A 72,089-nucleotide genomic window follows, 5' to 3' on the forward strand; every position below is an offset into this window, starting at 1 on the left:
TCATGGAGGAACATAGTCTGAACATACTACATCTCCTGGCCAGGGAAGTTCAGCTTGATGATCTTTTTACTATTACACAAAACATTTTACAATAGCCATTCTGACTAGGATTTTTAAAACTCAGTATACCAGGATCATCAGGTCTATAAGATCTAACTATCAATATAGGTAGCATAGATTTTGAAATGTAGTGAAAGAATGACTTTATGGCATCAACTGGCTACAGCTTATTTCAATCTCCTTCAACCTAGACTTTAAATCAATACCCAAAAAAACTACAAAACAACTGAAACTTGTTGTATGCTCAATTGGGAAGTCTAAATACCATAAAATATTCCAGTATTTCATGTTATCTAGAGTAATAACATTAGCCTGACACTTCCTATGTTCTGTAGTTCAATTCTCACCTAATCAGCAGAAGACAATAACTCTATTATAATGCTGGAAGCTGAGCTTGCGACGATATTATTACTACTACTAGTAATTAATTCTTTAATATATGTATTTTTAGTAATTAACATTTTTACTAATATTAAATCCAAAATATTCCCATAAACACTATCTGCGCATTCAACTATTTTAGACTTTTTATTCACACATCAGTATTTTTGATCAGTATTTAATTGGTATTTGTATGCCAAAACCAGGAGTATCTCCAAAACACACAACAGGTGTCAGTCTTTCAATTATAATTTTTCTCTGTAAGCTCCACTCCTTTTTTTGCACACAAACACTGATGCAAAATACTGACCAAATACTGAAGTGTGAACAAGCCCTTAGACTGGTTTTTGGAAGAAAAATATTATTATGGAATTGTTATAGTGATAAAAAAAATCCAGGTAAATAAATAAATAATAAGGATAATCTGCAATTGTTTGGACTTTTGATAGGTTTTCTAAGATTCTATGATACCTAAAGTTATTTAACGCTTATATATTCCATTGATGAATGCGTATTTATAGAGTAAGAAATTCAGGATGCTCCTTGTAAGGTGGACATTTTGTGTGAAGAGCATTAATTGTTGCAATAGCTTTAGGTGTTGTATCACGCTCAAGGGAATTATGCACCATACTGTTTCTGAATGACACAGCCATTTCTAACTCCATTAATATGGAAGATTTCAGCCAAATGCTTTTAAACGATAGCTTCTCCTTATTTGTAATTTCAGACTCTATTGATTTCCTTCTGTTCCCTCCATTATGATTTCAATTGATTACCTTGGCAACTGCAATAGCAATGATTGCACTTGACACTGTCTGAGACTCTTGAGATGGCGTTTGAATAGAAATGGTATGATTTTGGGAAAAATGCCTGTGAGAACCTGACATTAGTGTAGGGTGACCACCTGTTCATTTTGTAGAAACATTTCTGTTTATTTTTTATTGTTTTCTTCTGTTATGCTTTTTTGTTAAATATTTATTACAAGTCTGCTTTCAGATCATTATGTCCATATAAACAGTTGTGTCTACCGAGCTTTCCCTGCACTTTACGAGTGGGAGAATCAATGATTTGAATTATGTGTTATGTGTTTCTTAGTTTCATGTAGAAAAGAAGCAAATAATCAACAAAAAAACAGATCTCAATGAATGGGGCCTGTTCTAGTATTCAGCTATGCTTCAAGTATCTGTATTCTTGTTATTTGAATTGCTTACTTACTGTATGTGAATGGAACCAAAAGATCTCTTATGATAGTCTTCATAGTTTTCTACTAATGCATAACCTGAAGAATAATAACTACGTGGCCAAGTGCATACTTTTTTTTCTTTTGTCTCTATAACATATATAGATGAACCTCTTCATCTTTGAAAGTGGCCAGAGGAGTGAAATTTAAAACAAGGTGTATATAAAAAGTATGGTGTAAAATCTGCACTCACTATCCGCTCTATGTATAGCACTATTAGGGTATGTTTCCACGTTCAGGTTTGCTTCAGGTTTTGGTCAGGATTTTATGCAGGTGAAATCCTGACCAAAACTGCACCTGAGGTCACTGGCAGGTCACCTGCATTTTTACTGCGTTTTTCATGCGTTTTTTGATGCGTTTTTGATGCGTTTTTTCCGCATGCGTTTTTAACTCATTTTCCCATTTCCTGCGTTTTTTTGTAAGTTGCAATAAAGCTGAGTGAAAGGTGCCTTCTGGGAAAGAAAGAAAAAAAAAGGGCTTCCCTGTTTGCCAATACATTTTTGCCAGCAATGCCTCTAGTTTTGTTGCCAAACCAAAGAATCAGAATTATCTACTTGTTAATTCTGATTATGAGGCTGAATATGCTTCAAACGGTAAGTAGATATTAACCCCTTTAATGAGTAATATATTAACCCCATAATCACTGTGGTTTATTGGACAGTTTTCTGTTTTCGCTCCACTTCTTGCAAGAGACAAAATTTAGTTGTTCTTTTGAATATGGCCATGTGAGGGACACTTGGCTTTAATGACATCATGGCTTTTAACATGGCATTGCTATGAGCGAGGACAACATGTTTACAAGGAGACCTCTGGGTTTTATGTCAAAGCACTGATGAACCCCCATCAGGTGACTGTGGTCAGTGGTACGTGTATTTGCTGCCCGTCTGCTGGAAGGGCCATTTAATTGACACCAGGCAGCTTTGGTCAGTGACATTTTACTAGTGAATAGGTGCGGGTGTCTCGTGATTACACTTGCGGCGATTGCGGGAACATGGCAAAGGATGAAAACATTGCACATGTCCGGGATTTGATGCTGGCTCCACGCCGGAGCAGACATCAAAGCGGGGGTACTGCCATTGGATGGACTAGAGGGTTTGTTTTGTTTGTTTTGGGATGTGGACATTTGAGGCTTACCATATATTGATATTTTTATTTTTTGAAGCAGCAACGACCACGACGAAGGCACCGCTTTTGGGTTCACCCCCTCCTTGAGGAGCGTGCAGAAAAGGGTCACTTTATCAATCTGTACGGTGATTTGCGCAGGTCTGTATTTTTTGGGTTGGTTTTATCCCACAATTACTAATTTTTAATTTATGTTATTTTCACATTGTTCTGCAGATATCCTGAAAAGTTTAAGTCATTTTGCCAGCTTTCCATCACTTGCTTTGATGATTTGTTACAAATTCTTCGGCCACATTTAACCCTTCAAGATACAGTGATGAGGCAGGCTATCGGTGCTGAGGAAAGGCTGCTCATCACCTTGCGGTAAATTTTTAAGAGATTTTCACTACATTTTAGTCTCACCATTCCAGTCCACACAACAACAATGCACCCTGTGATTGTTTGCAGCGGTCATGTGATGTCAGCCTAGCTTTATTAGTTTTCCAAGAAGAAGCCATACTAATACCACCTTGCCAATGCGAGCAATCAGTTATGATATTATTTTTTACTAATTTCCTTTTTATGTTTTTTGTGTCGTTTCAGCTTTTTGGCCACAGGAGAGAGCTTTGCATCCCTGCATCTTCAATTTAGAGTTGGAAAGGCAACCATTTCTACAATTGTTAGACGCACATGCGATGTTATCTGGCAGAAATTGCAGCCCAGAGTGATGCCTTCCCCAACCGAGGAGACTTGGCGTCAGGTCGCAGCAGGCTTTCACACTGTTGCCAACTTCCCAAACTGCATAGGTGCAGTTGATGGAAAGCATGTAAGAGTGATTCAGCCACCACGCTCCGGATCTGTCTTCTATAATTATAAAAAATATTTCTCAGTGATCCTGATGGCGGTGGCTGACACACATTACAAGTTTGTGGCCATCGATGTTGGTGCCTATGGCAGAACGGGGGACTCCCGGGTGTTGTGAACTTCGCAGATTGGACTGCAAATTCTCCGAGATGGCATTACGTTCCCAGCCCCTCAACCTCTTCCAGGGACCACACATCCAGTCCCTTTTGTGATGGTATCGGATGAGGCGTTTCCACTTATGACAAACCTGCTGCGCCCATATCCACGAAGGGGACTCAATGCCCAGAAGAGGATTTTTAACTTTAGGCTGAGCCGGGCACGAAGAGTTGTGGAATGCACCTTTGGAATCATGGTTAGTCAGTGGAGGATCTTAAACACTGCCATACAGTTGGATATTAGGACAGTTGATTCTGTTGTGAAAGCTTGCTGTGTTCTTCACAATTATGTTAGGGACTACAGTCCTGAAGTAGATGTGGAGACACTGTATGAACCTTTTGAGACAGCAATCAGCTGGGGTCGTGCAGGTCCCAATATGAGTGGTTTGCGTGGTCGAGAAACCTTTGCTGACTATTTCATGAGTTCTGAGGGTGCCGTGCCATGGCAATACTCCTGTGTTGGTGTTGCGCAGCCTCAAACAGCAAGCATCCACTTGACACGAGACATCACCAGGGCTCTGTATTCGGATTTTGACTGATGTAGTCAGAGTCGGTGACCATTGTGGCTTATTATGAGTAGTAGTTGGAGTCTGTGTCATGCTAATTTATGAGTTGGTCGTTTGCCTTTACAACTCCACAGTCATGGCCATCACGGACATAACTCTTCAGGACCAAAATAAAGAATGTTTCTATTTGATTTTTATATGGTATATTTGTCCTGTTATGTTATGTAAAAATAAATCTTTGAAAAACTATGTGGTTTTGTGATCTTTGTTAAACGTTCACAAAAAATGACAGGACTATGACTCGCTCTCTATATTCTAATTTGCTAAATGGTGGGTGTTAAGAGTCATATGTAAGAAATAGTTGACCCTTTTCACAATATCTTAATTTTTAAACAGGACGGATAATGTTACCTATAGGTATACCATTTTCAAAATTTAGGCTCCATACAATTAAACATTTGCTAAATTGATAAAGCATTTAACTAGTTTTTCACCTGTGAACCTTTCTCAATCATATACATTTTAGCTAATGTAATCTGTTTGTAATTTCCAAATTACATGTTGTGGTTTTAAATTTCTGGCCGTTTTATTTTACTTCACCAAAGTTTTTTGACATTTTCAAGACCGTCACCGCAATGTAGGCCGGTTTGGATTCTGACACATCGACACCCGGCGCCTCCGCTGCCACTGTGCGCTCAGTGTGTGGCTGCATGCATTTCTGTCCAGCCGCACGCTCCTGTCCCGAGTGCCGGCGGCAGCGCAGACTGTTGATGCAAGAGACTTCTGTCAGTTTCTCACATCACACACGCAAGAGTGCCCGTGCCGATATGATGAAGTTGTGTGAAACCTAACTTTAATAACTTAAGAATCACAAAGCAAAGTGAAGAAATACTCAGCCACATTTTAGACCGGTTATGCAATTAATCTGTAGCCTACATCACTAATTTAGCCACAAATTTATTTTTGAAAAATATACAATTCAAAAAAACAATTATACATACTTTTCGTATGAACATTTTTCAAACAAGAAAATAACATATCTTAAGTCAAAGCTGGATACTAAATGCCAGGGTGGCAACATTAAGCATGACCCACCCACAAACTTTCACCCACTCGGAAAAGTGATAGAAACCAAATGCAAAAATGGGTGTAAATTTGTGAAAAGAGACAGCAAGGTCTAAACGTGCTAAACTAGCACATACCAAAATAAGGTGAAATAACAGCAAGACAATTCAGAATGTGAAAAGGCTCCCAAGGCAAAAAACGTGTCACTAGAAATGTAAAAAAGGTTGCCTTTAATTTTTACAAAAATGCATGGTGAGGCCCGAAACATGAAGGCACAGTTGGCCATAGCTCATTAGTAGGTACTGCCAAACTGACAAGATTACCAGTATAGTCACCCAGGACCATGGAACACTTGACAGACTTTCCTCTTGCAACAGAAATAAAACTAAAACTTAGTGTTACTAAATACGTAACATTGTAAAGGTTTAACAAACAGATATTATGACACATGTATATGTGTGACAGTCTGAAACGTGTATGATATGTATAGCATAAGCTGAAGAACCTTTTTTGTTAAAGGGACAAGGAATGGTGATACTCCCATGACCATTATGAATCAAATAAGCATTTAATGGGTGAGGCCATCTCTCACGAGTCTACCGCATCGACACACAGGACAAGAGCGTGCATCTGCATGTATTTTTATGCAGCCGCACACTACGGGCCTGAGTGCCGTGGGTAGCGTCGGGTGTTGGTAAGGGAGAGTTGGGCCAGATTCTCGTATCCCACACGCCAGTGTGAAACTGGCCTCACCCATTAAATGCTTATTCGGGTCATAATGTTAATGGGAGTATCCCCATTCCTTGTCCCAAAAAATAAGTAGCAAACAGCTTATGGTCTACATATAATACACGTTTCATACTGTCATCCATATACATGTGTTGTCATATGTTTTTAAGATATTTTAAATTGTTAGCTAAAAGTTTTCAATTCAAAACACTTTCTAGTTTTAGGGCACAATTCAAACACCATTTTGTACCAGACATATAACCTAGTCAACATTGGTAGTAAAGGGAATTTGTCACCCACTTTTCCGCCTATAAGCTGCGGCCCCTGCCATCAGCAGCTTATCTATAGCATTCTGTAATGCTGTAGATAAGCCCCTGATGTATCCTGAAAGATGCAAAAAAGAGGTTAGATTATACTCACGCGGGGGCGGTCCTGGTGCTGTCCGGGTCCGATGGGCGTCGCAGTCCAGGGCCTACCATCTTCATACGATGATGTCCTCTTACTTGCTTATGCCGCGGTTCCTGCGCAGGCGTAATGATTTGCCCTGTTGAGGGCAGAGCAAAGTACGGCAGTGCGCAGGCGGAGGCAAAGGTCAGAGAGGCCCAGCACCTGCGCAATGCAGTACTTGGCTCTGCTCTCAACAGGGCAGAGTATGCCTGCGCCAGAGCGGCGACATGAAGACAATAAGAGGACGTCATCGTCTGAAGATGGTAGGCAACGTACCGGCCCGCATCGCCCATGGAACTGGACCGCAGCGGGACCGCCCCTGGGTGAGTATAATCTAACGTCTTTTTATACTCTTGGAGGATACATCGGGGGCTTATCTACAGCATTACAGAATGCATTACAGAATGCTGGAGATAAGCCCCTGATGCCGGGTGGCACAGTTTCTCTTAAAAAAAAGGGGTCACAGATTCCCTTTAAGCCAAGCAAATGTTTTTAATTTTGTGCAAACTTTAGTTTAGGTTCTGGTAAGTGGGAGGTGAGGCTTCACAATGAGAAGGGCTAATGGAGGACGGGTAATCCGAATTAGCAAGGTTGGGCATCAAGTCGGGTTGTGAAATAGAGGCAGGGGCCAAGGGGTAGTTTCTAGAATGTAATAATTGGGAATTTGTTAGGACAGAACTCTGATTCCCGGAATCGTGAGGCGCACGTACAGCTGAAGAATATGAACCACGGAACGATGAAAAATGTGAAGGTGGAAAAGAGGAAGAATGTTGAGATTGGAAAGAGGAAGTATGGGGTAAAGGGAAAGAGGAAGTATGGGGTAAAGAGAAAGAGGAAGCATGAGGTGAAGGGAAAGAGGAAGACTGTTGAGGTTGATAACTGTTTAGAGGATGTTGACTTGTGGTCATGACAGAGTTACGTTGTCTTAATGCTAGAGCTTCTATGGCATTACTAATTTCACTACCATTTATTTCATTTGTGCTTTTTTGAAACATAGAGACCACATTACAGACAACTGAGGCACAAGACCATTGGTTGACTGATGGAACTTTTCTAAGCCCTGAAGCAACGGAGGCTCCAAAGTGGTCCCAATTATCGGGGGACTCCATACTATTTAGAAAGCGCATTGCTTGTTGGGTAACTGCACGGGCTTCCTGATTTTGAATAGCATTATCATTACGTGCTTGACTGTGCCGAAATGGTTGCCTCCGATTTATCGGCCTCCCATTTCTGTCCTGTCTTTCTCCGGTTTGTGACATGCCAGTTGCTGAGCTCCCTATTCCAGGTTGGGGCACACTTGCCGAGGGATCTGCTGAATCATGTTGCACATCTTCGCATGATGTCAATAGAGCATCTTCTGTCGCTGAGCTCTGTTCTTGTGTGTCTTCTTCATGCTGTGGTGCTGCAATGTTTCCTTCAGTCCTGTACCAATCAAAATGTTTAAACCTCTGGATGTTGACATTTAACACACAATCGGCCAAACATATTTCACAGCACTTTCACTCCCACAAAATAAATTTAAGACACAAATGGTGAACAGTACACTACTAGTGTTGAGCATTCCGATACCGCAAGTATCGGGTATCGGCCGATATTCGTGGTATCGGAAGTGCAATAACGATTTCCGATATTTTTGTGATATCAGAATTCGGAATTGGAATTTCCCAGTGTATGGTTCCCAGGGTCTGGAGGAGAGGAGACTCTCCTTCAGGCCCTGGGATCCATATTCCTGTAAAAAATAAAGACCAAAAAAAAAAATAGGGATATACTCACCCCTCCAGAGGACCCTGGACCTTAGCGGTCTAACCGGCAGCCTCCTGTTATGACCCCAGTGGACAGGGTCTCAGAGGAACGTGTAAGTCTGCGAGATTCAAAAATCCAGCTCATAGGGCTGTGGTAACTGGGTTGACCAAATAGCTACTCCTAACGCCAACACTAGAAGTAGCCGGGGATCATGCCTACGGTGATCGCTAGATGACTCGCGCCAGCCGGAGAATCTAACTACCCCTAGGAGAAGAAAACAAAGACCTCTCTTGCCTCCAGAGAAAGGGACCCCAAAGCAAGATACAAGCCCCCCACAAATAATAACGGTGAGGTAAGAGGAAATGACAAACACAAAAATGAACCAGGTTCAGCAAAGAGAGGCCAGCTTACTAATAGCAGAATATAGCAAGATAACTTATCTGGTCAACAAAAACCCTATAAAAATCCACGCTGGAGATTCAAGAACCCCCGAACCGTCTAACGGTCCGGGGGGAGAACACCAGCCCCCTAGAGCTTCCAGCAAAGGTCAGGATACAGATTGGAACAAGCTGGACAAAAATACCAAACAAAACAAAAGCAAAAAGCAAGGAAGCAGACTTAGCTTGAAATACAGGAACCAGGATCATAGGACAAGAGCACAACAGATTAGCTCTGATTTCAACGATGCCAGGCATTGAACTGAAGGTCCAGGGAGCTTATATAGCAACGCCCCTGAACTAACGGCCCAGGTGAGGATATAGGAAAAGACAGAAGCTCCAGAGTCAAATCACTAATGACCACTAGAGGGAGCAAAAAGCAAAATCACAACAGCCTCCGTTCCTAAGAATGCAGTGTGTAGGACCTGCGATGACGTCGCGGCTTGTGATTGGTCGCGAGAGCGGTCATATGAGCTGGCACGCGCGACCAATCACAATCCGCGATGTCATAGAAGAAGAATGGAGGCATACGCTTGCAGCGGTGAGGTCCAGGGGCCGTCCGAGGGTGAGTATATCCCTATTTTTAATTAGGATTCTTGATTTTTAACATGAATCTGGATCAGGAATATGGATCAGCAGCGTCTTCAAATATTTGAACTAGGTTTTGTTACGGATAAATTTTAAACAAACTTACATTCGTAGATCACGTGTGTTGAGCAGAAACTGCAGATCATTATAATATGAGCACTTTCTCTTTTTGGGCGAAGACCCACTTTGCTCCTGTTCTAGTGCACTTTTTTTGAATCTATCCCGGACAGAACGCCATCTTGTTTTTACATTTTTAACTTTAAATTTGAGAAAAAAATAAAAAATGTTAATTGGCTTTCCTTTACCCGGTTAATTATCTGTATACATCCAATTTACTTACGTATTTCCGTCTGTCTTTTTGGGGGCATTCCTGTAATTTCAGGATAGAGCTCTTCCAGAACTTTCGCCCAGGCCTCATCCCGTTGGACCCGATTGTGGTACTCTTCACTTGTGGGATCCCACAAGACGGGTCTGTTATGAACCTAGAGTAATCCAAATTAAAGTGTTATTTCTTGTTTAATTCGGACACATAAGAAGTGGATCTCTTCTTAAATTTCGCAATTTAATGTTTACTAAAAAGGACTGTATATACTCGAGTATAAGCCGACCCAAGTATAAGCCGACCCCCCTAATTTTGTCACCAAAAAATGGGCTAACTTATTAACTTGAGTATAAGCAGAGGGTGGAAAATGCAGCAGCTATCAGTGAATTTTAGATAAAAAAACAAAAGATGCTCCATACCGGTCATAATTGACCCATAGCTGTGCCATATAGTGCTCGGCACCGTTCATTATTGGCCCATAGATGTACCATAGAAACCTGTGCCATTGCTGCTGCTGCTGCAATCCCAAATAAATGACATAATCACCTCTCTTGCTTGCAGCTCCTCATCGTCCCGTCCCGGCGTCTCTCTGCACTGAGTGATCAGGCAGAGGGCGGCGCGCACACTATATGCGTCAGCGCGCCCTCTGACCTGCACAGTCAGTGCGGAGAGACGCCGGGAAGATGGAGCGGCGCACGGCATGTGGAACGCGGACAGGTAAATATATAATACTTACCTGCTCCCGGCGTCCCGTTCCTTCCCCCGGCCAGCTTGTCTGCGGTGCCGCAGCCTCTTCCTCTGTCAGCGGTCACCGTTAACGCTCATTAGATAAATGAATATGCGGCTACACCCCTATGGGAGTGGAGGCCATCTTCATTTCTCGAATGAGCGGTCCCACATGACCGCTAAACAGGGGAAGAGCTGCGGCACACGGAGACCGTGGGACTGCAGGGACAGCGCCAGCAGCCCCGGCAGCAGGTAAGTATGCCTCAGCGCCCTCTCCCCCTCACCCGCCGACCCTGCTGCCGACCGTGACTCGAGTATAAGCCGAGAGGGGCACTTTCATCCCCAAAATTTGGGCAGGAAATCTCGGATTAGACTCGAGTATATACGGTAAATATGCTTACACAAAAAAAAACATTAACCAAAGTTAAAAGATGTTGACATGACATAACCTTACCAGCAATATCAGTCGTTGCACATTAATGGACATCCTTTCAAATGATGCCATCTTGTCTTTGGCTCAACAAACCAGATGTTTTGCCTGTTAATAAATAACAAATAAGTCACATTACTCAATTGTAAGCAAACCCCACTAAATTTTGGCTAAGGAATTAACTTTTTGGTCAGATTATAAGCAGATACGTATTGTAATGCGTCAAACCAATTTGTAACATTCAAAATGTCCCAACATTTTATTGAGCTTAAATGGTGGGCCTTGAAAAAATTAATGTGTAAGCGGTGTCACAGGGTCGCTGCTGGAGGAGACAAGAGTGTGGGATGAGGGGGTGTCTGATGTGCAGTGCACTGCTGCCGGTGTTTTGTGCTGATGTGGTGCCTGCCGCTGCTGCCTGTGATGTCCAACGCTGATATATCATCTTCGGAGATCTTGCCCACAAGATCTCCATCCGCGCATGCGCCGTCCCATGACAAACATTCCGGAGTCCAACACACAGGAGGAAAAACGGGAAATGCGTGTGGCTCTTGAATATAAAGAAATGTAGCCAAAGTACCAAAGCAGCATCGGTAACCCCGGGCAGCAGCAGCAGCAGACAACACGGACTGCTGAAGTGCCAGCAGCAGAGGCGGAGGCAAACAGTACTCCCAACCTGCATCAACAGTAAGGTATATACGCATTATAAGACACACAAGCATTTGACCACAATTTTAAAAAATAACAAGTGTGTATTACAGACCCTATTTTCTGCTATCTAGTATTAGTGGGCCTCATTTGCTAAATCTGTTTTCACCCCTGTGTATGTGCCTTCCTCTTACCTCACCGTTATTATATGTTGGGGGCTTCTATTTCTTTGGGGATTATTTCTCTGGAGGCAAGAGAGGTCTTTCTTTCTCTCTAGGGGTAGTTAGTTCCTCAGGCTGGCTCGAGACATCTAGGATTTTTTAGGCACGTTCACCGGCTACTTCTAGTGTGTTTGGATAGGTTCAGATTTGCGGTCAGTCCAGTTTGCCACCTCCCTATAGCTTGTCCTATGTATGTTACTTAGCTGGAGTAATTTGTGATCCTCAACCACTAAGGATCATAACAGTAGAGCAGGCCCCAAAAGTGTTTAATGCATCGCAGAAGTGGGATAAAAAGAAGACCTGAGTACATTTTTTTTTTTTCCTCCCGCTTTTCCTTTGCTGCAGTCTGTTTAGCTTCTTTCATCCCCTTGAACTCTGGGTGGTTTTGAGCTCAGCTGCAGACATGAATTTTCAGACTCTGACTTCTAGTGTGGATCATCTGACTGCACGGGTGCAAAGTATTCAGGATTTTGTTATTCATAGCCCTATGTCAGAACCAAAGATACCCATTCCTCCATTCCTGAATTGTTTTCTGGTGATAGATCTAGGTTTCTAAACTTTAAGAAAAAGTGTAAGTTATTTCTATCTCTGAGACCTCGTTCCTCTGGTGATTCCGCTCAGCAAGTTAAAATTGTTATCTCCTTGTTGAGTGGCGACCCTCAAGATTGGGCTTTCTCTCTGGCGCCAGGAGATCCTGCATTGCTTAATGTAGATGCATTTTTTCTGGCTCTTGGACTGCTTTATGAGGAGCCTAATCTTGAGAATCAGGCAGAAAAAGCGTTGCTGGCTATCTCTCAAGGTCAGGATGAAGCAGAGGTGTATTGTCAAAAATTTCGGAAATGGTCGGTGCTTACTCAATGGAATGAGTGTGCCTTGGCTGCAAATTTCAGAGAAGGTCTTTCTGAGGCCGTTAAGAATGTTATGGTGGTGTTTCCCACCCCTACAAGTCTGAGTGATTCTATGGCTTTAGCCATTCAGGGTGATCGGCGTTTGCGGGAGCGCAAATCTGCTCATCCTTTGGCGGTATTTTCTGAACAGAGACCTGAGTCTATGCAATGTGACCGAACTCTGACCAGAATTGAGCGACAAAGTCATAGACGTCAAAATGGGTTGTGCTTTTACTGTGGTGATTCTACTCATGTTATCTCAGCATGCTCTAAACGCTTAAAAAAATCGCTAAACCTGTCACCATTGGTACTATGCAGCCTAAGTTTATTTTGTCTGTTACTTTGATTTGTTCTTTGTCATCCTACCCGGTTATGGCTTTTGTGGATTCGGGTGCTGCCCTGAATCTGATGGATTTGTCGTTTGCCAGGCGCTGTGGTTTTGTCCTGGAGCCTTTGGAATTTCATATTCCTCTGAGGGGAATTGATGCTACGCCATTGGCTGAGAATAAGCCTCAGTATTGGACGCAAATGACCATGTGCATGACTCCCGTACATCAGGAGGTGATTCGCTTTCTTGTTCTGCATAATTTGCATGATGTTGTCGTTTTGGGTCTGCCATGGCTGCAGGCTCATAATCCTGTTTTAGATTGGAAAGCTATGTCTGTGTCAAGTTGGTGTTGTCAGGGAATTCATGGCGATGTTCCGTTGGTGTCTATTGCTTCTTCCACTCCTTCTGAGGTCCCTGAGTTTTTGTCTGACTACCAGGATGTATTTGATGAACCCAGGTCCAGTGCCCTGCCCCCTCATAGGGATTGTGACTGTGCTATAAATTTAATTCCTGGTAGTAAATTCCCTAAGGGACGACTTTTTAATCTGTCTATACCAGAGCATGCCGCGATGCGGAGTTATATAAAGGAGTCTTTGGAGAAGGGACATATTCGCCCATCCTCTTCCCCTCTTGGTTCAGGATTTTTTTTTGTGGCCAAGAAGGACGGTTCGTTGAGACCTTGTATAGATTATCGTCTTCTGAATAAAATCACAGTCAAATTTCAGTATCCTTTACCACTATTGTCTGATTTGTTTGCTCGGATTAAGGGTGCCAGTTGGTTCACCAAGATAGATCTCCGTGGTGCGTATAACCTTGTGCGCATTAAGCAGGGAGATGAATGGAAAACAGCATTTAATACGCCTGAAGGCCATTTTGAGTACTTGGTGATGCCTTTTGGACTCTCTAATGCTCCTTCTGTGTTTCAGTCTTTCATGCATGACATCTTCCGAGAATATCTGGATAAATTTATGATTGTTTATCTGGATGACATTTTGGTCTTTTCTGATGATTGGGAGTCCCATGTGAAGCAGGTCAGGATGGTGTTTCAGGTCCTGCGTGCTAATGCTTTATTTGTGAAGGGCTCAAAATGCCTCTTCGGAGTTCAGAAGGTCTCCTTTTTGGGTTTTATTTTTTCTCCTTCTACTGTGGAGATGGACCCAGTCAAGGTCCAGGCTATTCATGACTGGACTCAGCCCACGTCTGTTAAGAGTCTTCAGAAGTTCTTGGGTTTTGCTAATTTTTACCGTCGTTTCATCGCTAATTTTTCTAGCGTGGTTAAACCTTTGACGGATTTAACCAAGAAGGGTTCTGATGTGACTAATTGGTCTCCTGCAGCCGTGGAGGCCTTTCGGGAGCTGAAGCACCGGTTTTCTTCAGCTCCATTCTTATGTCAGCCAGATGTCTCTCTCCCCTTCCAGGTCGAGGTTGATGCTTCTGAGATTGGAGCAGGGGCTGTTTTGTCGCAGAGAAGCTCTGATGGCTCTGTGATGAAACCATGTGCTTTCTTTTCAAGAAAGTTTTCGCCTGCCGAGCGGAATTATGATGTTGGTAATCGGGAGTTGTTGGCTATGAAGTGGGCATTTGAGGAGTGGCGACATTGGCTCGAAGGAGCTAAACATCGTGTGGTGGTCTTGACTGATCACAAAAATCTGATTTACCTTGAATCTGCCAAGCGCCTGAATCCTAGACAGGCTCGTTGGTCGTTGTTTTTCTCCCGTTTCAACTTCGTGGTCTCATATCTGCCTGGTTCGAAGAATGTGAAAGCTGATGCACTTTCTAGGAGTTTTGTGCCTGACTCTCCGGGAGTTTCTGAGCTGGCTGGTATTCGCAGAGAGGGAGTGATTTTGTCTGCCATTTCCCCAGATTTGCGACGAGTGCTGCAGAAATTTCAGGCGGATAGACCTGACCGTTGTCCACCAGAGAGACTGTTTGTCCCGGATAGATGGACCAGCAGAGTTATTTCCGAGGTTCATTCTTCGGTGTTGGCGGGTCATCCTGGGATTTTTGGTACCAGAGATTTGGTGGCTAGGTCCTTCTGGTGGCCTTCCTTGTCGCGGGATGTTCGTTCCTTTGTGCAGTCTTGTGGGATTTGTGCTCGGGCTAAGCCTTGCTGTTCTCGTGCCAGCGGTTTGCTTTTGCCTTTGCCTATCCCGAAAAGGCCTTGGACCCACATTTCCATGGATTTTATTTCGGATCTTCCGGTATCTCAGAAAATGTCTGTCATCTGGGTGGTGTGTGATCGTTTTTCCAAGATGGTCCATTTGGTGCCCTTGCCTAAGTTGCCTTCTTCCTCCGATTTGGTTCCTCTATTTTTTCAGAATGTGGTTCGCTTGCACGGCATTCCTGAAAATATTGTGTCTGATAGAGGATCCCAGTTTGTGTCCAGGTTTTGGCAGACTTTTTGTGCTAAGATGGGCATTGATTTGTCTTTTTCGTCGGCCTTCCATCCTCAGACTAATGGCCAAACCGAGCGAACTAATCAGACGTTGGAAACTTATTTGAGATGTTTTGTTTCTGCTGATCAGGATGATTGGGTGACTTTTTTGCCATTGGCCGAGTTTGCCCTTAATAATCGGGCTAGTTCTGCTACTTTGGTTTTGCCTTTTTTCTGCAATTCTGGTTTCCATCCTCGTTTTTCCTCGGGTCAGGTTGAGCCTTCTGACTGTCCTGGGGTGGATTCTGTGGTGGATAGGTTGCAGCAGATTTGGAACCATGTGGTGGACAATTTGAGGTTGTCACCAGAGAATGCTCAGCGCTTTGCCAACCGCCGCCGCGGTGTGGGTCCCCGACTTCGTGTTGGGGATTTGGTGTGGCTGTCTTCTCGGTATGTTCCTATGAAGGTCTCCTCTCCTAAATTCAAGCCTCGCTTCATCGGTCCTTATAAGATCTTGGAAATCCTTAACCCGGTGTCTTTTCGTTTGGATCTCCCAGCATCGTTTGCCATTCATAATGTGTTCCATAGGTCTTTGTTGCGGAGGTATGTGGTACCTGTGGTTCCTTCTGTTGAGCCTCCTGCTCCGGTGCTGGTCGAGGGCGAATTGGAGTACGTGGTGGAGAAGATTTTGGATTCTCGTATCTCTAGACGGAGGCTTCAGTATTTGGTGAAGTGGAAGGGCTATGGTCAGGAGGATAATTCCTGGGTTGTCACCTCTGATGTTCATGCGGCCGATTTGGTTCGTGCCTTCCACGCGGCTCGTCCTGATCGCCCTGGGGGTCTTGATGAGGGTTCGGTGACCCCTCCTCAAGGGGGGGGTACTGTTGTGAACTCTGTTTTTGGGCTCCCTCTAGTGGTCACAAGCGGTACTGTGTAGTGTAGTCTTTCTGCAGGTTGGCAGCATCAGCTGGTTCGTTATCCTTGGTTGGGTTTCCTATTTAGTTCACCTGGATACTCAGTTCCTTGCCTGCTCTCAATGTATTCAGTGCTCTTCAGATTCCTTGTGACTACCTTGCTTCCAGTCTCTCCAAGACAAGCTAAGTTTTTGTTTGATCATTTTTTGATTATCAGCATTTATTATGTTTTTAGTCCAGCTCGCTAAAATGTGATTTCCTCGCTTGCTGGTTGCTCTAGTGGACTGAATTTCTCCCCCCCACACCGTTAGTTGGTGCGGGGGTTCTTGAAATCTCAGTGTGGATATTTTGTAAGGGTTTTTTACTGACCGCACAGACCCCTTTACTATTTTCTGCTATCTAGTATTAGTGGGCCTCATTTGCTAAATCTGTTTTCACCCCTGTGTATGTGCCTTCCTCTTACCTCACCATTATTATATGTTGGGGGCTTCTATTTCTTTGGGGATTATTTCTCTGGAGGCAAGAGAGGTCTTTCTTTCTCTCTAGGGGTAGTTAGTTCCTCAGGCTGGCTCGAGACGTCTAGGATTTTTTAGGCATGTTCACCGGCTACTTCTAGTGTGTTTGGATAGGTTCAGATTTGCGGTCAGTCCAGTTTGCCACCTCCCTAGAGCTTGTCCTATGTATGTTACTTAGCTGGAGTAATTTGTGATCCTCAACCACTAAGGATCATAACAGTGATCTATCAGTCTGAAAAAGGCAGCCATAGTGTTCTGGGCACTGTTGCTAACAACTATGCCCATTTGCAGTTGGTGGAGAACCATCTAGCAAGATATTTTCTACTTGATGCGCGGTAGCAACTGATCATCTTTATGGCATTTGTCTCCCCAGGCTTTTAAGTTGCAAAACACTTGGCATGGCTTTACCTTGCATGAACAGACAAAAATGAAGACAGTGTGTGGAATGTATGCTGTTTGGTATGGGGTAATGTCACTTGCAGAGAAAACCTGTCAATGCTCAGTTTCAGGATTTGATCAGGTGGCCTTTTGCTGCATGGTCGGTTTCCCTCTCTGCTGGGCTGCAGTCCTTTTTGTCTATCCACATGCTGAGGGATTCTTTTGTCTTTGTTTACCTTTTTCGGTTGGCTTCTCTCTAGGTGTTTTCCATTTTAACTTTTGGCTCTGTCCTATCAAATTTTGGGATGGTCTTTATATGTTCACCTTTCACTTACCCCAATTGCTGGTTGTTCTTTCATTTAGAGAGATGCTTGGAGTTCCAGCTCCTCAACTAGGGGTTTACCTTGTCTGGTAAGCCCCAGTTTTTTTTCCTGTTGAAAATCTGTGAATTTTCTTCCTCAGCACCTTTCCTTCTTCTCCACGTTTGGGGGTCTGGAAGGTTTCATTTATTTTGCTTCTTATTGCCTCTCTTTATTTATCCCTGTCTATCCTTTGTAAGCATATTTTAATTTCTCATCTTGTCTACTCTTGTCTGCCTGCATGCTGTTGGATTTGTGTTGTGGCCTCCAGGAGGTACGAGAAACCTCTTGACAGCCTTTTAGTGAGCCAGGACTGAAGAGCTGTATTTAGTTGTGCAGCTATGGCCTTTTCTAGTCTGTACAGGGACCAGTTGGGTACAGGTGCAGCTTCTTTCTTTGATATTTATTTTCCTCCTTTGTTACCCTTGTGGGTCTATGAGCATGATCATAACATAACCATTGCCTTGTGGTAAAAACTGAAATAGCTACAAGTGATAGAAGCTTTACAATCGGTCCTGGTTGTGGTGGTGCTTGCATTACAGATGCTGTTCCAGGTATCTTCAGTGTAGTACACTTTGAAGCTCAAAGACAAGTCAAAAGAGCAGGCCAGTTTATCCTGCAAGTGAAAGTGCAGCGCCCCAGAGTCCTGGTCGTTGCAGTACTGTGGCTCCGCCACTATGGGGAGCTATGGTGCGTCTGATGGCACTGAAGGAGTTCATCTGACCAGGTATCACAGACACCAATACATTTCACAGCCGGGCCTCCGGGGGGAGCTAAGGGTGCTATTCATTAGGCCACTCCCCACCATAGTGGGTAAACTGGGGGTCAGGCAGGAAGTTAGATCAGAAAGCTGACTGGATTGGACGAAGCAACACCTAGTGGCAGAGGGTGTTGTGGAGGAAGAGACAGTAGGGTCTCTGTCAGGGGTGGGATCCTGACAGAGGCTTGGCATTGAAAAGAACGTAACGGGTCCGCGCCTGCTCCGGGAAGCGGCGGGACCCAAGAAAGGACTAGAAGCGAGATAGATTGTGCTGAGTGAGAAACGGGATCACGCAAAAAGGAGAAATACCAGTAGGAGTCGTGCTGTAAGATCGAAGCAACATCCTACTGAGGCGCACTACCGGTGGCCGGAACGCCGAGGGAGTAGAATAACATTCAGCTTCAAGCAATACTCCAAACAGCGGCAGGGCAGTCAGTCTCAGGCGGGCTGTCTAACTCAAATCACCTATGAAGTCTTGGGAGGCAATTGCGGGAGAGGGGCATCTCTAGGGTCCCGGAAGAACTCCAGGCCTATCCGACAAACGGGTGCCGTTCTAACTGTAACATCAGGAAGGGACGGAAGATTAGCAGAACATCATCTAATCGAGTTGTGAGGGAATATCAGAAACAGACACAACAGTTGTGGGGTACTTTCCGTAAGCACAGCAGGGAAGGACTACAACACATAGCGCTAGGGGGAAGGCACAGATTTCCTCCTGTGAAGAGAACTCTGGAAGTGCCATTGAACCGGCCGGACTTGCGCAGCCTGGTGAACCGTATTCTGGACTGAGGACTCAGAGATCTTCAGTAAAGAGGTAAAGAGACTGCAACCTGGTGTCCTCGTTATTCACCGCGACCTGCACCCCACAACTGCACCGCACCACCACCACCATTCACATCTATTACTGTACGCCCCTCAGCAGGGTCACGGACCGGGTCTAGCCACCGTGACAACCCCAGAGCAGAGACTCAGAGGCCCGGTACCGGGTACCCCTCGGCCCTGCGGCAGTGGGGGCGCTACAGAACTTGGCATCACGAACAGGATCTACTTAAGCCTGAAGAATCAGGTCATGTGTGCCTTGGAACTGTGATTTGTTGTGCTTGGACTGTAACTTTATTGAGAGACTGTGTGCTGCCATTACTACAAGGATTGCCGCCAAAACTGCCGCCATCGCCGCGCTGAGGAGAAGCGCGGGAGAAGAAGAGGGGCGTGGAGTAGGCGTAGACAGACTGGAGAGCGCGAAAAACAATGGCCGCCCAGTCTAAATATTTCTGCACGGTGAGGACGTGTCCGTCAGCGGCAGAGATCCGCCTCCTAATCCTCAATGGAGGGCGGAGATCGAGAAAACGACACCACCCACGAAGGAGAGAGCGGGAAAGAGACCCGGAAGCGACCCACGTGGAGGACGCCATGGCCAACAGTTCTGAACCCGACAGTGGGGTTGAAGTGGAAATCTCCCCCGACTACCCGGATGAGCGCAGCAGCCCGTCTTCCGTGGACAACACCAGATTCCTGAGGGCCGAGATGGAGGACTTATGCAACCAACTTCTCCAACTGAATATGGAGGTCCAGGCTCCGCACCAGGCGGCGCCGGAAGAAGGTCCTCGGGCGCCGGGTCCTGCGCCGTTACCAGAGCAGCCGCTGAGACCCTTGCTGACCCCGCCGGAGGAACCCGTTGCAGAAGAAGGACCTCCACTGGCTGGTGAGTCCGCCGACCCCGTCCCGCTGCCCGAGGGTTTGCTGGTGGGTCCCGTAGCAGCACCCCCTCCCCCGGGAACCCATCGACTCCAGCACCTGCTGCCGTGGGAGGAAGCCACGGGCATGGAACACCGTATGCGAGCCCCAATCACCCCTACTCCCCTGCTGTGTGAGATCCACGCGGAGCGCACGGTGTGCCGCTGGGTGAACCCCGGGTCCGATCTTATGGGTTTCCCTGGGGTGGAGACCCGGGAGGGAGAGAGGGTGCAGGCCCTAAGCTGGGAAGAATATCAGGCCCAGCTACAGCAGCGGTGGAGGGAGAAGGACGAGGCGTACCAGGCCGGGCTGGAGGCTTGCCATCAGAAGGACCTGGCCGTGAAAGACCGGGCCCGCAAGGACCCCACCGCTCCTCAGGCCCCGCGCAGGCAGGGCATCGTCACCACCTTTAAGCTCCGAGGAGGCTGGGGCTTCATTAAAGAGCCGGGGCTGTATGCGGAGGTTTTTGTCAACCGCCGGGATGTGGAGTCGCACCTCAGAGAGGGTCACCCTGATCGAGACCTCTACCCTGGGGACAGCGTCATCTACACCAGGCATTTCGGGGAGAAGGGGTGGTTTGCTTTGAATGTGCGCAGGGAGAAGCTGACCCCTGTAGCCAAAGTGCCACCGTGTGACCGACCTGTGACCACCCTGGTCACCCCTACCTGTACGCTGGTGGAGACCATGACCTGCAGCCTTGCCACCACCACCACCGCTGTGGTGACCAAAGGGGCGATCCCTCTAGTGACCGGTGTTCCTGCTGTGCCAGCACAGAGAGAAGTGGGGACACAGACCTTTATTACCGCACACGACCTAGTTGTGCAACAGACCCGGACCCATGGGGTGTACCTGGCAGCGGGAGTGGACCTGGAACCTGGATTGCAGGGGTTCACCCGCCAGGTGGCGCCTCGTGGGGGATTCTGAGAATGAGTAAGCACGAATGCCTTAAAAGAAAAAAAAAAATGTAAATAGTTCGTAACTGTTTGTTCCTGTTTTGTTGCTGAACCCGTCTAGGGTTAACTTTTAAAGGGATCCCCTTGTTGACCCGGGATCCCAATTGTTGGTTTGTTTTTCCACTTTTGTTTCCTGTTATCAAGAACTGCCGCAATCATGGACCGTGCATGATACAAACTTTTTTGTATATAGTTAGCACCTTATTAAAGGCGCTTCCTACTGGTTTTACTTAAAGACTCTTTGTGAAGATACCTTTCCTACTGGTTTCACTTAAAGACTCTTTGTGAAGATACCATACCGGAGCTTTTGCTGAGAAAGGACTGGTAGCTAGAGAACAAATGCTACCTCATAAAGACTTGGTCCCCTCTTAAAGGGGATGTTCGTGTGTTGCACTTAAAGAAATGGTATTGCTTTAAGACTGATAGATAGCAATGATGTTTGATAAGAGAAAATGATGATACTTACATGTAAAAGTTATATGTATCTAATTGGTTAACTGTAAAGAAATGCTGATAATGTTCCTTAGAAGAAAGATTGAGAGACAGAAGGAAGGTGCAGTAGGCCCCTAGGGGTAGACAGAGTGTCCTGCATAGTCGGAAGTAAGAAAGTATTAATGAAGGTTGATGATATAAGGAAATAGTTAATGATGTTGATAAGAAATGGGGATAGAAGGTAAACCCTGAGTCCTCCATAGAAAGTTAAGAAAGAGTTAGCAATGTGTTACTAAGGACAGAAAGTGAACCCGTAAGGGTTAGTGGGTGAGTCCTTATAGGAGCCAAGTAGAGCCGGCTCAGTGTTCTCAAACTGAAAGAAAAGTTATGTTCTATACTGTGTATAGTAGTTGAAAAGGCAGTAGGCCCTGGCTGAACGGGGCAGTCCTGTCACAGAAAGGAGAGGCAGTAGGTCTGGTGCCGATAGGACAGGCGGTCCTGCAGACTCAAAGAAGGAGAATGAAAAAGTTGATATGCCTTATAATGTGATTATAGGAAGGTCTTTAGTGGATACAGAGTGTATGTCCTTAAAGGCAATGTTAAATTATTGTTCAATAATGTTTGCACTTAGTAGAATACCCGGTTGGGTAAGAAAAGTTATTTATAGCATGTTGCTATGTTATTTAACCATGTTTTGTAACGTTCAAGTGTCCTAACCTCCCATAAAGGGAAGCCTGCTCAAGTATACATATTGTTATTTGCACTCAACAAAAATTGTATGTCTTTTTGCTAAACTTGTATTGTTGTTTTCTTCCCAGTCCCGGAGTACTGTGTTTAACCAGGGGGGAGTGCAGCGCCCCAGAGTCCTGGTCGTTGCAGTACTGTGGCTCCGCCACTATGGGGAGCTATGGTGCGTCCGATGGCACTGAAGGAGTTCATCTGACCAGGTATCACAGACACCAATACATTTCACAGCCGGGCCTCCGGGGGGAGCTAAGGGTGCTATTCATTAGGCCACTCCCCACCATAGTGGGTAAACTGGGGGTCAGGCAGGAAGTTAGATCAGAAAGCTGACTGGATTGGACGAAGCAACACCTAGTGGCAGAGGGTGTTGTGGAGGAAGAGACAGTAGGGTCTCTGTCAGGGGTGGGATCCTGACAGAGGCTTGGCATTGAAAAGAACGTAACGGGTCCGCGCCTGCTCCGGGAAGCGGCGGGACCCAAGAAAGGACTAGAAGCGAGATAGATTGTGCTGAGTGAGAAACGGGATCACGCAAAAAGGAGAAATACCAGTAGGAGTCGTGCTGTAAGATCGAAGCAACATCCTACTGAGGCGCACTACCGGTGGCCGGAACGCCGAGGGAGTAGAATAACATTCAGCTTCAAGCAATACTCCAAACAGCGGCAGGGCAGTCAGTCTCAGGCGGGCTGTCTAACTCAAATCACCTATGAAGTCTTGGGAGGCAATTGCGGGAGAGGGGCATCTCTAGGGTCCCGGAAGAACTCCAGGCCTATCCGACAAACGGGTGCCGTTCTAACTGTAACATCAGGAAGGGACGGAAGATTAGCAGAACATCATCTAATCGAGTTGTGAGGGAATATCAGAAACAGACACAACAGTTGTGGGGTACTTTCCGTAAGCACAGCAGGGAAGGACTACAACACATAGCGCTAGGGGGAAGGCACAGATTTCCTCCTGTGAAGAGAACTCTGGAAGTGCCATTGAACCGGCCGGACTTGCGCAGCCTGGTGAACCGTATTCTGGACTGAGGACTCAGAGATCTTCAGTAAAGAGGTAAAGAGACTGCAACCTGGTGTCCTCATTATTCACCGCGACCTGCACCCCACAACTGCACCGCACCACCACCACCATTCACATCTATTACTGTACGCCCCTCAGCAGGGTCACGGACCGGGTCTAGCCACCGTGACAACCCCAGAGCAGAGACTCAGAGGCCCGGTACCGGGTACCCCTCGGCCCTGCGGCAGTGGGGGCGCTACAAAAGCACAAAGCAACAACTCTTTTTGTGAGAATTAATGATGGTTGGGTATCTTCATGCAAGGATAAGTGCACACCATAATTTCTCAAAAGATAGCTAGGTGGTAGAGCACATCTGCAGCACCAACAGCTTGTACAGGGAGGAATTTAGTTGGCAACAAGCAGATAAATGGTTGCATAGACCTGTTCCTTCAAAACAATTAGAAATGGGAAATTGGGAGCTGAGAAGGTGAAGGAATAGGGGAGTACTGATTGCGACTGGCAATAGTGCTGGATAACAATGATTATGGTTATGATGACACAGACCGGGCACTAATTGAGAATGTGGCTTAGCTGACTGAAAGGCAGAAAGGAGAAAAGGTAGGTAAACAACTTTAGAGTTACTCTCATTGCTGGCCACCTTGACTTTCCTGAATGATCAAATGATGTTGCTCTTGTGCTGATGGAGAGCTATCGTTCAAAGTCTACTCAAGCCTGAATGTTCAAGGCTTATTTTACTCCTGCAGATTGCCAAAGACTTGTCTCATGGCAAAGTGCAAAAGAACACCCACACATGAGATGTCTTCATGTGCAACTCACCATCACCATGAAAATAGATTTTAGTCACTGTTGAACATCCTTCACCAACAGTACAGTTATGTGTTTCAGAGATGACAGCAGAAGACGCATACATTTTATGTTCCAGAAGATCTTTAAGCTGCACATTGCCTCCACTGTGTAATGCTGAGGCCAACACAATTTTCCACCAGCACCACAGGGCTTGTCTACCACACAATCATCATTATAATAATATTCATTATCATCCCTCACACAGCTGACAGTTACTTGTGTGAGGAAAAAAATCCAGAGCTCCTTGTTCCCCTCCTTCCCCCCTGATTACCACTTTATGATTTACAATGACAAAAAGACTGACTGGCACTTCCAAGTTAATGTGAACAGGTGCAAACTAGGAGCAGCTATCTCCATATACAATGAACAAAAAAGTTGCACTCTATAGTGCTAAAGCATGTCAATATGAAATATATGAAATATGAATAGCAATACTGGTTCTGGATACTAGGAAAAAATGAGACACTTAGAACATAATTTGGCCAAGTCATGCATGCCCAGCAACCAATGACAAGGTAGTCTCAAAACTGCTGACTTATACATGTCTAGTGTGAATACCTCTCTAATGCCAGGGTCACACTTGCAAGTGTGATGCGAGAAACTCGTGCCAATACCCGGCACTGCTGCTTGCACTCAGGACCGCAGTGTATGGCAACATAGAAATACATGCAGCCGCACGCTCCGGTCTGAGTGCCGGCAGCAGTGCTGGGTATTGATGAGAGAGACTCTCGTGAGTTTCTCGCATCACACTCGCAAGTGTGACCCCGACCTAAGACTGAAGTCTGAATTCCTGGGTAGATGTGAATACCTGTCTTCCAAGTTTGATTTTATGGATAGGTAGGACCCTGTTGCAATTAAAATCCACCACATGCTGAAGGGCGGAGTGCTCGGTCAGGGAGCTAATATGCAATGACAAAAAGACTGATGGGCACCTCCAAGCTAATGTGAACAGGTGCAAACTAGGAGCAGCTACTTTCATATCCAATAAACAAAAAAGTTGCACTCTGTAGTGCTAAAGCATTTCAATATGAAATATATGAAATATGAATAGCAATACTGCATCTAAATACTAGAAAAAAATGAGAAGCTTAGCACAAAATTTGGCCAATTCATGCATGCCCAGCAAACAACAACAAGGTGGTCCTAAAACTGCTGGGTCCTACGCGCCTAGTGTGAATACCTCTCTAATACTGAAGCCTAGATTACTAAGTATATGCGAATACCTCTTTTTTAAGTCTGATTTTATGCATAGGTAGGACCCTGTTGCAATTAAAATCCACCACATGCTGAAGGGCTGAGTACTCGGTCAGAGAGCTAATACACAATGACAAAAAATCTGACTAGCACTTCCAAGCTAATGTGAACAGGTGCAAACTAGGAGCAGCTACCTCCATATGAAATAAACAAAAAAAGTTGCACTCTGTATCGCTAAGGCATGTCAATATGACATCCTGCCTCATCCAGAGGAGAGCGTTAACGCATGAGTATGGTTCTATCTTTGCTCCATGGACATCTTCAGGCTTGGGCATTTTCTCGGCATGAGGATTCTACAGCTCTTTCCTCATTTGAAGCATTTTTCTCTGCTCTGTGGCTCATTTATGATGACCCCAATAAAGATGCTGTTGCTGAATCAATGAACTGCAGATTGGATCATGGAAATCATAGTTTCGAGGACTACTGCTCTCAGATCAGATGCATTGCAGTGGAAACCTCCTGGAATGACCCAGCTCTCTGCAGTCAGTTTAGCCAGGGTATTTCTAACCAGATACGATCTATGATGGTTAATAATCACTCCTCATTGTCCCAGGATTAAACCATGTCGCTGGCAGTTCATTTGTACAAACATCTTAAGGTACCGTCTTAGGGATAAGAAAACATTGAAGGGTGTTTCTGTTACTTCTCCTTCTCATCCTATTGAGGCAGGAGAGCAGATGCAAATTTTGGCCTGCAGAGTCCAAGGAGGGAATTAAACTCGAAACACCTGCTAGTTTCTGTCTATACTGGGGTCTAACGGGTCATGTAATGGTTCATTGTTTAAAATACAATAATTAATGAAGTGTCTTTTGTTACCAAATCTGGTGATATAGTTACCTCTGCATTTGTTGACCAAGGTTCTGCCTTAAGGTACCTTCACACTAAAGGTACCTTCACACGAAATGACTTTGTAACGATATCGCTAGCGATCCGTGACGTTGCAGCGTCCTCGCTAGCGATATCGTTTAGTTTGAGACGCAGCAGCGATCAGGATCCTGCTGTGATGTCGCTGGTCGCTGAATAAAGTCCAGAACTTTATTTGGTCGTCTGATCGCCGTGTATCGTTGTGTTTGAAAGCAAAAGCAACGATACCAGCGATGTTTTACACTGGTAACCAGGGTAAACATCGGGTTACCAAGCGCAGGGCCGCGCTTAGTAACCCGATGTTTACCCTGGTTACCAGTGTAAAAGTAAAAAAAACAAACAGTACATACTCACCTGCGCGTCCCCCAGCGTCTGCTTCCTGACACTTACTGAGCGCCGGCCCTAAAGTGAAAGTGAAAGCACAGCAGTGACGTCACCGCTGTGCTGTTAGGGCCGGAGCTCAGTCAGTGTCAGGAAGCAGACGCTGGGGGACGCGCAGGTGAGTATGTACTGTTTTTTTTACTTTTACGCTGGTAACCAGGGTAAACATCGGGTTACTAAGCGCGGCCCTGTGCTTAGCAACCCGATGTTTACCCTGGTTACCCGGGGACCTCGGCATCGTTGGTCGCTGGAGAGCGGTCTGTGTGACAGCTCCCCAGCGATCAAACAGCGACGCTGCAGTGATCGGCATCGTTGTCGCTATCGCTGCAGCGTCGCTTCGTGTGAAGGTACCTTAAACGATATCGCTAGCGATCCGTGACGTTGCAGCGTCCTGGCTAGCGATATCGTTTAGTTTGACATGCAGCAGCGATCAGGATCCTGCTGTGATATCGCTGGTCATTGAACAAAGTTCAGAACTTTATTTGGTCGTCAGACCGGCGTGCATCGTCATGTTTGACACCAATAGCAACGATACCAGCGATGTTTTACACAGGTAACTAGGGTAAACATCGGGTTACTAAGCGCAGGGCCGCGCTTAGTAACCCGATGTTTACCCTGGTTACCAGTGTAAAATGTAAAAAAAAAAAACAGTACATACTCACCTTCGTGTCCCCCGGCGTCCGCTTCCCACACTGACTGAGCACCGTAAAGTGAAAGTGAAAGTACAGCACAGCGGTGACGTCACCGCTCTGCTGTTAGGGCCGGCGCTCAGTCAGTGCAGGAAGCGGACGCCGGGGGACGCGAATGTAAGTATGTACTGTTTGGTTTTTTTACATTTTACGCTGGTAACCAGGGTAAACATCGGGTTACTAAGCGCGGCCCTGCGCTTAGTAACCCGATGTTTACCCTGGTTACCCGGGGACCTCGGCATCGTTGGTCGCTGGAGAGCGGTCTGTGTGACAGCTCTCCAGCAATCAAACAGCGACGCTGCAGCGATCGGCATCGTTGTCGCTATCGCTGCAGCGTCGCTTAATGTGAAGGTACCTTTAGATCCCATTGACAGTGATTTTGCTATCGAGTGTGGGTACACAGTTTAAACTCTTGGTCATCCTATTCAAGTAGGAATTGATAATCCTCCCCTTACCCAAAATAATTTAACTTCTAAGGTTGAGAATGTGTGCATGAGTTACTGTGTTACACACAGAATCTATTTCATTCATGGTTCTTCTTTCCTTGCCAGCTAAAGTTGTCTTGGGTATGCCCTGGTTGCTCAAACACAATCCTACCATTAATTGGGAGAATCATGAGGTTAAGGTTACTGTCACACAGTGGCACTTTGATCGCTACGACGGTACAATCCATGACGTTCCAGCGATATCCATACGATATCGCAGTGTCTGACACGCTACTGCGATCAGGGACCCCGCTGAGAATCGTACGTCGTAGCAGATCATTTGAAACGTTATTTTGTCGCTGGATCTCCCGCTGTCATCGCTGGATCGTTGTGTGTGACAGCGATCCAGTGATGCGTTCGCTTGTAACCAGGGTAAACATCGGGTTACTAAGCGCAGGGCCGCGCTTAGTAACCCGATGTTTACCCTGGTTACCAGCGTAAAAGTAAAAAAAAAAAACATACATACTCACATTCCGGTGTCCTTCAGGTCCCTTGCTGTCTGCTTCCCGCTCTGACTGACTCCCAGCCGGAAAGTAAGAGCAGATCACAGCGGTGACGTCACCGCTGTGATCTGCTTTCACTTTACGGCGGCACTCAGTCTGAGTGGGAAGCAGACGGCAAAGGACCTGAAGGACACCGGAATGTGAGTATGTATGTTTTTTTTTTTTTTTACTTTTACGCTGGTAACCAGGGTAAACATCGGGTTACTAAGCGCGGCCCTGCGCTTAGTAACCCGATGTTTACCCTGGTTACCCGGGACCTCGGCATCGTTGGTCGCTGGAGAGCGGTCTGTGTGACAGCTCTCCAGCGACCACACAACGACTTTCCAACGATCACGGCCAGGTCGTATCGCTGGTCGTGATCGTTGGAAAGTTGCAGAGTGTGACAGTACCCTAAGTCTTGTGAGAATTTTTCTTTTTCCAGTTGTTTATCTAAACCTCTGTCATCTATGGGATCTTGTCTAGCAGATTTTATTCAGAATACTGAGGATGTTTTTTCTGAGACTGAATGTCAATTTCATCCCTCACATACAGGGGCGTAACTACCGCGGTCGCAGCGGTCGCCATTGCGACCGGGCCCCGCAGGTCAGGGGCCCCGGGCCGGCAGGTCTGAGCAGGGCCAGGCTGGCCATCGGGCACTTCTGGCAAATGCCAGAAGAGCCGATGCCAGTAGTGGGCCGCTGCACTGTTCCTCCCCCGGAACCCCCCCCAGTGCCGCCGCCGCCGCCGCCGCATTTAACTATACCGGCGTCTATGACACCGGTATAGTTCAATGCAATGATGGGAGGAGAGAGCGTCACCTGACGCTTCCTCTCCCATCATTCCCCGCTCTGCCTCTGACATTACACTGCGGGTGCGCGATGACGTCATATCATCGTGCACCTGCAGTGTCCTGGGCAGACTGCAGCCGCCAGGAGCAGCGCGGGCAAAAGGAAAGGTGAGGAGAGTTTTTTTTTTTTTTCTTTTTAACCGGACTGTGGGGCCATTATCGGGGGGGGGGGGGGGATGAGATGTGGGCTGTGCTGTATATATCCCTGTGCGGGCTGTGCTGTATATATCCCTGTGCGGGCTGTGCTGTATATATCCCTGTGCGGGCTCTGCTGTATATACCACTGTGCGGGCTCTGCTGTATATACCACTGTGCGGGCTCTGCTGTATATACCACTGTGCGGGCTCTGCTGTATATACCACTGTGAGGGCTGTGCTGTATATACCCCCTGTGCTGGCTGTGCTGTATATACCCCTGTGCGGGCTGTGCTGTATATACCCCTGTGCGGGCTGTGCTGTATATACCCCTGTGCGGGCTGTGCTGTATATACCCCTGTGCGGGCTGTGCTGTATATACCCCTGTGCGGGCTGTGCTGTATATACCCCTGTGCGGGCTGTGCTGTATATACCACTGTGCGGGCTCTGCTGTATATACCACTGTGCGGGCTGTGCTGTATATACCACTGTGCGGGCTGTGCTGTATATACCACTGTGCGGGCTCTGCTGGATATACTACTGTGCGGGCTGTGCTCTATATATCCCTGTGCGGGCTCTGCTGTATATACCACTGTGCGGGCTGTGCTGGATATACCACTGTGCGGGCTGTGCTGTATATACCACTGTGCGGGCTGTGCTGTATATACCACTGTGCAGGCTGTGCTGTATATACCACTGTGCGGGCTCTGCTGTATATACCACTGTGCGGGCTCTGCTGTATATACCACTGTGAGGGCTGTGCTGTATATACCCCCTGTGCTGGCTGTGCTGTATATACCCCTGTGCGGGCTGTGCTGTATATACCCCTGTGCGGGCTGTGCTGTATATACCCCTGTGCGGGCTGTGCTGTATATACCCCTGTGCGGGCTGTGCTGTATATACCCCTGTGCGGGCTGTGCTGTATATACCCCTGTGCGGGCTGTGCTGGATATACCACTGTGAGGGCTGTGCTGGATATACCACTGTGCGGTCTGTGCTGGATATACCACTGTGCGGTCTGTGCTGGATATACCACTGTGCGGTCTGTGCTGGATATACCACTGTGAGGGCTGTGCTGGATATACCATTGTGCGGGCTGTGCTGGATATACCACTGTGCGGGCTGTGCTGGATATACCACTGTGAGGGCTGTGCTCTATATACCCCCTGTGCTGGCTGTGCTGTATATACCCCTGTGCGGGCTGTGCTGTATATACCCCTGTGCGGGCTGTGCTGTATATACCCCTGTGCTGGCTGTGCTGGATATACCACTGTGAGGGCTGTGCTGGATATACCACTGTGCGGTCTGTGCTGGATATACCACTGTGCGGTCTGTGCTGGATATACCACTGTGCGGTCTGTGCTGGATATACCACTGTGCGGGCTGTGCTGGATATACCACTGTGCGGGCTGTGCTGGATATACCACTGTGCGGGCTGTGCTGGATATACCACTGTGCGGGCTGTGCTGGCACCCAACACCATGTTGCAGTGCAGGAGATTCCTGCAACAGGCCGAGGCGTATCTAGGGGAAGCGGGGCAGGGGAAGGTGGGGGGGTTGTGGGGGCGGGGGAAGGTGGGGGGGGGTAGGGGGGGGGCCCCATTTGGAAGTTCGCACCGGGGCCCATAACTTTGTAGTTACGCCACTGCTCACATAGGTCTTCTGATTGTGCTCAGATGGATCCAGTTAAGGTACAGGCGATTCTTGATTGAGTACAACCTTCTAATCTTAAAGCTTTACCAATATTTTTAGGCTTTGCTACCTATTATCATAAGTTCATTAATAACTCTTCGGTTAAGTCAAACCTCTTACTGAAATTGCCAAGAAGGGTACTGACTTTTCTTCTTGGTCTACTGAATCTGTTGATGCTTTTGCTGCTACCAAGATAGCTTTTTATGTCCTCAGTCATCTCTACGTTGATTTATGATTTGTGGTTTAGGTAGATGCTTCTGTGGGGATGGGTGCTGTTCTTTAGCAGAAGAAAAATCGTTGCTTTCATCCCTTTGCTTTTTTTCCGGAAATTTTCACAAGCAGAGTCCAACTATGATATAGGTGATCAGGTACTTTTGACTATTGAGAGTGCTTTCAAGGAATGAAGGCATTGGTTTGAGGCGGCCAGGCATAGAGCAACTGTTTTTACTGATTTACTGTATGTTTATGCCACTAAGTGCTTGAATACTAGAGGCCCAGTGGTCCCTCTTTTTCACTCAGTTTGACTTCTCTGTGACATATCCCCCTAGTATTAAGAATGTTAAGGCTGTTGCTTTATCATGTAGTTTTGTTACTGAGTTGAGGGACAAAAATTAAGTTAAAATTCTTAGTGAAGGGGCAGTGGTGGGTGCTCTGGGGATTGAGCTTAGACAGCACATTGTGGAAGTTCTGGTTGGTGCACTTGAGGGCTTATCACCCAGAAAGTTTTTTGTGCCATCTTTGCTTCACCCCAATCTTCTTAATGAAGCGCATGACTCTGCCACCTGGAGAGCTGTTTCCATGTCCTTTTGATGGTAGAGTGCTTGAAAGGATGACGATGAGTATGTCCCTAAGTGGAGAGTTTACGCCAGGTCTAAAGCCTCCCACCATTCCTGGGTTTATCTGAAAGATTTGCATGCAGGTCGCCTAGTGAGAGTTATTTCAATGGTGTCAGTGGTTGGGGATCTCTGTGGGTCCAGTAGCCTTTGTAGAAAGTGAGGTACTGTCAAAATCCTGGGTTTGAACCATTGAGCCTGTGTTTTGTAGTCAACTTCTCTGTCGGCTGAGCCACAGTCGAGACACCTTTTTCACCAGCAGTTTAAGTTCTGTTATTCTGGCTGAAGTCTGTTTAGCACAGCACAGGTGTTTTCATTTGTCTGGCCTATCACCTTTTGGGTGTGTGTTCAGCTGGGGTTGCTATTTCCGTTCTTTACTCTGCACCTACCTTCTGTTTCTTTTTGGGAAGTAGGCGGCATAGGACTTACTTTATACTTTATTTTGTATTTCATAGTTTACTTTACTCACACTGGGATCTTTCCTTTTTTCAGCACATTTTCCTTTTTGTAGGTAATTCACACTCTGCTCTCTGGTTCTTTAGGAGGAACGTGAAGCACTCAACGGCTTTTCAGGTAGGATAGGTCCATTCTGCTATCTATTATCCTGTAGTTTGGGCTATCTCTGCTTATGCATTAGGAACCTACTCTTAACTTCCCAAAGGTCTAATGCAACAATAACATGCTCAAAGTACCAGTGTGACATCTATGTGACTGACTGCAATTGGCAAACTTAAACAGGTGTGCAAAACACACCTGCACACTTAAATGTCTTCATTTAGTATTGTTACATTTTAGATATTTTGCAAAGTGTAATAAACAAGCAGGCTATATAACTATATAATGTAAATGAAAATGTAACAAATGCCAGCAAGGTTAGGCTTCCAAATGAGGCAGCAGCCCCCAAAATTATGGTGTGTACAGTTTCCAAACTAATCTACTAAAACAGTTATTCCAAAATGAAAACCTGTTGTATAATTCTTTATTTTTTGTTTTCTAAATTTTAAACACAATTCCTCTCATGCTTCCAACAATAAAAAAGGTATAAAAAATGCAACATTGGTAGGTAGGTGTGTACGTTTGTTACATGGACTAGTAAAACATACTGTATATTAAAAGCATAAAACTTTTTTTTCTTCAAATTTCCCCTTTCCCCTTTCCAGAAAAAAAATCAGTAAAAATGTTGCTAAGTACTATAGGTACACACCCAGAAAAGAATATGTAGTAAAGGCACATAGTATTGTCATGGATGTACGATGGCTAAATTGGACTATTATAGCAAATATGTAAAAAGTTTTAATTTATTTATTTTTTTAAATAACACCCCTGGCAAGTAAAGTGTGGTGGATGCACATTCAAAAAGGCAGCCTCTGCAACAGGCCAGTTTATTTGTATGGGTGTAATATTGGACTATTAATATAAGTTGGAAAAAAAATAAAAATAAAACTGCTTTAAAACATGCACACTTGTGAGGTGTACAGTTGATTTTAATTTTATGGAAAGCTGAGAATTTTATGGGTTTTTTTGTTTTTGTTTTTGTTTTTTAAACCATTTTTTCAAAAGCCATCCCATATGTGGCTGTACACTACTGCTTAGGCATATGGCGAGACTCAGGAGGTGATGGAGCGCTATTGGCAAATAGCGCTCCATCCCTCCTGTGTCCCGCCGTATGGCTAAGCAGTACTGTTATACAGGAGGCATCCTTGAAGACAGAATTTTCTATAATAGTTTGCGAACTCCATATACAGAGCCCCTAAGTGCTAGAAGAGCAGAATCCCTCCTCAAGTAACCCCATTTTGGAAATTATACCCCTTTGGGAATTTATCTACAGGTGTAGTAACGATTTTGACTCCATTAGTGTTTTCCAGAAATAAGCAGCATTGGATGTTGCTGAGTGAAAACTGCAAACTGCCATTGTAGTGACCAGTATGTTGTGCCCAGCACATGCACCCGTAAATTAGGCGGGCTCTATTCGCTACAGAAATGCCAAACTTGAGGACACATTTGGATTTGGGAGCACAGAATTTGCTGATTTTCTTTTGGGGCAAGGGCCATTTAGCTTTTCCAGAGCCTTTGTGCTACCAGTAACATGGAGGCCTCCTATATCTCCATTAACAGATGACGGACCTGAGTGGGGTCTTGCATTTTTTGTGTATTGAATTGAAGCTTTTATTGGGAACATTTTATATAACGTTTGTGATCACATTTATCTGGCACACTACACTGAACACTTACATCGGGGTTTACACCTAAATAAAATATGTGTTTTTAAGGGTTCATTTATAATGTGCAGTGTTAAACGACTGCTGATTGTGGGTCATTTAACAGTCTGTTTTTTCAGCTGACCCAACTTTAGATGTGCACTGAACAATGTGAAGTAAATCATTCAGTGTACATGAGACTGCACATTGTTCTCGGGAGCACAAATTCTGTTTACACTGGATAATGCTTTGGCGAGAACGATAATCTTTTGTGGAACACAAAAGATCATTTCACCAGATGTGATAACATTTTTCCTAATTTTTCAAGTGATTATCAGGCTGTTTAGTCTGTATTATTATAGTGAACATGCAGTTCAATGTAAGTGTGAGGATTTGTGCTGTGACAATTTGCCATTGTCTGCCCGAGGAACGGCGGTCAAGTATGCGATATGCATACTCCCAGTGAGAACCCATCTAATCTGCACGACCTCACTCAATACAATTGTATTGAGTGAGGCAGCTCCCACTACATGGGTTTTGCCTGGTGAATGCATGCATATCTCATAATTGACCACATTTCCCGGGACAAACAACAGCAAATCCATGAAGCACCCAAAGCGTGCGCTGGGAGGATCCACAATCCTGGAGTCACACAGAGTGACTACAGACTTTTCATTTTAGACCAATCATAACCTTTAATGACTGTAAATGACCCATTATAGACCTCTTTATAGAGTTTTACCTCCTAGTATGTAAAGTAATACTGCATTATTGTTGGGTTCTGCCATACTGACTGCATAAAGCAGTTGATATTCAAGGTTAGCCCTTCGAGAAAGGCTGCAACCTTTGTGTAGATGATTTAAAAGCATGTGTACTGAGTGGAAAACACCATTTCCTTTGAAACAAAAAATGATATTAAGGAACTGCCTAAAGGTGTGCTACTGTTGGAAAGACTGTGGTGTCATATCTATATTGTAAAACATTAAATTCCCATCATTCACAGGACTGCAAGTTAATGACCTGTTAAAATCAAGGTGCTTCTCGTGTGCTTGAAATAGAATTTTCCATCGTACTTTTGTCATGAAATGCCTATAAACTGTCAAATAAATATTGAAAATGCTTTTTAATCTGAGGATGAAGTTATCTATAAAAGATTTCAAAAATGGGAAAAAGTATAGACTTTTATAAATACATAAATATGAAATGATTTCCCATTTTCCCTGCCTGTGAAGAAATCATTCTGTTTAGCTTCAGTAGCTTTGAGTTCTGTTAGGAAAGGACTTTTTGTGATCTTATTTGGTAAAATATAATTATCTATTTGTAATTAAAGCTAGTGGGCAATAGGAGATTTCATTACAATGATCATTTCCTCAACAAAAGATCCTCCAACTACAAAAACACTTAGAGGTCATTATCGTTATTACATTAATAATGACTCTGGTGCCTTTGTTGCTTTTAAGAACGTGTTTGTTTTATATTGAGATAACTTTATTTCTTTTTTGCTTATCCTCTGATTGCATGGCAGATTTACTATATTTTTGCAAAGTGCAATATTCCTTCAGTCTTTTCACAAACGTTTATGTTGTATTTTATTTTTTTTTACCTTCTTTTTAAATTCAGATTTAAAGTACTTGATATCAGCCAAACCAGAAACTCCTTCAAAATCAAAACAGATGCATCTATAGACAGCACTGTTTCAACTTTCTTGCTCCTCATCAGTCTTAGAGCATGGCAGTGGTTGTCTGAATGTGATAACGAAGAGGTATCTGAGGCAATGTAGTTAACACAACACTATCATATACATTAGAAAGCTTTCTCCAAACATCATTTCACTAACAACTCGTCATGACCTCCCTATAAACATAGAAATGAAGATGGATTGATAGAGGGGAATAAACTACTGACACGCATTTCTGATTTTTGCATATCCCAGGGAACGCACCACAGTGCACTGTGCACTAACTACAAGCTCTCCTCTCTCTGCTAGGCACAGTGACAATGTGATAAAGAACCAGGATGGATAGAAACATCCTCCTAATCTGTTGTGTATGTCCCCGTACCTCACACTACGCATTTTGTGCTTTATACACAAATAAGAATCTTTTTGGGACCGTTACACTATTCAGCCAGCACCTCCTTACAGCATTGAATGTACACCAATATTCTTCACTATCCCAGCGAGAACAACAGATTGGATTGGACAAGTTGACACTTTGGAAAACTTTAAATCAGTAATAGATCCCTACAAATTATTTGCTGATTATCCCCTTCACCCTCAGGCGATATTCCAATTTTTATCTTTTTCGTTTTTACCTCCCCTCCTTCCAAAAGCCATATCTATTTTGTACATTGATTACAAACATGTCCAGTTTTTTTATTTAAGTGATGACATTTTTTGTAAATTTGTAAAGACAACAAAACCTTTTCTTGTGTTGCCATCTTCTGAGATCCGTAATGCTTTCGGTTTTCATGATATAGTGCTGTGTGATGGTTTATTTTCTGCGCCATGAGCTGATTATTTTACTGATACTATTTTGGATAGATATGATGTTTTGATCTCTTCCTATTGCATTTTATTGCAACGTTGAATGTTGTGGGGGGAAAAATAACGTAATTCCTGCATTTTTTTATCTTTATGCCGTTAGCCGATCAGGTTAATTAACTTTACAGTTTGATAAATCAGACTTTTATTAACACAGTGATACCAAACATGTGCATTTTTTATGCTTTATTTTAATGGGTCAAAGAGGGTGATTTAAACTTTTGTGCTTTTTTATTTTTTTCATATTTTTAAAAAATATTTAATGGTTGCCTCGAGGGGACTTAAAGCTGTGATCGTCTGATCGTTTATGTAACACATAGCAGTGTATTAGCACTGCTATGTATAGTGAAAATCACAATCTCCTATGTACTATAGCTACAGTTTTGCTTTCACAAGAGCATAGTCATGACAAGCACAGAAGTCTTCATCAGCAATACTATAATATAACATATTGGGCTTTATGAAAGTGTAAAGATACAGGGATGCTTCAGAATGCCCCTATCTGCCATAACAATCTACTACCATTTAAAGGTGATCACACTACTTTACACATCCGCTTAAAAAAAACATATGCTTGAGAAGGTACATTTTTACTACCCATATGGCTTTATGTTATCTATTCATGTTTAGCTGTGTAATATCCACGTGCCGTATTTGTGTACCATCCTTATAACCTCCGTGTACACGTATTGTAGGCTTGCAGCCCTGGAGAGACATGTTTATCCATTATTGTAGGCTTTTTAGCCCAAAAGTGGGATGTACAGTAGGATAGAGAAGGGTTATGATAGTGTGATAGAAATATATATATCATGTAGGTCTCACTTGCATGTATACTCCTCTATAATCATATATACTCATATATCCACAGCTAGTTTATAATCAATTGCTCAATTTGACCACATGAGCTAGGCCAGATGGTTCCTCGGTGCTTTCAAGATACCCGAAAAGCGGAACAGTGCCAGATGTATTAAGTGCTGATCAGATGTCTCAACTTTGACCTAGATGCAGAGAGTTACACTTTAGTTGCTTAATCAGCGTTCATATGTGCATTAATCACAATATTCCATATACATTTAGATAACCAATAACAGAGGAGCTAGACAATATGGTAATTAACTAACCACCCCTAACCACTCCTTTCTATATGCAATTATAAAACTGTATGTACAATAAATCATCAGTATTGATGGAATGTTGTTCTGTCACAGTTGTGTACAGTGTCATTCTTGATGAGCACTCAAAATACTCAGTCTTATTGGGAACGGCCGCAGCACACACAGGGATAGATTTATCCAAACCAAATTTCCATAACAATAGGACCCATCAGAGAAGTGTCACCTTGCCATGGTTGATGGGCACGCATGAATTGGCCAATTTATGCTCCAAGAACCTTCACTTTTTTGTAAGTACACTACAGGGAAAATGCAGTTGGAAGTTGTTATTTCCATTGACACTATTTGTCTTGACATTCACAGAGACATTCACATGGCTGTGCTTTTTTATACATAGATAGATAGATAGATAGATAGATAGATAGATAGATAGATAGATAGATATCCAAAAAATATGAAAGCAGAACTCCAAAAAGTCCAAAATATAGTTGTCTATTGACACATCGTATCAGGGCAACTAAATGCCACTGTCAGAGATTGACAGCTAAACTTACATTTAAATACTGTATACTGGAGAGTGCAAAAACCATGTATATGGAACACCATCTCTGAGGTAAAAAAAAACATTACCACATTAATAACGCTTCTGACCCACACTAAACTACTTAGTGACATCCACATTTACTGTTGGGAAATGTTCACATCTACTGTATGGAGCGGGCTCAGGAGCTGGACCCACTTCAATAGTGAGTGTCCCTGGTCATACAGCCACAATCTCAGTGTCACAGCAGTGATTCCTACCATGATTCAATAGCTGGATGCCTATGAGTTGTCATGGCAGCTGGTGACCTACTGAAGGCTCCCATGTCTTCCATGCAGTGTCATTCTGTGGCTTTGCCTCATATGATGCTGTTAATTGTATAATATACTGCAATACTACATTATTTCAGTGTATTCTATGGATTAACATGAAATCACAGGTTTAAATCCCCTTAAGTAACTAATAGAAAATTGAAAGAAAAAACATAACAGGTGTCCCCACTATTGGACAACCCACTACTAATGGATATATGAGGTTAAAAAATAAAAAAAGATCTCTTGGACTGGTGACACCTTTCCATAGTCAGCATTACAGCCCTTGCCGGTCTTTTTGGATTAACATCATTTGAATTGCATCACGTGAGTGGTGTAGACAATCAAGGAATTGGAGAAAAAAATACAAATGGCATCTTCCCTGTTTTTTGTTCACATCACAAGCTCAAGAAAATAGAATGAAAAGGGATCAGAATGACTTATGGTTCTCAAAATGGTACTGATAAAAGCTACAGATGCAATTGTATTTTCATGGCTAAACTTCTACATGACTATTTGCTATAAAATGTTTGTGTTTTCTTTCTCTTGCCTCTTTAGTTTACTTTTAAGGACTTCAGCTAAACACAATGCTTACAGAAAAGTAGCCATCCTATGACAACACCACAAAATCAAGAAAAATAAAAAATCCCCACACCTCACTGGCGAAAGTGGGGTACCACAGAGTTCAGTGTTGGGACCTATTCTCTTCAACATATTTATTAACGATCTGGTAGAAGGTTTACGCAGTAAAACATCGATACTTGCAGATGATATAAAACTATGTAAAGCAGACAATACAAGAGAAGATAGTATTCTGCTACAGATGGATCTGGATAAGTTGGAAACTTGGGCCGAAAGCTGGCAGATGCAGTTTAACAATGATAAATGTAAGGTTATACACATGGAAAGAAGGAATCAATATCACCATTCCACACTGAACAGGAAACCACTGGGTAAATCAGACATGGAGAAGGACTTGGGGATCCTAGTTAATGATAAACTTACCTGGAGCAGCTAGTATCAGGCAGCGGCTGCCAAGGCAAACAGGATCATGGGGTGCATTAAAAAAGGTCTGGATAAACATGATGAGAGCATTATACTGCCTCTGTACAAATCCCTGGTTAGACTGCACATGGAGTACTGTGTACAGTTTTGGGCACAGATGCTCAGGAAGGATATAATGGAACTAGAGCGAGTACAAAGAAGGGCAACAAAATTAATAAAGGGGATGGGGAACTACAATACCCAGAGAGATTAGAAAAATTAGGATTATTTAGTCTACAAAAAAGATGACTGAGGAGTGAACTAAAATATTAGTATATAAGGGGACAATACAAATATCTCTGCGAGGGTTTGTTTATACCAAGGAAGGTGACAAGGTGGCATTCTCTGCATCTGGAGGAAAGAAGGTTTTTCCACCAACATAGAATAGGATTCTTTACTGTTAAAGCAGTGAGAATCTGGAATTCCTTGCCTGAGGAGGTGGTGATGGCAAACTCACTCGAGGGGTTCAAGAGCAGCCTGGATGTCTTCCTGGAGCATAACAATATTGTATCTTACAGATATTAGGTTCTTTAGAAGGACGTAGATCTGGGGATTTACTCTGACAGAATATAGGCTGAACTGGATGGACAAATGTATTTTTTATGGCCTTGCTAACTACGGTATGTTACTATGTTTCTATGTTAAAGAAAACTGCAAAACCCCTTTTTACTCCAGAATTAAAGATTGTATAATGCAGCTGAATACAAAATGGTAAGATTAAAAGCTTACAAAAAATTTTTCTCTTATGCTCAAATATTCAATATTTATTGAACATAATTGATAGTATATGAACATTAGAATGGAGATACTGAAATTCAAGCAACAAGACGAACAGTAAGAACTGGAGGAAATCAGAAAGAATGAAGTAAGCTCCTTTATCTCTAACATTCAGGTTGTCAGTGCATCAAAGCACTGTAAAAGATTTATCTCCAGGCTCATAATCTTCAATAATGTCCCCCATTGAATCAAAATTTGCGCAAAGATACTTTATTAAAGATGTTTCTGCTGCTTAAACACAAAACAATTATGAAATAAAACAAAGTATTACTATGCTTATAATTACCTTTTTGTTTCAATTTGCTGTGAGTGATTGGAAAAAATCTTGTTCACCAATAGAGTCTGAAAAAAAATGTACAGCACCGTACTTTACAATGTCAACTGTTGTTCATTACAATTGCACCCAGTCTAGCCACTCCTTTGTGACATTATGATCTGTACTATTGGTTGGTTCAACTCTGAAACACTGTTGGGATTCAAAGTCAGGAACTATGGTATAAAAGCCAGAAACTCTAAATTTGAGCTGCTATTGTATATGAGAGATTTTTCTGCATCTCAAACCTATATCCTTTTTTTCAGGCATAATCTATGTTAGGTATCAAAGAAAAAACTTGAGCAGCACAGCTACAAGGCACAGGGCCGACCAAAGTCCATATATGGTGCGAAGGAAAACCTGACAGCAGATCAGGAGTGCTCGCAAGGAAAAAAGCGCTCAACCAGAATCACAGAAAAAATGCGGCAGCACTCACCAGTCCTAGAGTGGTATGAATCCTTTATTTAGGTATAAAAAATCATCATCTTCACAGCTCGGGGGTGTGCAGGTGAGACAAGGGGGTGCAGGGCTCGACGACGGCCGCTAACAGCAGCGCTTCCACGGGTCCTATAATCTATGTTAGGGCTCATCTGTTGAGGTGGATTCTTTATAGTGTAAGTCTGTGTGAGCAGCATGGATCGGAGGTGATGATACAGCAGAGTGGGTCTTAAGCTGGCCTTTGCCTGAACCAGCCTTAAAAGGCCAAGGGTGATGATGTCAGAGGAATTCGTCGGGTTACCTGAGAAACCCAGGATAGGCTACCGCAAAAGTAGCAGGCATTGGTGAAGGAAGCAAGGCCTGGGGCTAAAGCCGGAACAGGTGAGTAGCAATATACTGGTCTAAACAGATATAACCCTAAGACCAAGCACATTATAGAAAAAAAACTAAGGATGAGCATAGCAGATAGTGGTGAGTAACAATATACTGGTCTAAACAGATACAGCCATAAAACCAAGCACATTATAGAAAAAAGCTGAGGATAAGCATAGCAGATCCTAACATCCTAGATCTGCCATAGGTGTATTAGACTATGCCATTAGATTATAGGTTGCATGTAGATTGTTAGCAATAAATGGACACAAAAAATAGGTTCTAGATTTTACCCAGTTTGCCACCTTCTTAAATTCTCAAGGTCCCCAAAAATACTCATAGGCAAGTCCTTACAGCTCTTCTATATAAATATATCCCTGACTCATTCTGTCTCTTCCCCATTATCCCATAGAATGTAAGTCTGCAAGGACAGGGTCCTCTCCTCTCTGTGCCAGTCTGTCATTGTAAATTTGTTTACTGTAAACGATATTTATAACCCTGTATGTAACCCCTTTCTCATGTACAGCACCATGGAATTAATGGTGCTATATAAATAAATAATAATAATAATTACTATATATTGCCAATGGGCTGTTTCTCAGCTTATGAGTGAATTACTTTCAAGGAGTTCTTCGGTCTCAGAAGAAAATTCTGCAGTCACACTATCTGATTGCAAACTGTCTAATCATCATGACAGTGCGCAATGGTCACACGATCACAAATCCTCCATATCCCCCGTGCTTGTGGAAGATCATGTGATCACATGCTGATTAGACTCATCTGGCTTCTCTTAGTTTTCTTCTACTGAGAGAAGCCGAGTAGACTTTTCTTAGGAGTAGACAATCTTTTTCATACCTGAAGAGTTTTATGACAATTTACAGTACCTGTGTTAAAAATATACATTCATACATACAGTGTCATGCAAAGGTTTGTGCACCCCTGGTCAAAATTACTGTTATTGGGAACAGTTAAACAACATGAAGATTAAATGATCTCTAAAAGGCCTAAAGTTAAAGGTTACATATTTCCCCTTGTATTTTAAGCAAAAACATATATACATTGTCATTTTTTACATTTTAAAAATTACAAAAAGGAAAATGTGTTGATGCAAAAGTTTGGAGACATCATACAAGATTTGCAGATTTGTGTGCTCAGATAACTTTGACCTAGGTTTTAGACCTTAATTAGCCTGTTAGGGTTATGGTTTGCTCACTACCATCATTAGGAAAGGCCAGGTGATGCAAATTTCCTTCTTTTCTAATGGAGGAGCTGATGGACTGGTTTTCTGGTCACCTACTCCTCCATCAGCAGTCATTTTATATATAACAAGAGACGGAACCATGTAATAAAAGAGGGTTCTGTGAATGACAAAAATAACAAGGATACACTATGTAAGAGACAGCACTGTACATAACAGCAGAGAAAGCTATATAATAAGGGACGGCATCTTATATAACTAGAGAGGATGGTAATAAGGGATGGTGTTATACATTTCAAAAGAGGAAACTATGTAACTAAGGATGGTGTTATACAGAATTAGTGAGTACACTATATACTAAGGGACTGTGTTAGACATAATAAGCAATAATAATGTCCTCCTCCACCTCCCCCTGTTCCTAAGTCCATTTTAAGTCCCCCTTCCTCCCATCTTAATCCCCCGCACCCCTCATTGTCCTCCTCCACCTGCATCCCATTATTGTCTTCTCCCCCACCCCATCATTGCCCTCTTCACCACCTCCATCATTGCCTTCGCCACCACCACTATCATTGCTTTTTCCCACACCATCCCATCATTGCCCTTTCCACTACCTCCATCATTTCCTTCTCCCCAACCACCCCTATCATTACCCTTTCCACCACATCCATCATTTCCCTCTCCCCCACCATCCCCATCCTTGCCCATTCCACCACTGCCATCATTTACCCTCCCACACCACCACCATCATTGTCCTCTCCATCCCCCATCATTGCCTTCTCTCATCATTGTCCTCTACTCCCCCTACACACACAGACACACACAGCACTATACACCTCTCTGCACATTTCCCGCAGTGCTATGCATGCACACACACACTCACACAACACACGTACATACACACACACATGTGCACACACACACAGCACCTCTCACCTCTCCACATGCTCTGCCGCAGCATAATAATAATAACCTGTGCACCAGGGGTCATGAGTGATTCTTCATACAGACTTATGGTCTATGTGAAAGAGATCGCAGTGGACAAAGACCAGGCAGGTGATGTCACTAGGATATCACTGTGCACAGAATTTGAGGATATGTCACTTTCCTTAGGTCACCGGCAAAATTGATGAGCGAACGTGCTCAGAGAAGGCATTATCCGAACATGCTTGTGTGCTGAGTGACTTTGGTGTGCTCGAATAATATTTTCGACTCCCCACAGCCTCATGTCTCGCGACTGTTCAACAGCTGCCACACATGGAGGGATTGCCTAACAAACAGGCAATCCCCAGATGTTGCGGCTGTGAAAAAGCCACGAATCATACACCAGCGGGGACTCGGACTTATTATTAGAGAACGCTGAAGATTCTCTATTAGCACTCAATCATGCTCAGATAACGCCTTATCCGAACATGCTCGCTTATGACTAGTAACCACTACTCCCAACATGGTTCATATGTAAATTGTTGTTTCTTTATTTTTCAAAACAACACTGTATTACAAAATTTCCACAAGGCAGCAAAGATCCTGTCAGGCTAGTCCACACTCGTCCTCTGCAGCAGCTTCCCGCTCCAAGCTGCGACTCCAGTGCACAGAAGACACTTGCAGATCATCCTGTCAGCCAATCATAGATGTGCTTGTAAGGCAAAGTCTGTGATTGGCTGAGAGGTAATGATGCACAAATGTCACTGTGCAGTCCATATAACCTTAAACATGTACCAGAGAGCGCTCTGTAGATTTCCATCCCATCCCCCTATATAGTGGATCGATAGTTTTAATACATTTATTCCTGGCAGGCCGGCCCTTCTGCTTCCTAGACTTGTGATTCTTCCTCCTCACCCCCCCCCTATTTTTATGTGTATGAGATATCCCAGTCCCGCGGATCACTGAGAGGCTGGAAAGAATGCGCACGCGCACAGCACAGTGGGTCTGAGTCACAAGCAGAGCCTGCATCACTGACTCACTGAGAGGCCCTCTTCCTCCCTCTCTCTTCTCTTCCTGTTCCAGCTTCTGCCACCCGTCACCTCATCGCAGACCGCACCAGTGACAGCCGGCTGGACAGCAGCATAATGAATGCTAACAGGTGAGGAGGGGGGCCCGCTTGATCCTCATATCACATGCATGTGCAGCAGAGCAGGACCCCTGCTTCTCCTGTTAGCAGTAATACCGACGCCGGCTGTCATTCAACACTTTGCTTTCTCTGCCCGTCGGGGGCCCCTCCCGCTCTGGGCCCCAGTGCAGTTGCACCAGTTGAACCAGTGGTATGTCCGCTCATGATACCATGTGTGGGAATGTACTGTGGTGGATCATACTGTGTGAGGAGTTTTGGAAGTATTCTTCTGTGTGTGGGAGCTGTTGTGTCTATTATACTTTGCTGGGAAGCTGGAGGAAGAATATACTGTGCTTGTGGGCATCATATGTGTGTAAAGCTGTGGGCCATTATACAGTGTATGGTGGCATCATACTATGTGTGGAGGATGTAGGATCTATCATACTGTGTGTAGAGGCTGTGGGGTTCTGCATACTATGTGGAGAGCTGTGGAGATGTTATATCGTATGTGGAGGTATCATACTATACTATCTGTGGGGGATGTGGGGATGTCATACTGTGTTGAGAATTGTGGAGGATCATCATGTGTAGTGGGTTTTGGGGATCATAGTATGTGTGGGATTGTGATGTTCACTGTGTGGGGAGCTGTGTAGTACATCATACTGTGTGTGAGAGCTCTGGTGTCTAACTGTGTGGGGGATTGTGTAGGCCATTATACTGTGTGGAACTGTGGGGTTGATCATATTGTGTTAGGGGACTGTGGGGGCATCATATTGTGTGTGAGGGCATCATAGTTTGTTGGAGGACATCATATTGTGTGCATGTGGGAGGGTTATGGGGTACATGATACTGTGTAGGGAAGCTTTGGGACCATCTAACTGTGTCAAGGACATTGGAGTCATCAAACTATATGCATAAGGATCGTGGGGACATCATAATTTTTGAGGGGCTATAAGGGATCGTACTATGTGTGTGGGAGTAGTTGATTAAGGTACAACGGCTCAATATCAGAAGCAGTATTATGCATAAATGTTATAAAAAACTTAACATTTTGTAGTTTTAATTATCTGCTATAGGTACGTATACATGTTACAATAAGCATAATTGTAACTTGTATTACCAGTAGGAACTAGTCAACATACTTAATTCTGCTTAATTAAGCAATAAAATTAGTATGAATATGAAATGATAATAATTAATAAGATATTAGTAATAATATTGAGCTGAATTCATTTCAGCCTTTTGATTTGGCTCTCCACTACAGTGATAGTCTCTTATGTATCCAATCAGGAATGTTAATTGCCCACCCATAGCTTAAGTAATAAATCTATCACATAATATCAATTCTGATTTTCATCTCCTTAGATTTCCGGGAAAAATATTCCAAATGTAAAAACTGCAAAAAAAAAATAAAGGGAACACTTAAATATCACAATGTAACTCCAAGTCAATCACACTTCTGTGAAAACAATCTGTCCAGTTATGAAGCAACATTGATAGTGAATCAATTTCTCCTGCTGTTGTGCAAATAGAATAGAAAACAAGTGGAAATAATAGGCAATTAACAAGACAACCTCTGTAAATGAGCTGCTCTGTATACAATTTGTTGTGCAATTTCTCGTCAGTGCTACACGATAACCCATATGAGGAGGAAAACTACTGTTTGGGCACACTGCAGGGCTCGGAAGGGAAGGAGCACCATTTGACTTTTTGAATGTAAAAGTTTCTGGAATAAATAGCAGATGCCATGTCAAGTTTGGAGAGCCCTCATGTGCCTAAACAGTAGAAACCGCCCACAAGTGATTCCACATTAGAAACTAGATTCCTTAGGGGAATGCAGTGAGCACCTTGAACCCCCAAGTGCTTCACAAAAGTTTATAACATTGAGCTGTGAAAATAAAAAAACAATATTTTTCCTACAAAAATGTTATTTAGCCCCAAATGTTGCAGTTTATAAGGGTAACAGGAGAAATAACATGATACAATTTGTTTTGCAATTTCTTTTGAGTATGCCGATACTCCATATGAGGGGGGAAACTACTGTTTTGGTGCACAGCAGGGCTCGAAAGGGCATGATCAAAACTCCTGAACCCTTCATCCAATTTTAATCTGGGCACCCTCAAATGAAAGCTGAAAGTCTGAACTTCAACTGCATCTGGTTTGTTTTGTTCAAAATTCATTGTAGTAATGTCTATAACCAAAATTAGAAAAATGTTGTCTCTGTCCAAATATATATGGACCTAACTGTATGTATATATGTATATATATATATATATATATATATGTGTGTGTGTGTGTGTGTGTGTGTGTGTGTGTGTGTGTGTGTGTGTGTGTGTGTGTGTGTCAGGTGTATACTAATACATTCTTCATACTCCATGAAGGAACAGGTTAACTCCAAAACCCCAACTAAACAAAATGCAGTAAAATATTGCTGCAAAGATATTGCACTGAGGCAGTAAAGCCCAGGGTTAAAATTGTCATTCTTATCTTTATATAACAATGAATTGAATTGTTTCAATCTGGCAATGATCCCTTTTCTGCCTTACAATCTTTTCTGCCAGACTGCTAAGTGAAGCAATATTTCAAATTGAAGGTAAAAGTAACAGAATCATAATTTTAGGCAAGATATTCAACATAAGCTAGCACTGCCATAAAGGATTTAATGGGTATAATTTATACACAGACTACTATAGATAAAAGTGCATTACCATATTATACATCAGCATTTCCCATTTATCCCGTGAGCGTTTTATTAACACTAATTGATTTACCATTTTAGTAAAATAATATTTGAGAAATCTTGTCTTAAACTGTGGAAATATATTTTCCTTAAATAGGTATTGCTGTAAAAAGATGTCAAATTATAACAAAAATGCACAATAAGAGAAAGGTTGTGAAAATGTGATGCAAAATATAAACCATGTAATTGAAGCTGAAGTTTTTAGGTCATGGGAAGGCCCTGAGGCAACTCATGAAGTGTTACAAGTTGTAAAAAGAGAGGTCCCATTAATGTGTTGTACTAATAAGAAATTTAAAACATTCATGACATATTCATACTGGTAAATTACTGCTAGGAGTAACAGTTTTTCATAGCAAGAAATTAGCTATTAGGTTTTTCACATCATAGACATTAGACAGCCACATTGACAATCATTGCTTCTAACGCCATTTATCTGACAGCCCAACAAAAAGTAGAACAGAATGGAAAGTTGCATGTTTTTCCATTTTGACTTCTTTTTAGTGATCATTGGGGGCATATGCTAGAAATAAGCCACAAATCTTTATGACTAGATAACCTTCAGTCACTCTCACCAAGTATTGCAAAAAGTACAGTAAAAAGGTCAAAATACAGTTGTTTAACATGGCGAAGCTTGAACAAGAGACCCCAACTATCTTGGATCTTTAATAGTATTTTTTGTTTTTGTCTAAAATGTCCTATGAAACCTTTTGCGGATCCCGAGGCTCCAAAGCCTTGGTGTGACTGAAACCTCTTTACTTACTATTTCTACACCCAAAATGGCTTATTATGATGTATTCAGTGGTGATGTGAGCTCACAGATACTTGGTGATGCCAAGTATACAAACTAAATGGACAAATCATCTCTCCTAATAGGGTAAGTTTTGGTGTGCCCTGGAATATGAGAACAGGGTGGTTCACGAGTTGATTTTCAGGAAAAACTAGGTAGAAATGGAAAAGGAAATTGCACTTCATGGGGCAAGTGATCTAGGACATGTAATGTAGTTCTCTAGCCTTGAAAACAATAGCAGAACATGAGTAATATGGATGCCAGTAAATAATTTAAATGTTTACTTGATCAAATAAGTACCTGCTTGTTTAGGAGGAAAATTAATCACTTTTTCTTGTACCCTTTCACGGCTCGCTTCTGCTTTATGGCATTTCTTCTAAGGCAGTTTTCTGAGGTGACAGTCAGATGGTAGCTAAATGCTGCCTTCTCGGTAAGGCTAAGTTCACATTAGCATTAGGGGGCTTTGCGGAGGGCTGCGTACATCCTCCATTAAGCCCCACCTACTTTCACATACTTCTGCTTGCGTCCTGCTCCAGTGCCAGCAGGTGCTTAATGCTTGTAAGCAGCACATGACAGGGACGTCATGCGCTGCTCGCAAGCAGAGGACAGCTGCCGGAATACGGTACTCACCGGGACCATTCATCGCAGAGAGCGGTGAGTATCCATTCCTCTTCAGTAGCGCGCAGTGTCCGCTGGAGACTTCCTGCTGGGGCTGGCGGTCACATGTGCCGATACTTAAGAGAAAGGAATATTCTGAATATTCATTTCTTTTAAGTATCGCTCTCTGTGATGAACGGCCCCGGTGAGTATTCTGGCAGCTGTGCTCTGCTTGTGAGCAGCACATGACATCCCTTCAATGCACTGCTTACAAGCATTAAGAAGCTGCTGGCAAAGGAGCAGGACGCTGTGAGGGAGCGCCGTGTAGGTGAATGTAATGTTTTTTTTTTTTTTTTTTTAATCTTTCCTGATGGGGCCATGCATACCAGGAATGGGATGGGGCCAATTATAAAAGAAAAGGGATGGGACCAATCATACCAGGAATGGTATGGGGATAATTATACCAGAATAAAGATGGGGCCAATCATAACAGGAACAGGATGGGGACAATCATACCAGGAATGGTATAAGGATAATTATACCAGAATAAGGATGGGGCCAATCATAACAGGAACAGGATGGGGACAATCATACCAGGAACAGGATGGGGCCAAACATACCAGGAACAGGATGGGGCCAATCATACCAAGAACAGGATGGGGCCAATCTTACCATGAACAGAATCCATTCCGAAAAAAACGGAAGCAGATGCCAATATGTTATGAATTGGTGGTTTAGGAGCAACATGGGACGTGCTCTGGAGGAGGTGGTACCTGTACTGACCGCAGTTCCTGAGCTTAACACAACACTAGAAGTAGCCGTGGGATGTTCCTGTCACTCCCTAGACACCTCGTCACAGCCGGAGGACTAACTACCCCTAAAGATAGAAACAGGAAAGCAATCTTGCCTCAGAGAAAATTCCCAAAGGACAGACAGCCCCCCACAAATATTGACTGTGAGTGGAGAGGGAAATGACATACACAGAATGAAACCAGGATGTAGCAAAGGAGGCCAATCTAGCTCGATAGATAGGACAGGACAGAATACTGTGCGGTCAGTATTAAAAACTAGAAAAATCCACCACAGAGTTTACAAAAATCTCCACACCTGACTAAAGGTGCGGAGGGTAAATCTGCTTTCCAGAGCTTCCAGCTTAACTGAATAAAACATACTGACAAGCTGGACAAGAAAAAACATAGAATGTGCTGAACGATTAAGTCCACAACAAGTGAACTGCAAAAGAACAAAGCAAGGACTTATCTTTGCTGAACTGGACAGAATATCAGGGAAATCCAAGAGAGATGTAAATCCAACCAGGAACCATTGACAACTGGCACAGGCTGAAGGACAGAGCCAGGATAAATAGCCGAGCCAGAATAGACGATCAGTGGAAGCAGCTGCTGACTGCTAAATCCAAGAAGCAGCAGTTCCACTTAAATCCACCGGAGGGAGCCCAAGAGCAGAACTCACAAAAGCGCCACTTACAACCACCGGAGGGAGCCAAAGAGCGGAATTCACAACACCAATATAAAATTTTCAAACACTTTATTAGAAACAATGTAGTAAAAAAGTACAAATAAGTTAAAAAATGAAGATACTAGTGCACAATATAGCCACCCAGCTGGGTAGTACACCCCTAAGTATCCTGACAATATCACCATAAGTTCCCACCCATTAGTCTGAACACCACATATAGGCTAAGGGCTCCTATAAATTCATATGATGCCCCACCATTAAAAGTTACTTTTGTTCAAGGTGGCTTATCTAGGCCTGTAATTCTCCCATGGGCATGTTCCCAAGAGGATATAAAATTAATTTAGCCATCGAAAACTATCAAAAACACAAAGCTATATGTGATGCCTATAGTGTACGTAGGTAACTGCTTATCAAAAAAATGCAAACTGATTCCATAAGAAAAAGGGCATAATGCTTGTTTAGGGTCTATCACAAGTCATATTAAACATATGTTATTAACAGGGCAAAACGCCTCAATGTAATCTCAATGTGGCAAACGCAGATAAATCTAGAAGGTCAATTTAACATGAGCATTCAATTGCTTCAAGATATATTGCAAACATTCAGTAAATTGGAGCATACGCTTCCAGTATAATGATAATAACAGCAGCCACAGATAAAGTGCACAGTGCTAAGCAAGGCAAATGCCTAAATATAATCTCAATGTAGCAGACACAAATAAAGATATTGCATACATTTAGTAAATTGGAGCATACGCCTCCAGTATAACAGTATTAGCAGCAACCACAAATGGACACAGGAGATCAGTCTAAATCAACATAAGTATAAAAGGGTATACGACCTAGTTAGGCAGCGTGGATCCCCGACGCGCGTTTCGCGTTCCGCTTCTTCCTGGGGGATTTACCATGTGTGTGAGCATATCTAGCGTGCTTTTATCTACCCATAAATCAGTGGTGGCAGTGGTTTGTTGTGGCGCTTCCGCCTACACACCGGGCATGACGTCAGCCCCTGTCGGCGTGACGTGCTGCCGACACGCACACCTCCATCCGACGCATCAAGATGAAGGGGCGGAGCCAGCCGCAGTACAGATGCGTCTCCAGGACTACTCATACCCGGAAGTCTGCAAAAGCACTCACTGCTGCACAACGCTGAGTCTATGTGTCAGTGTCCTCCATAATGCATACAACCATATTGATTCTACAGTGAATATTACTATATGGAGACCCTAATAGCCTATCTTTAAATATTGTAGTGAGAAATATATATGTAAATTTTACAGTGGCGCTTAGAGACCAGCTAGGATGTAATGCTACAGATTTAAACCACCACCACAATGTGGTTGAAGGAAAAAATCCTATATACAATATAATAAATATTTAAATCCGCGCAAAAAACCCAATGTGAATATAAATATTAATATTTTTACTAGAAAAAAGAGGAATATTGAGTACACAATACTGAATGATAATCAGCACATGTGAAAAGACAATAAAATTATGCACCAATATATATATTATAAACAGTGGAACAGACTTATTCCCTATCTAAATGTTATGTCCACATGAATAAATAGGGGTGACCATATATCCACTCTGTGTGCGCCAATGGATTCCTGCCTCATAACTCATATTGAATAAATGTCCTTATAAAACATGGAGAGATCTCTCAAAACACCGCACTAAAAAAACGGCAAATGACCGCAAAATGTAGAACCAAAGAAGAAACAACAAAACAATAAAATGCAATGTGCACATAGAGGGTTGTGGAACCCAAAAATACTCTAGGAAGCTGCCCCGGCCGGTAGCAAAGCTTCAATGAACCAGGTATAGCACCGTATAACAGCCGGATTAGCCGGGTCGGAAACCCGCTGTACGTGCCACCTGTTACCTTGGATGGAGCTCGTGTGTTGTCGCTGTCCTTTCCTCGCTGTACCCTCGATGGAGGATTTTCCAGATCCTGAGTGAGTGATGTGGTCACGGCTTCTGTAACGTTCTCTGTTATGGTTTCCAATGGCAAGGAAACATCAGAAGCATAGAATAAACGGACAAGCTCTCGGGTGATGGAAACTAGAGCTGACCTACACACCACACTAGAAGTAGCCAGGGGGCATTCCTGCGTTGTCTCTAGATGCCGCGCGCCAGCTGGAGAACTAACTACCCCTGGTAGAAGAAAACACAGTCCTGGCTTGCCTCCAGAGAATGTCCCCACAGGAGATAGCAGCCCCCCACATATAATAACGGTGAGAGCAGATGAAAAGACACACGTAGTATGAAAGCAGATTTAGCACAGAGAGGCCCGCTAACTAAATAGCAGAAAGATACAACAGAGGACTTCGCGGTCAGCTGCAAAACCCTTCAAAACACCATCCTGAAATTACCTTAACTCATGTGACAACTCATGCCACTGGAGTGGTAATTTCAGCCCAACAAGAGCTTCCAGCTGCAGAGATTCACATAAGTGCAAACTGGACAAAACATACAAAAATAGACTTAAGGACTAAAGTGTCCAACTTAGCTGAGCAGAAAACTGGGAGCAGGAACATGCAACAGAATCACTCTGGATACATTGATGGCCAGCATTAGAATGACTGAGGAGCAAGGTTAAATAGGATACTCCCACATCCTGATAGGAACAGGTGAACTGAGAAGGCAAAGCTTGCAGGACACCAGTACCACAAGAGACCACCGGGGGAGCCCACGAACCGAATCACAACAGTACCCCCCCCTTAAGGAGGGGGCACCGAACCCTCACAAGAACCACCAGGGCGATCTGGATGAGCCCTATGAAAGGCACGGACCAAATCAGAAGCATGAACATCAGAAGCTGTAACCCAAGAATTATCCTCTTGACCGTAGCCCTTCCATTTCACCAGATATTGAAGTCTCCGTCTGGAAACACGGGAGTCCAAGATTTTCTCCACCACGTACTCCAATTCACCCTCAACCAGCACAGGAGCAGGAGGCTCAACAGAAGGCACAAGTGGTACCTCATACCTCCGCAATAATGACCGATGGAAGACATTATGGATAGCAAAGGATGCTGGGAAGTCCAAACAAAAAGACACAGGGTTAAGAATTTCCAAAATCGTATAAGGACCGATGAACCGAGGCTTAAACTTAGGAGAAGAGACCCTCATAGGGACAAAACGGGAGGACAACCACACCAAGTCCCCAACACGAAGACGAGGACCAACACGACGATGGCGATTAGCAAAACGTTGAGTCCTCTCCTGGGACAACTCCAAATTGTCCACCACCTGCCCCCAAATACGATGCAACCTATCCACCATGGTATCCACTCCAGGACAATCCGAAGACTCCACCTGACCAGATGAAAAACGAGGATGGAACCCTGAATTGCAAAAGAAAGGGGAGACCAAAGTGGCAGAACTGGCCCGATTATTAAGGGCAAACTCAGCCAACGGCAAAAAGGAGACCCAGTCATCCTGATCAGCAGACACGAAACACCTCAAATAAGTCTCCAAGGTCTGATTAGTACGTTCCGTCTGGCCATTTGTCTGGGGATGAAATGCAGACGAAAAAGGCAAATCAATGCCCATCCTGGCACAAAACGCCCGCCAAAATCTGGACACAAACTGGGATCCCCTGTCGGAAACGATATTCTCCGGAATACCATGCAGCCGAACCACATTCTGAAAAAACAGGGGCACCAACTCAGATGAGGAAGGCAGCTTGGGCAAGGGCACCAAATGAACCATCTTAGAAAAGCGGTCACACACCACCCAAATGACGGACATCTTCTGAGAAACAGGGAGATCAGAAATAAAATCCATAGAGATGTGTGTCCAAGGCCTCTTAGGAACAGGCAAGGGCAACAACAACCCACTAGCCCGAGAACAACAAGGCTTGGCCCGAGCACAAACATCGCAAGACTGCACAAAAGTACGCACGTCCCGAGACAGGGAATGCCACCAGAAGGACCTAGCCTCCAAATCTCTGGTACCAAAAATTCCCGGATGACCTGCCAACGCAGAAGAATGAACCTCCGAGATGACTCTATTGGTCCACTCATCCGGCACAAACAATCTACCAGGCGGACAACGATCAGGCCGATCCGCCTGAAACTCTTGTAAAGCACGTCGCAGGTCTGGGAAGACAGCAGACAATATCACCCCATCCTTAAGTATACCCGTAGGTTTAGAATCACCAGGGGAATCAGGTTCAAAACTCCTAGAAAGGGCATCCGCCTTCACATTCTTAGTACCTGGCAGATACGAAACCACAAAATTAAACCGGGAGAAAAACAACGACCAACGCGCCTGTCTAGGATTCAGACGTCTGGCCGACTCAAGATAAATCAAATTTTTGTGATCAGTCAAGACCACCACCTGATGTTTAGCACCCTCAAGCCAATGACGCCACTCCTCGAATGCCCACTTCATCGCCAAAAGCTCCCGATTACGACGTCATAATTTCGCTCGGCGGGCGAAAATTTTCGAGAAAAGAACGCACAAGGTCTCATCACTGAACAATCTGAACTTTTCTGCGACAAAACCGCCCCCGCTCCGATCTCGGAAGCATCAACTTCCACCTGAAAAGGAAGAGAAACATCAGGCTGGCACAACACCGGAGCAGAAGAAAAACGGCGCTTAAGCTCCCGAAAGGCCTCCACAGCAGCAGGAGACCAATCTGCAACATCAGCACCCTTTTTAGTCAAATCAGTCAAAGGCCTGACAACGCTAGAAAAACCAGTTATGAATCGACGATAAAAGTTAGCAAAGCCCAAAAATTTCTGAAGGCCCTTAAGAGAAGTCGGTTGCGTCCAGTCACAAATAGCCCGAACCTTCACAGGATCCATCTCAATAGAAGAGGGGGAAAAAATGTACCCCAAAAAAGAAATCTTCTGAACCCCAAAAACACACTTTGAACCTTTAACAAACAGAGAATTGGTCCGCAAAACCTGAAAAACCCTCCTAACTTGTTGAACATGAGATTCCCAGTCATCCGAAAAAATCAAGATATCGTCCAAATACACAATCATAAATTTATCCAGATATTCACGGAAAATATTGTGCATAAAAGACTGAAAGACCGAAGGGGCATTTGACAGACCAAAAGGCATCACCAAATACTCAAAATGGCCCTCGGGCGTATTAAATGCGGTTTTCCACTCATCCCCCTGCTTAATTCGCACCAAATTATACGCACCGCGAAGATCAATCTTAGAGAACCACTTCGCCCCCTCAATGCGAGCAAATAAATCTGTCAGCAATGGCAAAGGATACTGATACTTGACTGTGATCTTATTCAAGAGTCTATAATCAATACAAGGTCTCAAAGAACCATCGCTTTTAGCTACGAAAAAGAACCCCTCTCCAAGAGGAGACGAAGAAGGACGAATATGTCCCTTTTCCAAGGACTCCCTAATATACTCTCGCATGGCAGCATGTTCAGGTACAGACAGATTGAATAGACGACCCTTAGGAAATTTACTGCCAGGGATCAAATCTATGGCGCAATCGCAATCTCTGTGAGGAGGAAGAGAATTAAGAGTAGATTCCTCAAAAACCTCACGATAATCAGACCAAAACTCAGGAATTTCAGAGGGAATAGATGAAGCAATGGAGACCAAAGATGTGTCCCCGTGATTTCCCTGACATCCCCAGCTTAGTACAGACATTGTTTTCCAGTCAAGGACTGGGTTATGAGTTTGCAACCATGGCAATCCCAGCACCAACACATCATGTAGATTATACAGTACAAGGAAGCGAATCACCTCTTGATGGTCTGGAGTCATACGCATAGTCACTTGTGTCCAGTATTGTGGTTTATTACTAGCCAATGGTGTAGAATCAATACCCTTTAAAGGTATAGGAACTTCCAGAGGCTCTAGATCAAACCCACAGCGCCTGGCAAAGGACCAATCCATAAGACTCAAAGCGGCGCCAGAATCCACATACGCATCCGCAACAATAGAAGATAACGAACAAATTAGAGTTACAGACAAAATAAACTTGGACTGCAAAGTGCCAATAGCAGAGGATTTATCAACTTTCTTTGTTCGTTTAGAGCATGCTGATATAACATGAGTAGAATTTCCACAATAGAAGCACAAATGATTTTTGCGCCTATAAATCTGTCGTTCGCTTCTGGACAGACAGCTATCACATTGCATACTCTGTGGTGCCTCTTCAGAAGACACCGCCAACTGGTGCACAGGTTTGCGTTCCCGTAAACGCCGATCAATCTGAATTGCCATTGTCATGGACTCATTCAGACCAGTAGGCGCAGGAAACCCCACCATGACGTCTTTTACAGCATCAGAGAGACCTTCTCTGAAAATTGCCGCCAGAGCGCACTCATTCCACTGAGTAAGCACAGACCATTTTCGAAATTTTTGGCAATATATTTCGGCTTCATCTTGCCCCTGAGAAAGGGCTATTAGGGCTTTCTCAGCCTGAATCTCCAAATTTGGTTCCTCATAAAGCAACCCCAAAGCCAGAAAAAACGCATCCACATTGAGCAACGCAGGATCCCCTGGTGCCAATGAAAATGCCCAATTTTGGGGGTCACCCCGCAGTAAAGAAATAACAATTTTTAATTGCTGGGCAGGATCTCCAGCAGAATGAGATCTCAGCGAAAGAAACAATTTACAATTGTATTTAAAATTTAGAAAACAAGATCGATCTCCAGAAAAAAACTCCGGTATAGGAATTTTAGGTTCAGACCGAGGAGCATGTAACAAAAAATCTTGTATATTCTGAACTTTAGAGGCAAGATTATTCAAATTGGTAGCCAGACTCTGGGGATCCATATTTCAACAGATAAAGTCTGAGCCATTCAGGGGTTAAGAGGAGAGGAAAACAGGAGACTGCAATTAGAGCTGGAGTGCAACTTCAGAGGAAGGAAAAAAAAAAAAAAAGGTTTCACACAGTTCCTTTTCTCTCCTGCTTCAGCTTATAGATTAAACATTTGGGCTGGCCATACTGTTATGGTTTCCAATGGCAAGGAAACATCAGAAGCATAGAATAAACGGACAAGCTCTCGGGTGATGGAAACTAGAGCTGACCGCGATGCTAAACCTACACACCACACTAGAAGTAGCCAGGGGGCATTCCTGCGTTGTCTCTAGATGCCGCGCGCCAGCTGGAGAACTAACTACCCCTGGTAGAAGAAAACACAGTCCTGGCTTGCCTCCAGAGAATGTCCCCACAGGAGATAGCAGCCCCCCACATATAATAACGGTGAGAGCAGATGAAAAGACACACGTAGTATGAAAGCAGATTTAGCACAGAGAGGCCCGCTAACTAAATAGCAGAAAGATACAACAGAGGACTTCGCGGTCAGCTGCCAAAACCCTTCAAAACACCATCCTGAAATTACCTTAACTCATGTGACAACTCATGCCACTGGAGTGGTAATTTCAGCCCAACAAGAGCTTCCAGCTGCAGAGATTCACATAAGTGCAAACTGGACAAAACATACAAAAATAGACTTAAGGACTAAAGTGTCCAACTTAGCTGAGCAGAAAACTGGGAGCAGGAACATGCAACAGAATCACTCTGGATACATTGATGGCCAGCATTAGAATGACTGAGGAGCAAGGTTAAATAGGATACTCCCACATCCTGATAGGAACAGGTGAACTGAGAAGGCAAAGCTTGCAGGACACCAGTACCACAAGAGACCACCGGGGGAGCCCACGAACCGAATCACAACAGTTCTCTGCTTCCTGGCGGTTGCCCTCTCCGGAGCAGGACCTGCTGTGACGTCACAAATCACGTGAAAAGAGGAATAATTTGCAAGCTGAACGTTCAGAGGATACGGGTCGCCGCATGGGCCACAGTCCTACGCGTTTCGGAAAAAACGCTTTCCTTCATCAGGGATCCCTGGTTTCCGACCCGGCTAATCCGGCTGTTATACGGTGCTATACCTGGTTCATTGAAGCTTTGCTACCAGCCGGGGCAGCTTCCTAGAGTATTTTTGGGTTCCACAACCCTCTATGTGCGCATTGCATTTTATTGTTTTGTTGTTTCTTCTTTGGTTCTACATTTTGCGGTCATTTGCTGTTTTTTTAGTGCGGTGTTTTGAGAGATCTCTCCATGTTTTATAAGGACATTTATTCAATATGAGTTATGAGGCAGGAATCCATTGGCGCACACAGAGTGGATATATGGTCACCCCTATTTATTCATGTGGACATAACATTTAGATAGGGAATAAGTCTGTTCCACTGTTTATAATATATATATTGGTGCATAATTTTATTGTCTTTTCACATGTGCTGATTATCATTCAGTATTGTGTACTCAATATTCCTCTTTTTTCTAGTAAAAATATTAATATTTATATTCACATTGGGTTTTTTGCGCGGATTTAATTATTTATTATATAGAAATATATATGTGTATATGTGTTTTTTTTCGTTATGTGAAATATTAATAACTATTATTTCAAAAGCAATAAACCAATTTTATTTAAACTGATCTCCTGATAGGAGCAAAATTAACATGATGATATATGAGCCATACAGAAATTGATTATAACACCTATAACATCTAGCAAGAAATTTACAGAAATTAAACAAATTTTGCAAAAATTAACAAATGCATATACTGTTCAAATGTCTTAGGCTGCTTTCACACTAGCGTCGGTACGGGGTGCGTCGGCCCGACGTACTGACGCATACTGTGAAAAAAATGCCCGACGTGGGCAGCGGAAGCAGTCTTAGGATGCTTCCGCTGCCCCATTCCAAGGTCCGGGGAGGAGAGGGCGGAGTTTCGGCTGCGCATGCACGGTCGAAAATGGCGGTCTCGATGCACAAAAAAAGTTACATGTAACTTTTTTTGCGGTGGCGGTGTGCCAAAACACAACGCAACCGTCGCACGACGGTTGCGACATGTAGCGATACGTCGCATTGTGTCGGTAATGTAAGTCTATGGGGAAAAAACACATCCTGCAGACTACTTTGCAGGATGCGTTTTTTCTCCTAAACGACGCATTGCGACGTCCGCCGAAAAACGCTAGTGTGAAAGTAGCCTTAAACAGTCAAAATATGTCAAAGCACTGAAGACAGGGCATGTAGAGATAGGACCTTTTAAATGTGGGTCCAAGTCAAATATTACCCCAAGATTCCATCTGGTATATCATTTACATAATAAAATCTGGATAGTCATTTATTTTCAGAACTTCGACTCCAACGAAGACTCAGCCGGAGGGTATGTTATTTGACCAAATTCCTGAATTTCGAACACTTGAGCCACCACAAGGGAGGAAAAGGCACAGTAGAGTTAATGTGTACTAGAAAAATGAATAAAAACAATGATAAAATATATATTAAAACAAATAAAAGAACACAGCAAAGGAAAAGAACACACATTAAAGGAAGGGGGCAAAGTTTAAGACTTTATCTAAACCTCTGGGTTGAACGGAGTCAATTTTGGAGATCCACCTTGCCTCTAGTTGAGCTAGATCTCTCCTCCAATTACCACCTCTCTGATCTATGCGTACCTTATCGATCCCCACCTTATCGATCCCCATTACCTTCAAAAGTCCGCCATCACAATTGTGAAACTGCTTGAAGTGTCTAGGTACAGGTTTCAGGCTAGTTATATTCTCAATCTCTCTAGCATTAATGATGTCCCTGTAATGTTCCCTTACTCGAATTTTTAAGGGTCTGGAGGTCAAGCCTGCATAAATCTTTTTACACGGTCAGGTAACATAATAATCTACCCCTATACTACTACAGGTAATGTGTTGAGTAATTGTGAATGTCCTAGTTCCCATACTAGACTCAAAAGTAGATGCTTTTACCATATTAGGGCATGCTATACAGCTATTACATGGGAAGAACCCCCATTTTTGCCCCTTGGAACCAAAAGCTTTCTTTGGGGTTGGTCCCGTGTAATAATTATGAACCAATTGGTCCTTAAGATTGCTAGATCTCCTGTAAGTGATCAAAGGCCAGTCATTAATGTGTTTGCCCAAAGTCCTGTCAGTCAACAATAAAGGCCCCATCACACTTAGCGACGCTAAAGCGATCCCGACAACGATACGACCTGTCAGGGATCGTTGCTGCGTCGCTATGTGGTCGCTGGTGAGCTGTCAAACAGTGAGATCTTCCCAATGATGCAGCAGTGATGCGGCGACCTGTAGCGACCTGTAGCGACCTGTACAACGATGTCGTTGGTCGTTGTGACCCTGTCACATGGCAGCTATTATAACGATTCAGACCTCGACGAGGGACATCCTGTGTGACGTTGTAGTCAACGAGGTCGTTGGTAAGGTGTCAAACACAGCGATGTGTGCTACCCAGCGGGACCTCAATGATCAAAAAAAAATCCAGGCCATTCTGACACGACCAGCGATCTCACAGCAGGGGCCTGGTCGCTGCTACGTGTCAAACATAGCAAGATCGCTACTGAGGTCGCTGTTGCATCACAAAACTTGTGACTCAGCAGCGATCTCGCTAGCGACCTCGCTTAGTGTGACGGGGGCTTAAAGGCCAATATTTTTCAAGAGCAGCCCTTAAGCCCCCGTCACACTAAGCGTGGTCGCTAGCGAGATCGCTGCTGAGTCACAAGTTTTGTGACCCAACAGCGACCTCAGTAGCGATCTCGCTATGTTTGACACGTAGCAGCGACCAGGCCCCTGCTGTGAGATTGCTGGTCGTGTCGGAATGGCCTGGACCTTTTTTTGATCGTTGAGGTCCCGCTGGGTAGCACACATCACTGTGTTTGACACCTTACCAACGACCTCGTTGACTACAACGTCACACAGGACGTCCCTCATCGAGGTCTGAATCGTCATAATAGCTGCCATGTGACAGGGTCACAACGACCAACGACATCGTTGTACAGGTCGCTACAGGTCGCCGCATCGCTGCTGCGTCGTTGGGAAGATCTCACTGTTTGACATCTCACCAGCGACCACATAGCAACGCAGCAACGATCCCTGACAGGTCGTTGTCGGGATCGCTTTAGCGTCGCTAAGTGTGATGGGGCCTTTACCTCAGACCCCTTCTCATTGTAAGTTGAAATAAATCTCACTTTTGGTTCAGTTTGTTCCTTAATCTTAGGTAATAACACAGGTCAACAAAAAAAATTTTTTTTTCTGGTGTCCAAAATATTTTAATGAATTTGGGGTATTTTTGGGGTGCTGATTCTGAATATGCTATCAGTTTTGCCAGATTGGCTCAAGTTTTTGAGATTTTTGGTATCTTATTTATAGCACTTGTTGGTAAATGCGACGCATCATCTCATTAATTTCTTTGGATTAGTACTTGAACTGAGCAGTTCTCAATATAGTTTTGTGTTAATTAGTGTTCTAAAAGTTTGTTCATAGCTTGATTTTTGCACTAACTTTATGTTGTTGTCTGTTTTCCAGTGAAAAGCATGAACTCATCAAGAAGAAGTTGTCTTAACAATCCAGACTCATTCTGTTACATTTGTGGTGAATACACACTGCCAAAACATAGAAGAAACATAACAGACTTCGTAAAAAAAAGTGTATTTTGCCTATTTTGGGGTTATGCTTGGGGACCAAGACAAGTTTTGGGCACCACACATAGTGTGCAAAGCATGTATCGAATTATTACGAAAATGGAGCAAAGGACAAAGAAAAAGCTTCAAATTTGGTGTTCCAATGGTGTGGAGAGAGCCAAAAAATCATCATGATGACTGTTATTTCTGTGCAGTGCAAGTGCAAGGATTCAATAAGCATAAGAAACGAAAATGGGAGTAACATGGAATCTGCAAGAAGGCCTGTCCCTCATTGTGAAGATGTGCCTGTACCTGTGTTTACCATAAATAACAGTCATCATGATGATTTTTTGGCTCTCTCCACACCATTGGAACACCAAATTTGAAGCTTTTTCTTTGTCCTTTGCTCCATTTTCGTAATAATTCGATACATGCTTTGCACACTATGTGTGGTGCCCAAAACTTGTCTTGGTCCCCAAGCATAACCCCAAAATAGGCAAAATACACTTTTTTTACGAAGTCTGTTATGTTTCTTCTATGTTTTGGCAGTGTGTATTCACCACAAATGTAACAGAATGAGTCTGGATCGTTAAGACAACTTCTTCTTGATGAGTTCATGCTTTTCACTGGAAAACAGACAACAACATAAAGTTAGTGCAAAAATCAAGCTATGAACAAACTTTTAGAACACTAATTAACACAAAACTATATTGAGAACTGCTCAGTTCAAGTACTAATCCAAAGAAATTAATGAGATGATGCGTCGCATTTACCAACAAGTGCTATAAATAAGATACCAAAAATCTCAAAAACTTGAGCCAATCTGGCAAAACTGATGACATATTCAGAATCAGCACCCCCAAAATACCCTAAATTCGATGAAATATCTTTGGCACCAAAAATGCTGTTGACCAGTGTAATAGATCTATTTGTTTCACTTTGTGAGCTCTCTTTAAACCCCTCCTGATACTATGCCTTGAGTGTCCCCTATCTTCAAATCTGGATGTTAAGATCTCAGCTTGTTCAGAGAAGGCACCATCAGTAGAGCATATCCTCCTAGCTCTTAAAAACTGACCCGTGGGGATTCCATTAATTAGTGATTGTGGATGCGATGAGGTTGCATGGAGTATGGAGTTGACAGCCGTATCTTTACAGTAGACATTAGTTTCCAGAGTTCCATGTGGGTCTTTCAAGATCTGTATGTCCAGGAAGTCTATTGATGTCTGGCTATACTTGCATGTCAGCTTAATATTCATGCCATTACCATTTAAGATGTCCACAAAGTCGAGAAGGTCCCGCTCTGTGCCCTGGCAAATCATAAGAATATCATCAATATAGCGAACCCAGAACATGACCTTCTCAATGTAGGCTATGGGATTCACAAAGAAAATCAATCTCTCCCACATGCCTAAAAACAGGTTTACATATGAGGGGGCAAAAGCCACCCCCATAGCAGTCCCCTGTTTTTGCAGGTAGATAGTTTCCTTAAACATGAAATATTTGTGTCTCAGAACGAATTCAAGAAGGGTCAGGAGAAAGCTGATAAAGTCTGCATCATGGTCAGTCATCATCAGGAAAGTTCTGGTGGCCAATATTCCATCCTAGTGATGTATTGATGTGTATAGGGATTCCACATCAAGACTCACTAGCCACATGTCATTATCCATCGGGATACCCTCTACCTTCTTCAAGACATCCCCTGTGTCCTTTACATGTGACGGTAGATCAAGCACTAGTGGTTTCAAATGAAAGTCAAGATATTTTGAAATCGTTTCACACAAGCTACCATTGCCTGATACAATGGGGCGTCCAGTTGGTAGTGTTAAGCTCTTATGAATTTTCGGGGTAAAATAGATACAAGCCACTTTACGAAAAGTGGGTATCAGATTGTTCCTCAGTTCCTTAGTTATGATACCCTTTTGAAAGGCTTCTTCTAAGATGTCTGTTATTTCTCCCTGATATGTCAATGTGGGATTAAATGTTAACCTCTGGTAGCACTTATTTTTTGTGTGCCGAGCTGGCATTTTTAATGATACCATTTCAGTGCAGAAATGTCCTTTTGATCGCCCGTTATTGCATTTTAATGCAGTGTCGCGGCGACCAAAAAAACGTAATTCTGGCGTTTCGAATTTTTTTCTCGCTACTCCGTTTAGCGATCAGGTTAATGCTTTTTTTATTGATAGATAAGGCGATTCTGAACTCGGCAATACCAAATATGTGTAGGTTTGATTTTTTTTTTATTGATTTATTTTGATTGGGGCGAAAGGGGGGTGATTCAAACTTTTATATTTTTTTTATTTTTTTCATATTTTTTAACTTTTTTTTTTAACTTTTGCCATGCTTCAATAGCCTCCATGGGAGGCTAGAAGCTGGCACAACGCGATCGGCTCTGCTACATAGCAGCGATGTGATGTTCGCTGCTATGTAGCAGAAAAGCAGGTGTGCTGTGAGCGCCGACCACAGGGTGGCGCTCACAGCTGCCGGGGATCAGTAACCATAGAGGTCTCAAGGACCTCTATGGTTACAATGTAGAAGCATCGTCGACCTCCGATCATGTGACGGGGGTCAGCGATGCACTCATTTCCGACCCCCCGGCCGGAAGCGCCGGTTAAATGCCGCTGTCTGCGTTTGACAGTGGCATTTAACTAGTTAATAGGCGTGGGCAGATCGCGATTCTGCCCGAGCCTATTACGGGCACATGTAAGCTGTTCAAAACAGCTGACATGTCCCGGCTTTGATGCGGGCTCACCGCCGGAGCCCGCATCAAAGAGGGGCTTCTGACCTCGGACGTACTATCCCGTCCGAGGTCAGAAAGGGGTTAAAGTCCAGCAGATCCCTCTGGAATTTCTTCGCCTTAGTCTCCTTCACCTCCTTCTCCCAAATGCTAAATTGTGCATCTATATCTTTATTCAATGCTTCAACCTCAGAGCCCGGCATACTTTCAAGCAATTTGGTCCTGGTTGACTCAATCTCCACATCCATCTTTTCTAGGCTTTTTTTATTGTTTCCAATTAATAACTCAATCAAAGATCTCGAACATGCATTGCATGTTTCTTCCCACCTAGTCCGAAAGGTAGCATCCTCAAACGGGTATGATGGCATTATGCGTACTTTTAGCCCCCTGGGAATCAATCCCTTAGCAAGATAATTCTACAATGATGCTTTGTTCCACCACATGCGTGTTCTTCTCTTCAACAAATACTTAATAGAATTTTTCAATTCAGTCTTTTGCACACCATTAGTTGAATCACTATGCAACATATCTGCATTGAATACTGTATCTGGAGCTCCCCAGACGCAGGGCCGCGGGGTACTCGGTACCGGGCCTCTCTGTCTCAGTTCTGGGGTTGTCACGGTGGCTAGACCCGGTCCGTGACCCTGCTAAGAGGCGTCCAATGAAAGGTGTAGGTGGTGGTGCGTGGTGCAGGTCGCGATGAATAACGAGGACACAGGGTTGCAGTCTCTTTACCTCTTTACTGAAGGCTTCAAGATCCTCAATCCAAAGTACGGTTAACAGGGCTGTCTGAGACCGTCCGGTCCGCTGGCACCTCCAGAGTTCCCTTTGCAGGTGGAAATCTGTGCATACCTTCTAGCGCGTGTGTGTTGTAGTTAGTGTTGAGCATTCCGATACCGCAAGTATCGGGTATCGGCCGATACTAGCGGTATCGGAATTCCGATACCGGGATTCCGATACTTGGCGCGTATCGGATACCGGAATCGGAAGTTCAATGATTCAAAATTCAGAAATTCAGCCAATGAGAAAGATTCCAAGTGTGGGCACATCCTGTTTAGCATGGAGGGCATGAAACTACTGGCAAGGCTGTGATTGGCTGCTGAAATGATGTCATGATGCAGTTTAAAAGTCGCTGGCGCCATTTTGCGATCACTCTGCTGTGAATTCAGTTAGTGACAGGACGCTGTTTGCTGACTGAGGGACAGTTTAGAGATAGCGATTTGCTTCTTTGTGCTTTCCAAAGGCTAATTTAGCAACCGCTGTGTTCACCTACTATTCACCTTCCTTTTGCCTTGTAGCGCTGTTTTCACAGCGATCTGCAAGGTCTCTCTGTGTGTGTGTGTGTGAGTGCAGCCCACTCTCTAGTCTGAGTGCAGCCACATAGGCCATCCATAGCTGGTTGTATTCAGTTCAGGGAGGGTGGTTCATTGCCTCATACTGTCCTTTTTTTTTTTTTTTTTGAAGTAGTGCAGGCTGCTGCACATTTTTTCCAAAAATTCCTATTAGTGTCTTTCCACCCGTCTCCAGCTAATTTGTGGAAAAACACTACATAGGATAAAGTAGAGGAGGGTTTTTGGGCCTTGCAGCGCCGTTTACGGCTGTCTGCACGGTCTCCGTGTGACTGCAGCTCGCCCTGTAATCTGTGAGCAGCTATAGCCTGGTTGTCTCCAGCTCAGGGTTTTTCACTGCGTCATACCGCCAAATCAATTTTCTTTTTTTTCAAAGTAGTGTAGTCTGCTGCTAATTTATTTTAAAAAATCCTATTAGTGTCTTTCCACCCGTCTCCAGCTAATTTGTGGAAAAACACTACATAGGATAAAGTAGAGGAGGGTTTTTGGGCCTTGCAGCGCCGTTTACGGCTGTCTGCACGGTCTCCGTGTGACTGCAGCTCGCCCTGTAATCTGTGAGCAGCTATAGCCTGGTTGTCTCCAGCTCAGGGTTTTTCACTGCGTCATACCGCCAAATCAATTTTCTTTTTTTTCAAAGTAGTGTAGTCTGCTGCTAATTTATTTTAAAAAATCCTATTAGTGTCTTTCCACCCGTCTCCAGCTAATTTGTGGAAAAACACTACATAGGATAAAGTAGAGGAGGGTTTTTGGGCCTTGCAGCGCCGTTTACGGCTGTCTGCACGGTCTCCGTGTGACTGCAGCTCGCCCTGTAGTCTGTGAGCAGCCGTAGCCTGGTTGTCTGCAGCTCAGGGTTTTTCACTGCGTCATACCGCCAAATCAATTTTCTTTTTTTTCAAAGTAGTGTAGTCTGCTGCTAATTTATTTTAAAAAATCCTATTAGTGTCTTTCCACCCGTCTCCAGCTAATTTGTGGAAAAACACTACATAGGATAAAGTAGAGGAGGGTTTTTGGGCCTTGCAGCGCCGTTTACGGCTGTCTGCACGGTCTCCGTGTGATTGCAGCTCTATCCGTTGTCAGTTCAGCCCCCAAAAAATAAATAAATAATAAAGTTCACCAAACACACCAGTTACACACCACTTTACATTTGTGTAGGCCACATTAGCTCATATTCAAGTCTAGTCCACACTTAAGAAAATTAGTGTGTCTTATACCTGTTAGGAGTAGTTGCTCAGGAATAAGCACACAAAGCCGTTAGTACTTTTCTGCTTATCTTTATCAGTCAACCAAGATGAAGAAGGCAGTGAGTAAGGCACGTGGGCGTGGGCGTGGGCGCGGAGCAGGGAGGGGACGTGGGGATTCTGTGCCTGCTGCGGGCACCGGTGAGTCATCAGCACCCACTTTCACAAGGGAACAGTCGTTCATGCGCAGCTTTGTCGCCGAGCGCCGTACACCGCTGCTGCGTGAAGACCAAATTGAAGCCGTTGTGGGATGGATGGCAGCTAATGCATCAACTTCCATTAGTGCCACATACTCTCAGACACAGAGCACTGGAGAGCAGCCATCTGTCTCTTCACCACCTGCAAAATTGCCCAGGCAGACAGAGATCCCAGGACAGGAGCAGTCTCTACTTCTGTTCTCTGAATCATCTCTTGGCTTGGAAACAGGGGGCCAGCCAAGCAGCATTGGAGAAATGGAAGAAGAGGCAGGGTGCAGTGATGCCCAACAGCTTTTTCTGTCTTCCTCTGAAGAGGCGGGTGGGCCAGTGGCTCCGGTCACCACCTCGCAGGCCGCATCAGCTGATGATGACACTCAGGTGCCACTTACTGGTGCGTGCTCTGCTGCAGAGACTACCCAGGAGGAGCAGTTGGGGGCAGAGGGTAGTGTAGATGATGAGGTCCTCGACCCATCTTGGCGTCAGGGACAGGAAGGTGGTGGGAGCAGCTCTGAGGAAGAGATTCCCCGTACGGCCCAAAGAGGGAGAGGGAGGGGGAAGACTGCGGATCCTGCAGCCTCCGCTTTGGCACCCATAAGGAGCATGTCTCTTCCAAAAGTCAAAAGGGGGGCTCCCAAGACTTGCAGTGCCTGGTCCTTTTTTGACACAGTTGCAGATGACATTTGCTATGTCAGATGCAAGGTGTGTCATCAAAAAATCAAAAGAGGTCAAAAAGTCGCCAACCTCAATACCTCCAACATGTGGAAACATGTGCGCAACAGGCACCCGGCGGAGTTAGACAAACACACTGAAGAGCTAGGCCAACCAACAGCGGCAGCTACCACCTCTTCAGCTCGTGTTGCCTCTTCCTCTAGCTCACACGCAGCTGGTTCGGCTTCCTCCCAGGATCGCCGTGGAAGAACCTCTGGCCCTGTTGTCCAGAGACCCGCTGTCATTCCACCCGCAGCACCACTTTCACAGTCAACCACACACTCCCAGCCCAGTCTACAGCCATCGGTAGTACAGGCATGGGAGAAAAGGCGGCCTTTCTTGTCAAACCACCCACGAGCACAGGCTCTGACTGCAGGCATTGCCAAACTTCTGTCACTGGAAATGCTGTCATTCAGGCTGGTGGAGACTGACAGCTTCCGTGACTTGATGTCATTGGCAGTCCCACAGTACAGTGTGCCCAGCCGCTTTTACTTCAGCAGGCAAGCCGTCCCTGCCCTGTACAAGCATGTGGAGGGACACATAAAACACGCGCTACTGAACGCCGTCAGTAGCAAGGTCCACCTCACCACCGATGCGTGGACCAGTCAACATGGACAGGGGCGATACCTTTCCCTCACTGCCCATTGGGTTAATGTCGTTGAGCCGGGTACAGACCGTGCGAGTGGCGCAGGACGTGTCCTGCCCACTCCAAGGATTGCAGGAATCCATTCTGTACGCATTGACTCCTCCTCTTACACCAGTTCCTCAGAATCATCGCTGCAGGAGCTGTCACAGTCCACCTCCACATGGACCCGTGATGAACGTGTACCTGTTACGACCGACATGAGCACAGCCGTGGCCAAACGTCAACAGGCCGTGTTGAAATTAATTTTTTTGGGGAATCGTAGCCACACAGCGCAGGAGCTCTGGAATGCCATCAAGCAGGAGAGCGATGTGTGGTTTGAGCCAGCGAATCTCCAGCCAGGCATGGTAGTGTGTGATAATGGCCGAAATCTGGTGGCAGCCCTGGGCCTCGGCAACCTCACTCACATCCCATGTCTGGCACATGTGCTCAATTTGGTCGTGCAGAGTTTTTTGAGGGACTATCCGGATCTTGATGCACTGCTGCACAAGGTCCGCCTAGAGTGTGCTCACTTGCGGCGTTCCAGCACGGCAAAAGCGCGCATTGCGGCTCTGCAGCGCCGACACCGCCTGCCGGAACATCGCATCATATGTGACCTACCTACCAGGTGGAATTCCACGTTACATATGTTGGAGCGGTTGTGTGAGCAGCAGCAAGCTGTAATGGAGTACCAGCTGTATCAGGCGCAAAAAAGTCGCAGTCAGCGCCGTACAGACTTCACAACCACAGAGTGGGCCACTATGAAGGATGTCTGCCAGGTTTTGCGTCCCTTTGATTATTCCACGCGGATGGCGAGTGCAGATGATGCACTAGTCAGCATGACTGTCCCCCTTATCTGCCTGCTTGAAAAATCACTGCAAGCGCTAAGGGATGATGTTGTGGAAGAGGTGGAGGATGAGGATTCACCACTTCCATCATCTTCTGGACAGTCAGCGCCACGTGGTTCCTCACAAACGCGTAGGCAGGGGACAGTTTGTGAGGAGGATGAGGAGGAGTCAATGGAGGAGGAAGACATCCGTCCAGAGGAGGGAGTTCCCGAATTGTCCAGTACTCAGTGTGTACAGCGAGGGTGGGGTGATGACGAGCGGGCAGAGATCACGCCTCCAGCTGGGGACAGCGTTTCTTGGGCAGTTGGCAGTCTGCAGCACATGGTGGATTACATGCTGCAGTGCCTGAGAAACGACCGCCGCATCGACCACATTCTCAACATGTCTGATTATTGGGTGTTCACCCTCCTCGATCCTCGCTACCGGGACAACGTAGAAAGCCTCATCACACCGTTGAACCGGGAGCGAAAAATGCGGGAGTACCAAGACACACTGGTCAGTTCCATCATCTTCTCCATTCCAACTGAGAGAAGTGCTGCTAGTGCATTCCAAAGCAGCTCAGTGCGTCCAGGCAGTGGTGGAGGCTCTGCACAAAGAGGGAGCAGAAGCAGTGCCTCTGCCCAAGGCAAGACCAGTATGGCCGAACTGTGGCACAGTTTTCTGTGCCCCCCACAAAAGTCTACACCATCACAGACGGCTCCAGTCAGCAGGAGGCAACGGTTCCGTCAGATGGTGACAGACTACATGTCTTGCCCTCTTGCTGTACTCCCAGACGGCTCTTCCCCTTTCAAGTTTTGGGTCTCAAAGCTGGATACATGGCCAGAGCTAAGCCAGTATGCATTGGAGGTGCTGTCTTGCCCTGCGGCCAGTGTATTATCGGAACGTGTCTTTAGTGCTGCAGGTGGTGTACTAACTGACCGTCGCATGCGACTATCCTCCGATAACGTTGACCGGCTTACTTTCCTGAAAATGAACAAGGCCTGGATCTCGCAGGAATTTGCCACTCCTCCTCCTGATTAAATAATTAGGTCACTGTATACGTTATCCAGGTCTCCTGTTGTGTTCATCTTTCTACCACCTGAACTTAAATTCCTGGGCTCCAACACCGCCAGTTGAGGCTCAGATGTGCCGTCTGCACAGTCAAAACATACGACCCAGTGTTATTGGGTTTCAGTAACGTCAGCTGATCCCCAGCTGTGTAGCCGGCAATGTGTCATGCGACCGCCACGCTGACACAACAACTGAAATGTAAGGGAATCTGTCCCCCCCCCCCCCAAGGCGTTTGTTACTGAAAGAGCCACCTTGTGCAGCAGTAATGCTGCACAAGGAAAAAGGTAGCTATTTTGGTTTTGCTCCTTGCACACGCAAAACTTAACACTTATAAAATGTGTCCACTGATACCGTAAAACCGTCCCGGAGGTGGGACTTTCCTTCGTAATATGACGCAGCACAGCCGTCATTCCTACCCCCCCGGCGCCGCGCCCCGGCTCCTCAGCGTTGTTTGATTCCGTCCCGGAGCCTGCGCTGTTATGTTATCCCGTGGCCAGGCACACTTAGCGCTGCCCGTCTTCTGGCATCATTTGGTGTCAGGCTGGCTGCGCCTGTGCGGCCACGCTGGCCGAGAGCCCGCCTCGCAGTGTCTTCTGATTTAATCCCACTGGGGGCCTGGGATCTATGGACATGCGCAGTGCATATCTGAACCTCCACCTCTCACTCATCTCCCTATGGCTTCTTCAGACTGTTCGGTGTCAGCTGGTCCCTAATAGCATGCCACGGCCGTGACACCGCACAGTCTGAAAAAGAAGCCGTAGGGAGGGGAGTGAGAGGCGAGGATATGCACTGCGCATGGCCATGGATCCCAGGTCCCCAGTGGGATTACATCAGAAGACACTGCGAGGCGGGCTCTCGGCCAGCGCGGCCGCACAGGCGCAGCCAGCCTGACACCAAATGATGTCAGAAGATGGGCAGCGCTAAGTGTGCCTGGCCACGGGATAACATAACAGCGCAGGCTCCGGGACGGAATCAAACAACGCTGAGGAGCCGGGGCACGGCGCCGGGGAGGTAGTAATGATGGCTGTGCTGCGTCATATTACGAAGGAAAGTCCCACCTCCGGGACGGTTTCACGGCTTCAGGGGACACATTTTAAAAGTGTTTAGTTCTGTGTTTGCAAGGAGCATGATGAAAAGAGCCACCTTTTCCTTTTGCATCTTTTGTGCTGCACAAGCTGGCTCTTTCAGCTACAAACGCCTTGGGGGGGGGGTTAAAGGTTCCCTTTCGACTTTCTCAGGCTTCGGCCTACATTGTGTTCCTCTGCTTTTCCACCTGCCCCTGGGATCCAACACCGCCAGTTGCCGTCCAGAAGTGCTGTACGCACAGTCAACAGTCCCTCCTCTGTTATTGGGGTTCAGTAACGTCAGCTGTTCCCCTGCTGTGTGTGTGGCAATCCCTCCTACCTCCTCCAACCTCCTCCTCCTCCACCTGTCCCTGGGCTCCAACACCGCCAGTTGCCGTCCAGAAGTGCTGTACGCACAGTCAACAGTCCCTCCTCTGTTATTGGGGTTCAGTAACGTCAGCTGTTCCCCTGCTGTGTGTGTGGCAATCCCTCCTACCTCCTCCAACCTCCTCCAACCTCCTCCTCCTCCTCCACCTGCCCCTGGGCTCCAACACCGCCAGTTGCCGTCCAGAAGTGCTGTACGCACAGTCAACAGTCCCTCCTCTGTTATTGGGGTTCAGTAACGTCAGCTGTTCCCCTGCTGTGTGTGTGGCAATCCCTCCTACCTCCTCCAACCTCCTCCTCCTCCTCCACCTGCCCCTGGGCTCCAACACCGCCAGTTGCCGTCCAGAAGTGCTGTACGCACAGTCAACAGTCCCTCCTCTGTTATTGGGGTTCAGTAACGT

Source organism: Ranitomeya variabilis, chromosome 1 (genome assembly GCF_051348905.1).
Source record: "Ranitomeya variabilis isolate aRanVar5 chromosome 1, aRanVar5.hap1, whole genome shotgun sequence".
Taxonomy (NCBI): Eukaryota; Metazoa; Chordata; class Amphibia; order Anura; family Dendrobatidae; genus Ranitomeya; species Ranitomeya variabilis.